This window comes from Salmo salar, chromosome ssa15 (assembly GCF_905237065.1).
Source record: "Salmo salar chromosome ssa15, Ssal_v3.1, whole genome shotgun sequence".
NCBI classification, from domain to species: Eukaryota; Metazoa; Chordata; class Actinopteri; order Salmoniformes; family Salmonidae; genus Salmo; species Salmo salar.
This window is the reverse complement of record NC_059456.1, coordinates 83,309,705-83,381,240: the sequence shown is the minus strand read 5'-3', so window position 1 is coordinate 83,381,240 and position 71,536 is coordinate 83,309,705. Positions and strand designations below refer to the sequence as shown.

Here is a 71,536-nt window from a genome sequence, read left to right as displayed (position 1 = left end):
AAGCACCTTTTCAAGTGATTATAGCCTCGAGTCTTCTTGAGTATGGCGCAACAAGCTTGGCACACCGGTATTTTTGGAGTTTCTCCCATTATTCTCTGCAGATTCTCTCAAGCTCTGTCAGGTTGGATGGGGAGCATGGCTGCACAGCTATTTTCAGGTCTCTCCAAAGATGTTTGATCGGGATCAAGTCCAGGCTCTGGCTGGGCCACTCAAGGACATTCAGATATTTGTACCAAAGCCACTCTTGCGTTGCCTTGGGTGTGTGCCTAGGGTCGTTGTCCTATTGGAAGGTAAACCTTCGCTCCCAGTCTGAGGTCCTGAGTGCCTGGAGCAGGTTTTCATCAAGGATCTCTCTGTACTTTGCTGCGTTCATCTTTCCGTTGATCCTGACTGGTCTCCCAGTCCCTGCCGCTGAAAAATATCCCCACAGCATGATGCTGCCACCACCATGCTTCACCCCAGGGATGGGGGTGGCAGCATCATGCTATGGGGATATTATTGGCCAGGTGATGAGCAGTGCCTGGTTTCCTCCAAACGTGACTCTAGGCATTCAGACCAAATAGTTCAATCTTGGTTTCATCAGACCAGAGAATCTTGTTTCTCATGGTCTGAGAGTCTTTTAGGTGTCTTTTGGCAAACTCCAAGCGGGCTGTCATGTGCCTTTTACTGAGGAGGGGCTTCTGTCTGGTCACTCTACCATAAATGCCTGATTGGTGGTGTCACGTCCTGACCAGTATAAGGGTTATTTGTTATTGTAGTTTGGTCAGGACGTGGCAGAGGATATTTGTTTTATGTGGTTCGGGGTGGTGGTTTATTTAGTAGGGTATTTGATTTATTATTTCCGGGTTTTGGTTTATGTTCTATGTTGTGTACTTCTATGTTCTTTCTGGGTTGGTGTATTTCTATGTGTAGGTTAATGGGGGGTTGGACTCTCAATTGGAGGCAGGTGCTTTCTCGTTGCCTCTGATTGAGAGTCCTATATATGGGTAATTGTTTGGTTTAGTGTTTGTGGGAGATTGTTTCTTGTTTTGCGTGTGTGAGCCTGACAAGACTGTTTTGTTGTTCGTTCTTCATTTTGTTATTTTGGTGTTTTCTTGGTTTAAAATAAAATACAAGATGAGCATCCACATTCCTGCTGCGTTTTGGTCCTCCATTCCCAACGACAACCGTTACAGAATCTCCCACCACAAATGGACCAAGCAGCGGAGTAAGGAGCAAGGGGAATTCAATATGGACTGGCGGGAGAAATGGACGTGGGAGCAGATTCTGTCCGGAGAGGGCCCATGGAGGAAGTCTGGTGAGGACCGGGAACACTACCGGGGAACACGACTGGCGTTTAAGCCCGAGAGGCAGCCCCAAGAATTCATTTTGGGGGGGCACATGGGTAGTTTGGCTGGGCGAGGTTTGAGCCTCAGGCCAAATCCCCGTACCTTTTCTGGGCAACCAGTGAATGGACAGGTCCCGTGCTTCGGGGAAATGGGTACTGTGGCGAGGCCAAGTATTTTTAGGCCGGTACGCGCAATACCAGCGCCCCGCATTTGCCAGGGGGAAGTGGGCATCCAGCCAGTACGAGCGATGCCAGTTCTTCGCTCGAGACCGCCAGTACGCCTCTACGGTCCAGTGCGTCAACCCAGTCCGACTCGGCCTGTTCCCGCTCCCCGCACTAGCCCTGAGGTGCGTGTTCCCAGGCTGATACCTCCAGTACCAGCACCACGCATCAGGCTTCCAGTGCGTCAGCCCAGTCCGACTCGTCCTGTTCCCGCTCCCCGCGTTATCCCTGAGGTGCGTGTTCCCAGGCTGATACCTCCAGTACCAGCACCACGCATCAGGCTTCCAGTGCGTCAACCCAGTCCGACTCGGCCTGTTCCCGCTCCCCGCACTAGCCCTGAGGTGCGTGTCCCCAGACTGGCACATCCAGTACCAGTACCACGCATCAGGCTTCCAGTGCGTCAGCCCAGCCTCGAGAGTTCGGCAATAGTGTGCAGTCCAGAGTATCCGGCAACAGTATGCGGTCCAGAGTATCCGGCAACAGTGTGCGGTCCAGAGTATCCGGCACCAGTGTGCGGTCCAGAGTATCCGGCACCAGTGTGCGGTCCAGAGTATCCGGCACCAGTGTGCGGTCCAGAGTATCCGGCACCAGTGTGCGGTCCAGAGTATCCGGCAGCAGTGTCTAGTCCGGAACCGAGGGAGACTGCCTGCGACCCGGAACCGAGGGAGTCTGCCTGCGACCCGGAACCGAGGGAGTCTGCCTGCGACCCGGAACCGAGGGAGTCTGCCTGCGACCCGGAACCGAGGGAGTCTGCCTGCAACCCGGAACAAAAGGGGTCTGCCTGTGACCCGGAACCGAAGGGGTCTGCCTGTGACCCGGAACCGAAGGGGTCTGCCTGTGACCCGGAACCGAAGGGGTCTGCCTGTGACCCGGAACCGAAGGGGTCTGCCTGTGACCCAGAACCGGGTGAGTCTGCCTATGACCCAGAACCGGGTGAGTCTGCCTATGACCCGGAACCAAAGGAGTCTATCAGCAACCCGGAACTAAGTAAGGCAATTGACGATCCGGAACTAAAAATGATTAACTATGTATTTAATGAGTCTGCCTACAGTGTGGAAAGGAAGAGGTCTGCCTACGATCCGGAACAAGGGGAGTCTGCCTACGGCCCGAAACGAATCAAGTCTGTCTGCATTCTGGAGGACAGTAGGCCGGAGCCAGAACCACCTCCTGTATAGGTGGGTTGGGGAGGGGGGGGTGTAGCACAAGTGCCGTCGGTAACGGCAGCCACCCTCCCTTCCCTCCCTTTAGTTTAGGGGGATTTTTTGTTGTTGTTTTTTTTTTTTATTATTTATGAGGTGCATCCGGGGTCTGCACCTTTAGGGGGGGGGGTACTGTCACGTTTGTTAACAATTGAGTGCCTTTCTAAATCATGTCCAATCAATTGAATTTACCACATGTGGAATCCAATCAAGTTGTGGAACCATCTCAAGGATGATCAATGGAAACAGGATGCACTTGAGCTCAATTTTGAGTCTCAAAGCAAAGGGTCTGAATAGTTATGTAAATAAGGTATTTCTGTTCTGAAAACCTGTTTTTGCTTTGTCATTATAGGGTATTGTGGGTAGATTGATGAGGAAAACAATTTATTTTAGAATAAGGCTGTAACATAACAAAATGTGGAAAAAGTGAAGGAAGTCCGAATGCACTATATATTGAGGGAAGAGTTAATTGAGAGCTGCACATGTTTTATTTAATGTATGATTTCATGTCCTGCTTTGTATGTACTATATAGTGAGTTTTCAAGGGTATCTAAGGCTTAGAAAGAGAGCAAAGTTCCTCCGAGACCAAGGCATCCAGCTCCATGTGCCTTTTGGTCACTGGATGGGGCTCAGGGACAAGTCCAATCACATGCTGTGGTCTGTACCTTATGATGCTATCTCTCATCGTCCCCAAAAAACAGTTGGGGCCAATGCGACTCAAGGTTTTCACAAGAGCACCACTCTCTGCGTGAACGCATTGCCCGATGCCAGGGTAAACGTCCTGATCATGCTCCACCACACACCACTTTCCGATCAATGCTTCACTTAGATCTTCAATAGGCTGGAAGGCGCTGTGAGATGTGTTGGATTTTCCATCTTGGTCTGCCTCTGATTTTTCAACCAGAGTCACGGTCTGTGGGCTGAAACAGCTGCAGTGATGTGGAAAGGACCAGAAGCAACTGAGTATCGTCCAAGTTATCTCTCCTGGACTGTCGGTGATGATATGGAAACACAGGAAATTCTAAAAGTTATGCACATTCAAAATATGTAATGACAGCATAGTCTAGTGATACATAGTGTAGTGATAATATGTTCGTATAACAAATGTGAGGTTTGACATAAAATAACCCACAACTTTACCTGGTGCAGCTTCATAGTCCTTTTTCCTTGTTGTTGCTCTACTGTTGTCATCACGTTCATATAATCTAGTGATTTTCTCTTCTGTGGCTGTGGTAATTCTGTTACACTGCTTTTTCTTGGAGTATTGAAGACATGTTGGCCTGTTTTCATTTGCTCTCATTGCTTTTGTTGAAAATCCAAATTCTCTGTTTGCGTCTTTGACCAGGCCATACTTTCTCAGGATGTTGCTTCTGAGCATTTTTGAAGACACCTGTTTGTCCTTGGCACTGCACATTTTTTGATACTTTAACATTTTGAAACTATAAAATCCTTCTCAAGTTCTTTGAAGTTCCCTTCATTTGCTGTTTTGTCTTGGTCTTTGGGGAAGCTTGTGTCTCCATTTACTTCATCAGTCAATCATACCTTTTTTGTATTTCTCAGTTTTCCATAAAGCAATATCAAGTTTGACATTTGTCATGCAAAGATCTCTGTATGTTTTTGAGCAACCTCTTCCAACCTTTTTCCTTCCAGCAGGTATTCGACTACTCATTCCTGTTGCAGACGATGAGGAAGGGGTATCAGAGCGTACATCAGGCGTAGGCAAGTTAAGGGCAGGTATGTTGGCCTCATGTTCTGGCTGCAAGTTATCTGGTGACTGAGGTGGTGTGTTGCTTGATAGGTAGGTGTCCATTGCATCTGTTCTCTTTAAAGTCTCTTCTATTCCGTTGCATTTCCGTTACCTTCTCTTGCTTCTTTGTTCTCGCTTTGTAAGCTCAGAGATAGATTTCACTTCTCCCTTCTCTTTTTTCTTCCAGTATCTCTCCCTGTCTTTTTGCAGATGTTCCTGGTATCATAAAGGATATATATATTTTTTTTTTTATGTCTGTGATCTCTGTGCTGTTTTATGTGGCATCTTCTAAAAACAACAACAACAAAAATACTACTTCGTTTTTTGTAACATGTTCTAGATTAAATTAATTTAAAACATTAAATAAGCCTAAAGTAAAAAAAAAAGTTTCAACTAATAAGATAATGGATTTTTGTCATTTCCACCACATTCTGTCATTTCCACCACAGTTGAGTTTGTGATGGAAATGACTGTGATGGAAATTATGCTTCTACAGTTTTTGGAGAAAAATGACAGGCTCTGTCATGGCCGTTGTTGTAAGAATCGGACCAAAATGCAGCGTGGTTTGGGTTCATCTTTATTACGTGAACCGGTAAAAAAAAAGAAAAGAACTAAACGAATGTGAAGCTATGCAGTGCTCAAGGCAACTATACACAAACAAGATCCCACACCCAACAAGTGGGAAAAAGCTGCCCAAATATGATCCCCAATCAGAGACAACGATAGACAGCTGCCTCTGATTGGGAACTATACCAAGCCAACCTAGAAATAAAGAAACAAGAATGCCCACCCTAGTCACATCCCGACCTAACCAAAATAGAGAATAAAGGATCTCCAAGGTCAGGGCGTGACAGGCTCCTTAACATTCTTTGGCTAGTATTACAGCTAGCATATAGTTTACACTAATTACATAAAATATACAACATTTTTCCACAAATTAAATAAATTATAGCCTGTTTGGAAATTACTGATAATACAAATATTCTCTACACAAGCAATATTTACTTATATTTTTCTTTAACTTCTGGACATCACATCTGGAACATCTGTCTGCTGCAGCCATGTGCTTCAGTGTCACAATAAGTTTCCATGGTAACTAAATGAACATTCTCTTGAAAAAAAATATATTAATGAGGAATATGTCCTCAGTGGTTTAAATGACACCACTAACAAAGGACAGGTATATTTTGGGGAAAAAACGATATAAAGGGCATACTCACAATAAATATTAATATAGATTTTATTTAATTGACTCTTTCTCTAGTAGATAACCTCATAGAATGTGTCATTTTTAATGCTTTCTCATATAAAAAGATAGTAGTATCTCAAAAGTCTGGGTAAGGGACAGGAGCGTAACAGCGACATTTAGGTATAAAATGCATCTGAAAAGTAGCAAAAATACTTGATAGAGAGGTGTTAAAAAAGTCTGGAGGGATTGTAGTGTGAACTTAGCATATAAAGAATGTAAAAAATGTTTTTTACCCAGAGGACATAAGTGCCTGCAGTTGCAGAATCACACACCTACAGTGCCTCCATAAAGTATTAACACCCCTTGACTTTTTCTTCCTGTAACTGCCTGAATTTAAAATTGATTAAATTGAGATTTTTTTAAATTGGACTACACACAATACCCCATAATGTCAAAATGGAATTATGTTTTCCATTTTTTTTGGTACAAATTAAATTTCTTGAGTCAATAAGTGTTCAACCCCTTTGTTATGGCAAGCCTAAATAAGTAAACCTTTTCTTAACAAGTCACATAATAAGTTGCATGAACTCTCTCTATGTGCAATAATAGTGTTTAACATTATTTTTGAATGACTACCTCATCTCTGTACCCCACACATACAATTATCTGTAAGGTCCCTCAGTCAAGCAGTGAATTTCAAACACAGATTCAACCATAAAGACCCGGAGGTTTTCCAATGCCTCTCAAAGAAGGGCATCTATTTGGTAGATACAAAATAATATTGATAGATAACAAATAAAAAAAGCAGACATTGAATATCCCTTTGAGCATGGTGACGTTATTAATTACATTTTGGATGGTGTATCAATACACCTAGTCACTACAAAGATACAGGCGTCCTTCCTAACTCAGTTGTTGGAGAGGAAGGAAACTGCTCAGGGATTTCACCATGAGGCCAATGGTGACTTTAAAACAGTTACTGAGTATAATGGCTGTGATAGGAGAAAACTGAGGATGAATCAACAACATTGTAGTTACTTCACAATACTAACCTAATTGACAGAGTGAAAAGAATGAACCATGTACAGAATAAAAAATATTCCAAAACATGCATCCTGTTTGCAACAAGGCACTAAAGTCATTCTGCAAAAAATATGGCAAGCAATTCACTTTTTGTCCTGAATACATGGCGTTATGTTTGAGGTAAATCCAATACAACACATTACTGAGCACCACTCTCCATATTTCAAGCATAGTGATGGTTGCATCATGTTATGGGTATGCTTGTAATCATAAAGGACTGGGAAGTTTTTCCGGATAAAAAAGAAACTGAATGGAACTAAGCACAGCCAAAACTTGAAAATTGTTATCTTGCAATGATCAACAACCAATTTGACAAATATTGTGCAATCCAGATGTGCAAAGCTCTTAGAGACTTACTGTCACGTCCTGACCAGTAAAGGGGTTATTTGTTATTATAGTTTGGTCAGGACGTGGCAGGGGGTATTTGTTTTATATGGTTTTGAGTGTGTGTTTATGTAGAGGGGCGTTTGATTTATGTATTCCGGGGTTTTGGTCATTGTTCTATATTGTATCTTTCTATGTCTGTTCTAGGGTGTTTAATTCTATGTTTAGGTATTTGGGATTGGGGCCTTCATTTGGAGGCAGCTGTGTATCGTTGCCTCTGATTGAAGGTCCTATAATTAGGAGTATGTTTGTTTTGGGGATTGTGGGAGGTTGTTCTATGCACTGCTGTATTTATCCTGCAAGACTGTTAGTTCATTTCTTGTTTTGTTATTTATGTGTTCACAAATAAAGTTAAGATGAGCACTCGACCTGCTGCGCCTTGGTCCACTTACTACGACGTTCGTGACACTTACCCAGAAAGATTCGCAACTGTACTCACTGCCGAAGGTGATTCTAACATGCATTGACTGATGGGTGTGAATACATATGTACATTTGTTATTTCTGTATAAAATGTTCAATACATTTGCCAAAATGTCCAAAAACATGTTTTCACGTTGTCATTATGGGATATTATGTGGAGATGGGCAAGAAGAAAAAAACGATTTAATCAATTCTGAATGCAGGCTGTAACACAACAACATGTGGAATAAGTCAAGGGGTATGAATACTTTCTGAAGGCACTGTACATGGGCAAAAACCCATTATGTCTGTTGACAGCAGAAATCAAAAACAATTCATCAGGGGAGAAAATCTGGTAATGCCGTCATTGATTTACATTTATAATTTAGTCATTTAGCAGACACTCTTATCCAGAGCGACTTAAAGTTAGTGCATACATCTTAAGATAGCTAGGTGGGACAACCACATGTCATAGTAAGTACATTTTACCTCCATAGAGTAGCTATCAGCAAAGTCAGTGATACTAAGGGGGGGGGGGGAGTAAAGTGCGAGTGTTAGTTTGTGAAAGGCAAGTTTTTTTTGGGGGGGGGGGGGATTGCAGGATTTCACCTAGAGCGAGAGGGGAGAAAGAGGTCAAGGCGCAGGGTAGATCTGTGTGAGTGTAACCAGTGGACTCAATAGGCTGAGTGAAAGAGGAGTGGATGTCATCAACCTTCTTTTCAAAGTGGTTGACAAAGTTGGAGGGGAGGGAGGGGGAGGGGTGAAGGATTAATAGGAGAGAGGAGAAGGTGGAAAAAAGTTTCCTAGGGCAGAATCTTACAATTTTGAAAATGGTGTTAGCAGCGGATACAGAGAAAGGGAAGATCGAGAGGAGGGAGTGAAAGGATGATACAGTGAGGGAAAAAAATAATTTGATCTCCTGCTGATTTTGTATGTTTGCCCACTGACAAAGAAATGATCAGTCTGTAATTTTAATGGTAGGTTTATTTGAACAGTGAGAGACAGAATAACCACAAAAAAATCTTCTTAAAGGGAGTGCTCCTAATCTCAGCTTGTTACCTGTATAAAAGACACCTGTCCACAGAAGCAATCAATCAATCAGATTCCAAACTCTCCACCATGGCCAAGACCAAAGAGCTCTCCAAGGATGTCAGGGACAAGATTGTAGACCTACACAAGGCTGGAATGGGCTACAGTACCATCGCCAAGCAGCTTAGTGAGAAGTTGACAACAGTTGGTACAATTATTCACAAATAGAAGAAACACAAAATAACTGTCAGTCTCCCTCGGCCTGGGGCTCCATGCAAGATCTCACCTCGGGGAGTTGCAATGATCATGAGAACTGTGAGGAATCAGCCCAGAACTACACGGGAGGATCTTGTCAATGATCTCAAGGCAGCTGGGACCATAGTCACCAAGAAAACAATTGGTAACACACTACGCCGTAAAGGACTGAAATCCTGCAGCGCCCGCAAGGTCCCCCTGCTCAAGAAAGCACATATACATGCCCGTCTGAAGTTTTCCAATGAACATCTGAATGATTCAGAGGACAACTGGGTGAAAGTGTTGTGGTCAGATGAGACCAAAATGGAGCTCTTTGGCATCAACTCAACTCGCCGTGTTTGGAGGAGGAGGAATGCTGCCTATGACCCCAAGAACACCATCCCCACCGTCAAATATGGAGGTGGAAACATTATGCTTTGGGGGTGTTTTTCTGCTAAGGGGACAGGACAACTTCACCGCATCAAAGGGATGATGGACGGGGCCATGTACCATCAAATCTTGGGTGAGAAACTCCTTCCCTCAGCCAGGGCATTGAAAATGGGTCGTGGATGGGTATTCCAGCATGACAATGACCCTAAACACACGGCCAAGGCAACAAAGGAGTGGCTCAAGAAGAAGCACATTAAGGTCCTGGAATGGCCTAGCTAGTCTCCAGACCTTAATCCCATAGAAAATCTGTGGAGGGAGCTGAAGGTTCGAGTTGCCAAAAGTCAGCCTCGAAACCTTGAATGACTTGGAGAAGATCTGCAAAGAGGAGTGGGACAAAATCCCTCCTGAGATGTGTGCAAACCTGGTGGCCAACTACAAGAAACGTCTGACCTATGTGATTGCCAACAAGGGTTTTGCCACCAAGTCTAAGTCATGTTTTGCAGAGGGGTCAAAAACTTATTTCCCTCATTAAAATGCAAATCAATTCATAACATTTTTGACATGCGTTTTTCTGGATTTTTGTTGTTGTTATTCTGTCTCTCACTGTTCAAATAAACCTACCATTAAAATTATAGACTGATCATTTCTTTGTCAGTGGGCAAACGTACAAAATCAGCAGGGGATCAAATACTTTTTTCCCTCACTGTAGGTCCTCCGGAAGTTTGGTTTTCCTAAATTTTCACTCAGTTGCCCGCAGCCCTGTTCTATAAGCTCGCAATGAGTCACTCAGCCACGGAACAGGATGGGAGGGCCGAGCCGGCCTAGAGGAAAGGGGACAGTGTGAGTCATAGGTTGCGGAAAGTGAGGAGAGTAGGGTCGAAGAGGCAGAATCAGGAGATAGGAGGGAGAGCGATTTAGCAGAAGGGAGAGATGATAGGATAGAAGAGGAGAGAGTAGTGGGAGATAGAGAGCGAAGAATGAGATGGCGAATTACCATCTGGGTAGGGGCTGAGTGGGTAGGGTTAGAGGATAGGGAGATAGATAGAACAGGAAACGGTGACCTGGAGGGTTTGCAGTGAGATTTGTAGGCAAACAGCTTCTAGTAAAGATGAGGTCAAGTGTATTGCCTGCCTTGTGAGTGGGAGGGGACTAGGAAAGAGTGAGGTCAAAATAGGCAAGGAGGGGACAGAAAAATGTAGATTTTTGCGAATGCAGATGTCAGGAGGTTGAAGTTAATCAGTACAATGAGAAGTGAGTCATCGTCAGGAAATGAGCTTATCAAGGTGTCAAGCTCATTGAGGAACTCTCTAAGGGTACCTGATGGGCGACAGATGGAATTCAAATGTGAAGATGGACAGGTGAGTGAGGGAGAAAATATAAAATCTCCACTTCGGTGAAATGAGTAGCCACCATCGTGACAACCAGATGCTCTCAGACTATGAGAGAACAGGTAGTCAGATGAAGAGAGAGCAGCTGGAGTAGCAGTGTTCTCTGGGGTGATCCATGTCTCCGTCAGGGCCAAAAAGTCTAGGAACTGAAGGGCAGCATAGGCTGAGATGAACTCTGTGTTCTTGACCACTGATCAGCAGTTCCAAACGTTTCTGGAGACCAGGAATTCCACATGGGTTTTGTGCGGAGGGTATACTAAATTAGAAGGGTTGCAGGCAAGAGGTGGGGAGACTCTACAGGGAAATGAGCGAACAGGTATAGAAAACACACACACATAGTTAACAAAGCTACAAAAGAGCAGAATGAAGTCATCTGAAAATAACTAGGTAAGATACTCAAGTGAGAGAGTGGTGTGGAGCCTTCCTCTCTTTCCTTCCTCGAATAACTCTGCAGAGCAACTTGGCAGAACCGTCTTTGTTTTGTTGATGAGATTTCCTGCTCTAAGAGGAATTGATATAGAACATTTCAACTATCCTTCAGGCAGCTAGCTGGAATAAAGAAAACTCCATTCTCTGTGTTAATTGTTTTTTAAAACCGGTTAAATGTAACTAAATGTAATCGAAAACGTTATCTGCGTAATCCACAAAAGTAATTATTTATCATAAGAGGGCTATAAACAATAACTATTAATGCTGCATACTCCAAGAAAGGTTCAAATCTCACCTTTCTGGTAAAAATAGTTCTAACTTGCTGAGGTGTGGTCACTTTTGAGGACACAAACTCAAGTACACAGTACCAATATGATACAAATCTAAAATATTTCTAAAATATTTTATATGATGTATTTCTTATTCAACAAAACTGTATGAATAAAGCTTGAAATTACTTATATACTTTCTAAAAATAGTATAATCAAATTATAAAACGACTGACTATAAGATTTCACCTTTCTTATAACTGTCAAATACATATTTGTATGTTTGTATGTTTGTGCCTATTTCAAAATGTCTGTAACGGCCATCGTATGAAGTAGACTAAGGCGCAGCGGGTTGAGTGCTCATTTTAACATTTTATTTTAATAAACTTGAACAATTAACAAAAACGAACGACAGCTAAACAGTCTTGCAGGCTAAACACAGCAGTGCAAAAACAACTTCCCACAAGGGACATGTGAAAACAGGGCTATCTAAGTATGACTCCCAATCAGCAACAACGATGTTCCTGATTGAGAGCCATACCAGGCCAACACAAAGAAATACACAACATAGACAGATCATAGAAATACAAAACATAGAATATAACCAAAAACCCCGGAATACTCTAAACAAACACCCCTCTACATAACCACATATCCCAACAAACCCCGAACCACATAAAACAAACACCCCCCTGCCACGTCCTGACCAAACTACAATAACAAATAACCCCTTTACTGGTCAGGACGAGACAATGTCTCTCTTGATCAAAATGTCTGCCCTCATCGCTGTGAACATCTCACAGAGCTCTAGCTTGGCTTCTTGAACTCGTTAGGAACTCACATTTCATCTCATTAATCTTCTCCGTTTATGACAAACACAGTGTTTTTTGTTTAAAATGTATGAATTATTTTAGATGAATAGCTGTATATCAATCTCTGGATGTGCTACAATATAATGGTTTGTCAGTGGCTGTGACATATGGTTCAGCCAGGAGTTGATGGACAGTCGGAAGAGCGAATTAAATGGTAGGAGGTACGTCTCAGCTTCAAGTGGTTTCAGATTTCACGTCCTACAGGCTCAGAATACATGCTGCTGTGTCTGTGGGAACCAGGGCTATTGCTCAATGCAAGCCATTTCGATTACAGTGTCCAAAGATCGATGTATAAGTGGAAATGTCGGTTGGAACCGGTACCCGAACCACGCAGGTCCCCTAAACAGGGGACTTTACATCTAAGAGGTTTTAAGACCCAAAAGCATGGAGGCATCAACAGGCCAGACAACACAGAGGAATATGAATGGCACACAAAAGTGGAATGCCCTCAAAGTCAATCTCTTCATATTATATCTGACACAGCAGACAGAGCAAACATCAGTTATACCCCTTCTAAAGCAGAGGAAAAAACATCTAAGACAAGTGAAGTAAACAAATGCAAAAAAAAGAACCTCTGAAATAAACTTTTTCTTCTCTTTCCTTTGTGTGTGGCACTTACATTCTCTTAGTTACTCTTGACAGAAAATTAAATGTTATACTTTCTCTTCTGGCTGGTATCAGGGCATTAAGCGTGAAATTAAAGGGAATGCATTCTGAGTCCAAAATAAATGTGCTCCTCTGATGAGGTTGGAGTTCTTCCAAGCCACTGAGATGAAATGCTTTTACACTTATTTCCCTCATAGGAAAATTATCTCCTGCTTATTATTGTTCACGATTCATGATTTATTCTCTGGGGAAAGGGAACTCTGTGCCAAAGGGAGCTTACTGGAGGAATCAGACTTCTGGAGAGTTTTACAATTGACTAGTCACAAAATCACTTTATTTCCAGCTTTTCCACATTTCTATTTTGTATAGCAGTATAGCTCAGTCCTAAATTCTCACAGTAATCTTTGTCCATTGAAAATTGTGAATACACATCTACAGTAGTAGCACACATCCATTAATTTACAGAAAGTATTACAGTAAATGGTTTCTTTGGGTGGTAACCTATAACATTGTATAATGCGATTCTGTAAAGACTATCCATTCCTGCAAATTCAGTGTAGCTCATCACAACAGAGGAAATAGCTAAATGTCAACATCTATAGTAAACTACAACTAATTTGGTGGCATGTACAGTACCAGTCAAAAGTTTGGACACCTAATCATTCAAGGGTTTTTCTTTATTTTTACTATTTTCTACATTGTAGAATACTAGTGTGTCACACCCTGATCTGTTTCACCTGTCTTTGTGCTTGCCTCCACCCCCCTCCAGGTGTCGCCCATCTTCTCCATTATCCCCTGTGTATTTATGCCTGTGTTCTCTGTTTGTCTGTTGACACTTCGTTTGGTCTGTCAAGACTACCAGTGGTTTTCCCCTTGCTCCTGTCTTTTTCTATAGTTCCTGTTTTCTAGTTTTCCCAGTTTTGACCATTCTGTCTGCCCTGAGCCTGCCTGCCTTCTGGACCTTGTCACACCGCCCTGTATTATTGACCTCTGGCTGCCCTGACTCTGAGACTGCCTGTTGTTCTGTTCTTTTTTACTTTGATCTAGATTACTGACCTCTGCCTGCCCTTGACCTGTCGTTTTGCCTGCCCCTGTTCTAGTGATACACTTTTGTTACTTTGACACTGCATCTGGGTCTTCCCTAAAATGTCATGTAGTGAAGACATCAAAACGATCAAATAACACATATGGAATCATGTAGTAAGCAAAAAAGTGCTTTCATATCTTAGATACTTCAAAGTAGCCACCCTTTGCCTTGATGACAGCTTTGCACACTCGTGGCATTTTCTCAACCAGCTTCACCTGGAATGCTTTTCCAACAGTCTGCAGTCCAACTCATCCCAAACCATCTCAATTGGGTTGAGGTCAGGTGATTGAGGAGGCCAGGTCATCTGATGCAGCACTCCATCACTCTCCTTCTTGGTCAGATAGCCCTTATACAGCCTGGAGGTGTGTTGTGTCATTGTCCTGTTGAAAAACAAATGATAGTCCCACTAAGCGCAAACCAGATGAGATGGCGAATCGCTGCAGAATGCTGTGGTAGCCATGCTGGTTAAGTGTGCCTTGAATTCTAAATAAATCACAAACAGTGTCACCAGCAAAGCACCCCCACACCATCACACCTCCTCCATGCTTCACGGTGGGAACCACACATGCACAGATCATCCGTTCACCTACTCTGCGTCTCACAAAGACACGGCGGTTGGAACCAAAAATCTCAAATTTGGACTCATCAGACCAAAGGACATATTTCCACAGGTCTAATGTCCATTCCTTGTGTTTCTTGGCCCAAGCAAGTCTCTTCCTATTATTGGTGTCCTTTGGTGGTAGTTTCTTTGCAGCAATTTGACCATAAAGGCCTGATTCACGCAGTCTCCTCTGAACAGTTGATGTTGAGATGTGTCTGTTATTTCTACTCTGTGAAGCATTTATTTGGGCTGCAATTTCTGAGGCTGGTAACTGTAATGAACATATCCTCTGCAGCAGTGGTAACTCTGGGTCTTCCTTTCCCATGGGGGTCCTCATGAAAACCAGTTTCATCATAGCGCTTGATGTTTTTTTGACTGCACTTAAACTTTAAAAGTTCTTGAAATGTTCCGCATTGACTGACCTTCATGTCTAAAAGTAATGATTATCTTTGCTTATTTGAGCTGTTCTTGCCATAATATGGACTTGGTCTTTTACCAAATAGGGCTATCTTCTGTATACCCCCCTACCTTGTCACAACACAACTGATTGGCTCAAACACATTAAGAAGGAAAGACATTTCACAAATTCACTTTTAACAAGGCACACCTGTTAATTGAAATGCATTCCAGGTGACTACCTCATGAAGCTGGTTGAGAGAATGCCAAGAGTGTGCAAAGCTGTCATCAAGGCAAAGGGTGGCTACTTTGAAGAATCTCAAATATAAAACTTTTTTGGTTACTTCATGACTCCATATGGGTTATTTCATAGTTTTGATGTCTTCACTATTATTCTACAATGTAGAAAATAGTAAAAATAAAGAAAAACCCTGGAATGAGTAGGTGTGTCCAAACTTTTGACTGCTTCTGTATATTCTGACAATTATGTAGATTTACCTCTAGAATAGGTAGATAGTCTTGGCATGTTGCCTGTTAAAGACCATGAAAAGCATATGCATAACCATTGTAGCAATTGAAAGGGAACAGTTTGGGGATAATGGGAAAATGATTAGATCAGAGTTCAACAACAGTTCCCCTGACATAAGTCTGAATCTTCACATTACACTGATGATTGTATGTGCGTTTTACATTTCCTGTACATTTGCCGCATTTACTGATAATGAAATCAGAAAATACACTGGATACGTTCAGTAACATGATATGAATATTCCTAGAAAATGTGGGGTAAGTGCAACATAAGACAAAGAAATTACAAGGGTTTGAGTGAGAGGAATAACTGGTGTCTTCAAGTGGACATACACCTCTCCAAAGTGAGTACAGTTCCTAAAGCAATTTCAATGCACTTTTATGATTAGAAGAATCTGGGTCAGGTGGGCATGATATGAAAGCTTGTTCTATTGCCAACATGACTAGCTAAGTTATAAAATATGATCTTACAGTGTTAGGCTTTCCACAAGGCAATTCAGGGAAACAGATTGTAATTTTGGTGTGCATAGAAAGGAGTCATCAGTGCATTCAGGTGTGAATACTGTTGCAAATGTTCTTCACAATAAACAGACATAGGCTTTTTCTGTTCAGAACAACCCAGGGTATGACGCCATACATCAAACACAGTGATCATAAATGTTGACACTGTATATGACATGAGTTTCATGATTTGGAGATGTGAAGTGCACATTTGTGTTTGGCTTGCTTGTATGACATCAAAGCAGTATTTATTATAATCCTCAACATCTCATCTTTCAAAATATATCGAGACAACAAAATGTACAGCATTTCCCTTACTCAGACATAATTTTTTGTTGCAAAAGTTGCCCAATTACCGGGAGGGATGGGGGCAACTTCTTGTCATGTGCGGTGGTCAAGTTCAGAACAGCTGTCAGTCAAAACCAATACAACGCTGTGAAACGCAGAGCCAGAGCTCTGATGTCATGTATTACATGTTACTGTACAGCCACTACATTCCAATTTAGGCACCTACAGTATTAGTGCCCAAATCTGCCATTTTCAACCCATATACGGGTACGAGTGTAAATGGCTACATAATCATTCAGACGAGCTATCGCTGTGTAGATTGATGTCATAACCCCAGGGGGACGGGACTGATATACAAACTCGTCAGGCTCTGTTTGGCTCACCTGTAAAGTCACATTCTGATTAATAATCCCTCTATATTAAAATGGGAGAGCCGGGGACTTAATTAAACCTCATGGCATGCTGCTCCATTTGTACAGGCGCTGCTTATCCTAAAGCTCCCTTTTATTCTACTGGAAAATGTATTACACTGTACTTATTTCTGGAGGAAACAGTCTGAGGTATTATTAGAATATTAATGAAATGTAGTGAACTTTAAATAGAGAACCTTGATCAATGCTCAGCAGCCTATATGACCCAACCCACTGGGAACAGATGTCAATTCAACATTTATTCCATGTTGGTTCGATGTACTTAAAATGACGTGGAAACAACGTTGAATCAACCATGGGGAAGGTTATGGATTATCAAGAAGTTGATCTCTTGAATTGATTTCAGCCCTACCAACTCCTGACAAGATGCTTATATTTTAACTGATGATTACATGAATACTTGGCTACCAATATTAGTTTGTATTGAATTGAATTTCGGTATGCAGTTATGCCGTGTGTATGTATCCTGTTTTCTTTCTTGACTTAATCATACAAAATGGTCCCAACTCACAGCCCACTTACTGTAATTAATAGTGGAATGATCCTGGTCGGTTGGCCAAATTCTGTGTTGGCTCTAGTTCTGCCAATCCTGCCATATTCATCATCCACTGGTCTAATTGATTGATTAAACCCTTACAAATATAGTGGCTTACAAATGGCTGACTTGCATGGCACAGATGGGAATGATGCACGTTTTTTATTTCTCTACTGCAATATTGTATTGCGTCACATACTGTATGTCTACATACATGCTGCTATTCTACAGCACAGAGCATAACAGTGTGGTATCACATGACCCTCTATTGTAACGTAACGTAATTTATGATACTAAATGGAGGGATACAAATTTACATACCAAATCCTACAAAATGCCCAGAGGCTATTTTGGTCTTTCATGTCCTGTGGTTCTACAGAGAAGTAATAGCTTCAACATGAGAATGTGCTGCGAGTCAAGGCAGGACAAGGTGGGCTGGACAGAGGTCAAAAACAGTTTGTGGCGAGTATTGATTTGGCCATGAACATGGCAGCAAATAAGTTGTCATTTTAGGGGTATCATACTTTGCGGATACGGAGACAAACACTCAAATTACAATTCATGTCAATGCAGGTGACCATCCCAATCCTTTCCTCTAGCAGAAAAACACAGAGACCTGGGTGTGAATGGCAACGTTCCCATCAATTCATTTTCCCTTTGGTATTTCAGTAAACCATTGAGAAAGATTGCTGTTGTCATCCAGACCTCAATCCTGCCTGTGATTTATGGTGGTAAGAAAATAGCCATTTCAACAAACGTCATCCCAGACCAGTCGCCATATCACCAACCTGAGGACCTGTCTCTCTACAGGTGTGGCTATGGGGCCATGAAAACCCAGTGATTCAAGATGAGTGTTAGTCAACTACAATAGCCTTTATAACAGAATAGCATTCTGAATAAATACAAAAACAAGCTCCAAGACAGATAAGCTAAGCACTCAGGAAAAATAGCACAGGCTTTATCCACAGGGTACCTCTGCCCAGCAGTACCATGGACAGTGTAAACATGATCAATAAAACAAAGCAAACACAGAACTGCTAGACCTGGCTACATCTCCATCAATCTGCACCTATTAGAACAGCAATTCCACACATATTACCTAGCCTGGCCAGGAGGTGAAACATTTTGTGGTCAGAGTAATTGCAATGACCACAGGCGACCCTCTCTTGGCTAATGAAACAATGCAGAGTTAGTATCGGTAGCATTGGAAATACCCTCACTCACCTCTCCAAGCATTCATAGATCATAATGAAACACAGAGATCAATGGCGTGAGAGGAAGCAAGGCAACGGCAGTGATACAGTTGCACGGCTAAAAGAATGGACTGTTTGACCAATGCGTGGCGCTTCTGGCACATAAGCCAATGTTAATAATTAGCTATTGAAGCTGTGACCTCGGGGAAAACCCATTAACGGGTGACGACGGATGGGTCACTACTAGATTCATTATCACAGTCATTAAAGTCTGATTACTCACATTTCTCAATCAGGGGGTGGGAGCTAGGGCTGGGGACTATTATTACCACCAATGCAATAGCTTGAATAATATTTCCCTCTGAATTCCCCATTATATGTCCATATTTGCAATAGGTGACATCATTTGGCAGTGGAACTCTGTAAAGGCTTCATTGAACTGTTCTCTGGAAAGATAGGGCATACTTCAAAATCATACACTATATAGACTACAGAATAATGAAAAGTAAAGAGGAATCAGTCTTTTTTATCCCAAACTATGAAACCTTGCACCGTCTCTGCTTGTCCATAAGAGTTAGTGGACTGACACTTTACTTTGCAGCTTCGTCATTGTTCAGTTTAATACAGCTACTATATATCTGCTCTCTCACTTTGTTTCCCCCACTCCTCTGTGAAGTTCAGAAACTTTACCTCTCAACTCAAATCTCAGTGTGAAGCTCTTAGAAACGGCAGAGGGAGGGAGAGAAGAAGCTGTTAAAGGTCCAATGCAGCCATTTTTATCTCAATATCAAATAATTTCTGGGTAACAATTAAGTACCTTACTTTGATTCTTTTCAATTAAAATGGTCAAAAAGAAACAAAAATAGCCTGTTAGCAAATAGCAATTTCTCAAGCAAGAATTTTGTTAGGACGGTCTGGGAGTGGTCTTAATGGGGAGGGGAAAACTAGCTGTTATTGCCAGAGAGGTTTGGAATTCTCTTTCTTGTTGGTCTATTAACTCATTTATCGCCTGGTGATGTCACCAGGCAGGCCAAAACTTAATCCCACCAAAACAGGCAAAAATTTCAGGTGGTCTTTTTAAACAGCTCTTACACTAAAAGGGCATTATCATAATTTTCCCAATTTCACAGGGAAATCACGTTTTTGACTGCACTATGCCTTTAATAATTTATGGTTGCCTCAGCTTTTCAAACACTGGAGTGGTCCCACTCCCCGGTTTCCCCCTGACATTTAATTTGTCTGAAAATCAGCAACCGTGCAGTCTGATTATCGCACACATCTGCCAATATGACTGCGTATGAAAGCTCCACGGCACCAGAAGAGAGAGTTCGCAAGGATGTTCAAAACATCAGCCTTCACCCACCATTTCTAGCCTAGGTTATAGACCTATCAAATTGACTTCAGCAAAAATCATGCTTATTATTTTCTATGCCACAGCAGAACATTTGTCAAAACAATGTTGACATTAGAAAGAATTTTAAATATGACACCTTGCCATATTCACACAGAAGGGATACAAAGGCAAACACACACAGAGACAAGAAGGTGACATTAATTTTGAAACTTCATTACTGCCATCTAGTGGCGAATCAAGATCATAACAGGTAGGACTACACGGTACACCTCAAGTCCTATAAACTAATCCATACCCCTGGTGAGAAGCCCTATAGTACCAGTCAAACATTTGGACACGCCTACTCATTCCAGGTTTTTTTTTAAAACAATTTTCTAGAGATTATCTCCAAACTGTTCCCTTTCAATTGCTACAATGGTTATGCATATGCTTTTCATGGTCTTTAACAGGCAACATGCCAAGACTATCTACCTATTCTAGAGGTAAATCTACATAATTGTCAGAATATACAGAAGCAGTCAAAAGTTTGGACACACCTACTCATTCCAGGGTTTTTCTTTATTTTTACTATTTTCTACATTGCAGAATAATAGTGAAGACATCAAAACTATGAAATAACCCATATTGAATCATGTAGTAACCCAACAAGTGTTAAACAAATCAAAATATATTGTATATTTGAGATTATGTGCGTAAATCCATGATAACAATGACATATAAATTGAGGGACAATCAAGGCGGAACAACATGGTTGTGGATGGAATTGCAGAATCTCCACGTGAGACCTGGACAGAGACAGGACAAAGTGAGGGAAATGATCTCTGAGAAATTGAAGATGGACCACAGGAAGATTGAGGTGGAGTGCGCCCACAGGACTGGAAAAAAACCCACCGGCCTAGGTGATAGGCCCAGGCCTATAGTGGTCAAGTTCCTGACGTTCAAGGACAAGGTAGCTGTTCTGGAAAGAGCCAAGAACTTGAGAGGAACATATATCTTCCTCAACGAGGACTGTCCTGAAGCTGTGCACCAGAAGAGGAAAGAACTGATCCCAGCCATGAAAGCTGCCAGTGCGCGTGGGGGCATTGCTTACATCCGCTATGACAGGATCATTGTCCACCCTCGCTCTCAGAAGCCTGGAAGGGATGAGAGAGCCACACACCAAGTGATTAATGGACTGTTGTATGTATATTCTTTTTTCTTGCTTTATTTTCTCTTTTCAGTATTATGTCTATCTCTGATAAGCTACCCAGGAAAGGGCTGAAAATAGCCCATATTAATATATGTATCCTTAGAAATAAGGTTCATGAAATCAATAACTTGCTAACATCAGATAACATTCATATAGTAGACATTTCTGAGATTCACTTAGATCATTCATTTGATGATACAGCAGTAGCAGTACAAGGATATAACATCTATAGAAGAGACAGAAATGCTTATGGGGGAGGTGTTGCTGTATATATTTAGAGCCATATCCATGTAATGCTTAGAGAAGAGCTCATGTCAAGTGTTATTGAAGTGTTGTGGTTGCAGGTTCACTTGGCACATCTAAAGCCTTTTCTTTCAGGGTGTTGCTATAGGCCACAAAGTGCTAACAGTCAGTATCTAAGTAATATGTGTGAAATGCTTGATAGTGTATGTGATGTAAACAGAGAGGTCTACTTTCTTGGGGACCTGAATATTGACTGGCTTTCATCAAGTTATCCGCTCAAGAGGAAGCTTGTTACTGTAACCAGTGCCTGTAATCTGGTTCAGGATATGAATCTACCTACCAGGGTGTTTACAAACACTACAGGAACAAGATCATCCACATGTATCAATCACATTTTTACTAATACTGTAGAACTTTGTTCTAAAGCTGTATCCATACCCATTGGATGCAGTGATCACAATATAGTGGCTATATCCAGGAAAGCCAAAGTTCCAACAGCTGGGGCGAAAATAGTATATAAGAGATCATACAAAAGATTTTGCTGTGACTCTTATGTGGATGTTAAAAATATTTGTTGGTCTGATGTTATTAATAAGGAGCATCCAGACGCTGCACTGAATTTATGAAATTGCTTCTTCTAATTATTGATAAACATGCACCTGTTAAGAAACTGACCGTTAGAACTGTTAAGGCTCCATGGATTGATGGGGAATTGAAAAATTGTATGGTTGAAAGAGATGGGGCAAAAGGAGTGGCTAATAAGTCTGACTACTGCAAATTGAGAAATGATGTGACTAAACTCAACAATAGAAGAAGAAACTGTATTATTAAGCCAAGATCAATGACATAAAGAATGATGGAAAAAAAACTTTGGAGTACTTTAAATGAAATTATGGGCAGAAAGACAAATTCAACTTCATCTTTTATCGAATCAGATGGCTTATTCATCACAAAACCATTTGATGTTGGCAGTTATTTTAAGGATTACTTAATTTGCAAAGTGGGCAAACTTAGGCAGGAAATACCAATATCGAACAGTGAGCCATCGTATTCATGCATTAAAAAATAAATTATGAAAGAAAAGCATTGCAAGTTTGTATTTTGTAAAGTTATTGTTATCGATCAATAATGAAACCTCCTGGCATTGACAACTTAGATAGAAAGCTACTGAGGATGGTAGCTAACTCTATAACTACTCCTATCTGTCATATCTTTATTCTGAGCCTAGAGGAAAGACTTTATCCTCTAGTCTGGAGGGAAGCCAAAATAATTCCGCTACCCAAGAGTGGTAAAGTGGCCTTTACTCATTCTAATAGCAGACCTATAAGCTTGCTGCCAGCTCTTAGCAAACTGTTGGATTTTTTTTGTTGACCAAATACAATGCTATTTCTCTGTTTCAGCATGCTTACAGAGAAGGGCACTCAACATGTACTGCACTGACACAAATAGCTGATGATTGGTTGAAATACATTTATAATAAGAAGATTGTGGGAGCTGTACTGTTAGATTTCAGTGCAGCCTTTGATACTATTGACTATAACCTGTTGTTGAAAAACATTTTCAAACTCTGCCATATCATGGATTCAGAGCTATCTATCTTATCGAACTCAAAGGGTTTTCTTTAATGGAAGCTTCTCTAATGTCAAACCATGTAAAGTGTGGTGTACCACAGGGCAGCTCTCTAGGCCCTCTACTCTTTTCTATTTTTACCAAGCTGCCCACTCAAGAAAAAGCTTCACACTGTAACCAGTGCCTGCAACATGGTTCAGGTTATCAGTCAACCTATCATGGTAGTTACAAACAGCACAGGAATGAAATCATCAACATGTATTGAGCACATCTTTACTAATGTTGCAGAAATTTGCTTGAAAGCAGTATCCAGATCCATCAGATGAAGTGATCACAATATAGCAGCCATATCTAGGAAAACAAAAGTTCCAAAGGCTGGGCCTAATATAGTGTATAAGAGGTCATACAAGGAGTTGAGGCCACTGTTTTCGGTGCTGCAGACGTTTTTCGGTACCCTTCCCCAGATCTGTGCCTCGGCATAATCCTGTCTCGGAGCTCCACGGACAATTCCTTTGACCTCATGGCTTGGTTTTTGCTCTGAAATGCACTGTCAACTGTGGGACCTTGTATAGACAGGTGTGTGCCCTTCCAAATAATGTCCAATTAATTGAATTTACCACAGGTGGACTCCAATCAAGTTGTAGAAACATCTCAAGGATGATCAATAGAAACAGGATGCACCTGAGCGCAATTTCCAGTCTTATAGCAAATGGTCTGAATGCTTATGTAAATAAGGTATTTCTGGTTTCGCTTTGTCATTATGGGGTATTATGTGTAGATGGCTGAGGACATTTTTCATTCAATCCATTTTAGAATAAGGTTGTAATGTAAAAAAAAGTGGAAAAATTCAAGGGGTCTGAATACTTTCCGAAGGCACTGTAAATAATATGCATGTCAGTCTCTGTTGGCAAAGAGTTGAGGAGAGAGTGACTTCATCAAATCTTTTTATAAGAAACATTAATGTGTTGAAAATCCCAAATAGTTTGCATAGTCAACTTAGACACAGCTCTGACACACACACTTACCCCACCAGACATGCCACCAGGAGTATTTTCACAGTCCCCAAGTCCAGAAGAAATTCAAGAAAATGTATAGTATTTTATAGAGCCATTATTGCATGGAACTAGGTTCCATCTTGTATTGCTCAAATAAACAGCAACCCTGGTTTAAAAAACAGATAAAGCAACACCTCACGTTCGAATGCCTCTCCCCTATTTGACGTAGATAGTTTGTGTGTATGTATTGATATGTAGGCAAAATGTGCCTTTAAAAATGTTTTTATGTAGTTCTGTCCTTGAGCTGTTCTTGTCTATTCATGTTTTGTATTATGTCATGTTTTGTGTGGAACCCAGGAAGAGTAGCTGCTGCTTTTGCAACAGCTAATGATTCTCTTAATAAAATACCAAATAACAAACAGCTACTTGAAACGGTACCTGAAGAAGTCCCACAGCATCATCAAGGACCCCACACACCCCAGGCACAAGCTGTTCACTCCCTTTCCGTCAGGCAGACGGTATCGGAGCATGAGGTCTGATATCAACAGGCTCGGAGACAGGTTTCTACAGTGCCTTGCAAAAGTATTCACCCCCTTGGCATTTTTCATATTTTGTTGCATTACAACCTGTAATTTAAATTGAATTGAATTTGGATTTCATGTAATGGACATACACAAAATAGTCCAAATTGGTGAAGTGAAATAAAAAAATTACTTTTTTCAAAAAATTCTAAAAAATTAAAACAGAAAAGTGGTGTGTGCATATGTATTCACCCCCTTTGCTATGAAGCCCCTAAATAAGATTTGTTACAACCAATTACCTTCAGAAGTCACATTTAGTTAAATAAAGTAAACCTGTATGCAATCTAAGTGTCACATGATCTGTCACATGATCTCAGTATATATATATATACACATCTGTATATAAAAGGCCACAGAGTCTGCAACACCACTAAGCAAGGGGCACCACCAAGCAAGCGGCACCATGAAGACCAAGGAGCTCGCCAAACAGGTCAGGGACAAAGTTATGGAGAAGTACAGATCAGGGTTGGGTTATAAAAAAAAATCTGAAACTTTGAACATCCCATGGAGCACCATTAAATCCATTATTAAAAAAGAATATGGCACCACAACAAACCTGCCAAGAGAGGGCCGCCCACCAAAACTCGTGGACCACACAAGGAGGGCATTAATCAGAGAGGCCAAAGATAACCCTGAAGGAGCTGCAAAGCTCCTGTTTTTCATCAGCAGGGACTGGGACACTGGTCAGAATTGAAGGAATGATCGATGGTGCTAAATATAGGGAAATCCTTGAGGGAAACCTGTTTCAGTCTTCAAGAGATTTGAGACTGGGACGGAGGTTCACCTTCCTGCAGGACAATGACCCTAAGCATACTGCTAAAGCAACACTTGAGTGGTTTAAGGGGAAACATTTCAATGTCTTGGAATGGCCTAGTCAAGGCCCAGACCTCAATCCAATTGAGTATCTGTGGTATGACTTTAAGATTTCTGTACACCAGCGGAACCCATCCAACTTGAAGGAGCTGAAGCAGTTTTACCTTGAAGAATAGGCAAAAATCCCAGTGGCTAGATGTGCCAATCTTATAGAGACATACCCCAAGAGACTTGCAGCTGTAATTGCTGCAAAAGGTGTCTCTACAAAGTATTGACTTCGGGGGGGGGGGGGTGAGTAGTTATGCACGTTCAAGTTTTCCGTTTTTTTGTCTTGTTTGTTTCACAAGAAAAAATATTTTGCATCTTCAAAGTGTTAGGCATGTTGTGTAAATCAAATTATACAAACCCCCAAAACAATTTTAATTCCAGGTTGTAAGGCAACAAAATAGGAAAAATGCAAACGGGGTTGATTGTGTCATGGAAAATTGTCTTAAGAACATAATACTCTTACAAGAACTTGTGAATTCAATATAGACTTTAATACAGAGTAGCAAAGCCAAGTCCTTCCATGAAAGGACCTTATTACACACGTAACAGAGCCAAGCCCCTCCATGGAAAATACTAAATTCTCATATTACAGAGTCCTATCTTTATATGATTCTGTCTTTGCATAACGTATAGAGTCCCCTCCCTCTATATGAAAATAGCCTCCCTTGACCGTTCTTTACCATTATCTCTCCATATCAGTTGTTGCTTGTTAACGCCCACATCTGACAGCTGTATAGGTTATAATGCTAGCAGGGCCTCCTCATGTGGTACAAAAATAATGCATGCACTGCATGCTCATCCTTTTCTCTGTACCCCTTTGTCTGGCTATCTTGAGTATTTGGGGCCCTTTCTGCATAACTCAAGTCTGGTTGTCAGGTCGCTATGCCTCCCACAGTGGCCTGTTGCTCAATCAGAAACAGATGTCATCTTCTCCTCCTATAGCCAGTATTTATGTATTTATGTTCTTTCTCCTTCAGCACAGCTGCTTATCTCCCACACAAGCCACTGTATCTACAAGCCACCTGACTGCTGAACACTCTAACTGGGCTTCCCACCAATTTATTATTGCTAATACTGCACAATTTAAACACTTGCCCCCGAATCTCCCCCTTCCCTGATACTTGTAAATATTGGACTATAAATAGTGCCTTCCTGTATTATATACTGATGCTAAAATGTCTATATTCTACTAAGCCATTTAATGTTTGTTTTCTTAACTTTTATTTCCAATTGTTGCATTGTCGAGAAGGAACCTGTAAGTAAGCATTACGTTGGACAGTACAAACCATGTGTATCCTATACATATTACTAATAAAACGTCAATGTTGTCATTTAACAATTAGGACAGCACTATGTCTGAGAGCTAAACTTCACTGTAAATGTTGTTCATTCTATCATGTTCCATGTTTTTTCATGTGCCTCTTATCTCTGTGAAACGTTTCCCTCACACTGTCTGTCGAGGAAACACTCCCTACCAGTGAGTGGTATGATAGCCCCTTATCATCCAATAGGAGTTCATCATACTACAGTCACTGGACAACACAATGTCTGTTAGAGGGATACATGTTCTAACGGGGGACATACACTCCCATTAATCAACCAAGAGCTGAATTAACATATAACTCTTGACAGGTTTTTGTAACAATAATGGCATGCTCGCTCCACATTGCATTGATTGATTAATTCACAATGCATTCAGGGAAGAAGGCTGGACTTGCTTGATTTTTATGAAACGTAGACAAAACATTTTCAATATGTTGACAAATCTTTCTTGAAATAAATCAATAATAGGAATAACACATTTTAACATGAACTTAGCAAAAGCAAAATGAAGACATTACAAACACTCACATCCTTCAGTATGCTCAGTAGAAAGCAATAATGCTTTATGCAGAAACAGAGACTTTGAGGAAGTTTCTGATGGCTGTGGGACTGTTGTTGTAAACCAGGCTTGCCTGCAACAGTTTTGTGCCAGTTGTTGTGGGGGGTGAAAGAAACCTTTTTTCTCCATGGTCTGTCCTGGTTGCACTAGGTACACCTTAAGAGGAGAAAAATATTTGTAGAGAATGGCTAGAGTAAATGTCAAGGAATGCCTGTATTGAGTTAATCTAGGATGTCACTATAAGATCCATGAACGCCCCTATTCCTTCTACTGTTGCTAAAACCATATACAGTATATAAAACACAGGAATATACTGTGTATATATAGCGTTAGTATGTTATTGTCTGAGACAGGCATTATACAACCTGTGTGACCTTTTTAGTTTGTGGTCAAAGTCTTATGATGCAACCACATGCATTAGTTCCATGAAACTGACAACCAAAAGCATACCTGGTGACATACCAATACTACGTTTCTACAATACTTCCTCAAGAACAGGTGTTTTTGTTGTCATCAAAACATAAAGTGTTAAACTTAGAATGTGTTCCATAGAGACAGAGAGCTCAATGTATTATTTGGTTTTTCAGAATAGTTTAGAATATCAGTTTCTTGGTCTTCCGGTGCACGATCACTTACTTGGTCTGGTCTTTGCCCTCGATCAATCCTGAGCCTTCCATGGTCAGCCAACACCTCTGTTTTGTCCCATAGTTGTGTACGCGTCAGTTTTGTTACTAAACAACCAACCCATCTATGATACATACTAATGCTCTAGTTGCGTGAGACGGAAATAAAAGTTGGGAAAGTGGTCAGGGAGGATGGGTAGGCATAATCCACAAAGGTCAATCCAAAACTTGCATGTTCCAGTCTTGTCAGGGACAACCATAGCATCTTAACTAACTCTTCCCCTAACTCTTATTCTAAACTTAACCCAATTCAGCTAACCTGCTACATAAATTCTTATTCGATGATAAACTCAGCAAAAAAACAAACCTCACTGTCAACTGTCTTTATTTTCAGCAAACTTAACATGTGTAAATATTTGTATGAACATAACAAGATTCAACAACAGACATAAACTGAACAAGTTCCACAGACATGTGACTAACAGAAATGGAATAATGTCCCCCTGAACAAAGGGGGGGGGGGGTCAAAATCAAAGTAACAGTCAGTATCTGGTGTGGCCACCAGCTGCATTAAGTACTGCAGTGCATCTCGACTGCACCAGCCGTAGCCCTCACCCTCAGATCCAACAGGTCCCAGACGTGCTCAATGGGATTGAGATCCGAGCTCTTCGCTGGCCATGACAGAACACTGACATTCCTGTCTTGCAGGAAATCCGGCACAGAACGAGCAGTATGGCTGGTGGCATTGTCATGCTGGAGGGTCATGTCAGGATGAGCCTGCAGGAAGGGTACCACATGAGGGAGGAGGATGTCTTCCCTGTAACGCACAGCGTTGAGATTCCTTGCAATGACACCAAGCTCAGTCCGATGATGCTGTGACACACTGCCCCAGACCATGACAGACCCTCCACCTCCAAATCGATCCCGCTCCAGAGTACAGGCCTCGGTGTAACGCTCATTCCTTCGACGATAAACGCGAATCCGACCATCAACCCGGGTGAGACAAAACCACGACTCGTCAGTGAAGAGCACTTTTTGGCAGTCCTGTCTGGTCCAGCGGCGGTGGGTTTGTGCCCATAGGCGACATTGTTGCTGGTGATGTCTGATGAGGACCTGCCTTACAACAGGCATACAAGCCCTCTGTCTAGCATCTCTCAGCCTATTGCGGACAGTCTGAGCACCGATGGAGGGATTATGCATTCCTGGTGTAACTCGGGCAGTTGTTGTTGCCATCCTGTACCTGTCCCGCAGGTGTGATGTTCGGATGTACCGATCCTGTGCAGGTGTTGTTATACGTGGTCTGCCACTGCGAGGACGATCAGCTGTCCGTCCTGTCTCCCTGTAGCGCTGTCTTAGGCGTCTCACAGTACGGATATTGCAATTTATTGCCCTGGCCACTACTGCAGTCCTCATGCCTCCTGGCAGCATGCCTAAGGCACATTCACGCAGATGAGCAGGGACCCTGGACATCTTTCTTTTGGTGTTTTTCAGAGTCAGTAGAAAGGCCTCTTTAGTGTCCTACGTTTACATAACTGTGACCTTAATTGCCTACCGACTGTAAGCTGTTAGTGTCTTAATTACCATTCCACATGTGCATGTTCATTAATTGTTTATGTTTCATTGAACAAGCATGGGAAACAGTGTTAAAACCCTTTACAATGAAGATCTGTGAAGTTATTTGGATTTTTACGAATTATTTTTGAAAGACAGGGTCCTGAAAAAGGGACATTTCTTTTGTTGCTGAGTTTATAATGGTGGTGCGCAAACAAACGTTAAAGGTGCATGCCGCCATCTACTGTGCTGGAGTGTGTGGTCAATCACGGTTTACAACATTTCTAAATCCTACCTAACTCAGTACTTCTGAGAAAATAAAAAGAGCCCTACTAACTTCAAATATACCCTCCCCACCCCCAAATCCCTTAAAAAAAACTTAACCCCGTCCAACCTCAATGAACCTACACTTCAATCTTTCCCTCTCTACAACATACTTACAACAATATAACATTCTCCACCGTTTCATCGACCATACACAAACCATTCACATGCTTGCCAACCAGATGTAATAACGAGTTCAATGTACAATGCCCTAAGCACAATCAAGCAAACACCACCTCTTCCTTCCTAATCTGACCTTTGAATCTTGGTCCACCGACCTTTCTTAGGAGGGTATTTTAATGCCGGCCCTTGGGCTCAGAGTCCCATCTCTTCTGCCACACATCTATCAAAATGTCTCTGATCTTTCATTTGGCCTCACTTCTACCCAGAGGAACATTAGTAGCTATTTTTTCTAGTTTCAAAGCTCTTTTGGCTAACTGGTCTTAAATGTCATTCCCTTCCACACCCGAATGTGCTGGGACCCAGCAGAATCTCACTACTACACCCAGTCTCTCAATTCTCCATAATAACATTAATACCTCCAATAGTAGGTCACTCCTATTAGATTTACCAGATGATAAACTATTCAATATAGACAGAGAGCATACTATAATTCTAACAGGTTGTACGTCCTCCACTCACTGGAGGGCAACTACTATCGCCAACAGTCCCACTGAGTATACTGACAGTTCATCTGTTAGTCTTCTACATATCTGCACATCAAATTCAGGAACATAAACGCTTGCTCCTGTGGGCCCACTATCAGGGTCCATCTGTGAAAAGTAGTAAAAAAGCATCAAAACTTCAACCAATGTAATTTTCAACCAGTTTCCCTATATCACTGACTTCTGACCAATCTTTCCTTTTCTCTACCAAGGTAATATCAACAACAGGATATGGGAGTTTCCATGGTAGAAAACCCCCTATCACCACAGAAGGGCCAACCTCCAACTCCCTCAAATTGATCTCATCAGCAATCTTTCCAACTGTCCAACCAAAACCACTGCCTTATATTCCCAACAGTCTAGAACAGTAGCAGTGTGATGCTCAACCTCACAGTCTTTCAACATAACCCAATAAGCTAATGACCATTAACCTGTCCCGGTGCAATGCCTCCTTTCTCACCCTGGGAGAAAGCTGCACCCGGTAAACAACCTCCCCTACCCTCTCAAGGATGATGCACGGCCAACTTGGGGCATCTGCCTTTCTTTCTCAGAGGATTGTAGACCCAGACCAGCTCCCCAGCCACAAAGTGCTTTCCCCGGGTGTGCACATCATAGTTCCTTTTCTGCCTCACTCCTGCATTCACCAGCTGCACTCTGGTGAAGGTGTGGGCTGTCTCCAGGCGGTCCTGGAGTCTCCGGGCATACTCTGGCCCTGGGGGAACAGGAGGGATATCCAGGGGCCGACCAAACGCCATTTCCATAGGCGTGCGGATCTCTCTCTCCAGCATGAGGAGGGCAGGCGTGCAGGAGGTGGAGTCTTGGACAGCGGAGCGGCATGCCATGAGGACCATAGGCAGGTGCTTGTCTCAGTCAAGCTGGTGTTTGACCGGGATTGACGGCCAGCTGCTGTCCAAGCGTTTTGTTGAAGCACTCCACAAGGCCATCACTTTGAGGATGGAGAGGAGTAGTGCGGGTCTTGTGCATACCCAGCCTCTCACACATGGTGGCGAACAGATGGGACTCAAAGTTTCTGCCTTGGTCGCTGTGGATGGACTCCGCAGCTCCAAACCTGCTGAACATCCCCGCTGTCTGGGCGTCGACGATGGTCTCTGCCTCCTGGTCAGGCAGAGCATAGGCCTCGGGCCATTTTGTGAAATAGTCCATGGCCGTGAGCACCCAGCGGTTTCCACTGTCTGTGGTGGGGAACGGCCCAACTACATCCACTCCCACCCTCTCCATGGGAGCCCCCACTGGGAACTGTTGGAGCTGAGCATGAGAGTGGCCTGGAGGGCCATTTCTCGCTGTGCAGTTGTCACAGTGGCGGGAAAAGTCTCTCTTGTGCTGCCTCCTGTAAAAGCCCTGACAGAGGGCTTTTACAGGGGGCAGCAGCGGCGGAGTGTTTTTGTGACCCCAAAGTGTCCGGTCCCCATCCCCCCATGAGTGCTCTGGAGCACAGTCCCCCGCAGTGCTTTTGGGACCACCATCTGCCACGTCTCCTCTCCCGTAGCTGATTCCTTCCATGCCCGCTGTAGCACGCCATCAGCCAGCCGCAGTCTCTCAAACTATGACCACAACCCTTTGGTCGCAAGTGAAAGTGCTGCCACCTCTTCCCACGGTGGGCTCAACTGCGCCTCTACCCACTGTAGCACCGGCTGTAGGTCTGTGTCCCGTCCCTGCTGCTGCCCCACGTCGACAGTCTACAGCTCACAGCAGACAGGCAGCTCGCCCGACATACTGTGGCACAGACCCCCTCTTCTGCACACAGCTCTCTCTCACAGCCCTCTCTCCGCTCACAGTGGTGACACCCGTCTGCAGTACAGGGCCGACGCCATGTGTTGGAGTGGCGTGCCCCTGCCCTGTGCACCACTGTAAAGTCGTACGGCTGAAGCTCCTCCAACCAGCGTGCCACCTGCCCCTCTGGCTCTCTGAAAGACATGAGCCACTGGAGAGCAGAGTGGTCAGTCCTTACAGTAAAGGGCAGGCCACCCAGGTAGTAATTGAAGTGTTTGATGGAAGCCACAACAGCAAGGAGCTCCCGCTGGGTGACACAGTAGCAGTGCTCATGTTTGTCAAATGTTTTGCTGAAGTACGCCCCCACTCTCATCCCCTCTGGCCCCACCTGGGCCAGCACCCCACCCATGCCCACATTGCTCGCGTTTGTGTCCAGGATAAAGGTCAAGGTGAGGTCAAGGGGGGGCAAGCACAGGGGCCTCGATCATGTTTGAGGGTGTTGAAGGCCCCCTCACACCCCACTGTCCAAGTGAAGACCTTGTCCTTCAGCAGCAGGCGGTTCAGGGGAGCAGGGACACTTGAGAAGCCCCGTACAAACCTCCTGTGGTATGAGGCCATGCCAAGCTCTTCAGCTGATGCTGCTCGGTGGTGGTGGACCAGTCTCGGTGGTGGTGGGCCAATCTGACCAGAATTCTATCCTCCTGCTTACAAGCAGGAAGTACCAGTGACTCGCTCAATACGGAAGTGGTCAGATGACGCGGATGCTACGCTACAGGACTGTTTTGCTAACACAGGAATATGTTCCGGGATTCATCCAATGGCATTGAGAAGTATACCACCTCCGTCATCGGCTTCATCAATAAGTGCATCGACAACGTCATCCCCATAGTGACCGTACGTACAAATCCCAACCAGAAGTCATGGATTACAGGCAACATCCGCATCGAGCTAAAGGCTAGAGCTGCCGCTTTCAAGGAGCAGGACACTAATCCGGACGCCTATAAAAAAATCCCGCTATTCCCTCAGACGAACCATCAAACAAGCAAAGCATCAATACAGGATTAAGATTGAATCCAACTACACCAGCTCTGACGCTCGTCGGATGTGGCAGGGCTTGAAAACTATTACGGACTACAAGTCTAGGACCAAAAGGCTCCTTAACAGCTTCTACCCCCAAGTCATAAGATGGCTGAACAATTAATCAAATGGCCACCGGACTATTACACTGCAAATAGTTTATTTGGTAAATATGTTCTTAACACTTCTTGAACTGCACTGTTGGTTAAAGGCTTCTAAGTAAGCATTTCACGGTAAGGTCTACCCTTGTTGTATTCGGCGCATGTGACAAATAAAGTTTGATTTGATTTTAGTATTTCCACTTCACCGTCAGACCATTTTATTGGAAAACTACACGGTAATGTAAAAGTTGTATTTTTTTTGTGCTCGAATACGCAATATAGTACACATATCATCATTTGATTGTAATCCAGAGAGGTTCGAAAAATTATCTAAATCATTATTGAGGCAGTGGAGGGATTCTAATTGTGGATTTGAAAGAGAACATGAATCATCAGCATACAATGACACCTGTTTTTAATCCCTGGATTTACTAGCCCCTTGATATTATTGTTAGATCTGATTTTAATAGATAATATTTCGATGGCCATAATAAATAGATATGCCGATAGTGAACAACCTTGTTTAGCTCCTCTTAAAACTTTCTGAGAAGTAGCCATTATTTACTCTTTTACACCTAGGGTGACTATACATCACTTTAACCCATTGTACAAATTGTTATATTCCAGGCATTTATATATACATTCCAGTCAAACTTTATCAAAAGCCTTTTCAAAGCTAGCTATAATATTAACAAAAGATAGGCTACATAAGTTCTCATAACAAAATAACCTTGCTTTAAAGAGAATAGTGAGACAGACATTGGTGAGGCAGCCTGCAATGCAGGAGGCAAAGGAGACACAGAGAGCGAGACTAGTAGTACAGTGCTTCCCAAACTTGGGGTAGGGGATCCATGTGGGGTCCCATGAAATTTAAATAGGGTCCCCTGAGATAATCTTTAATCTTATCAAACACAATAACTTGTTTCTCTTCAAATGGGTAAACTAAGGGTCTTTTACACTGTTAGAACGCACTTTGTGTTGGGACAGCATGTGGGACCTAAAATGCTGTGAAATATAAATAATTTAAATATAAAGTCAATTCAATATTATTATCATGTATATAAGGCAGGCTGCAATGCAGGAGGAAGAGGAGACACACAGAGAGAGGTTACAGTTGTTCCCAAACTTGGTGCTGTATGTGATGAGCATTTTGTTGGCTTGGCACAAACATTACACCTTACAATGGAGAATCCACCAATACATGACATATACACTGACTGCAGAAACCATTCAGAACGCTGGCTCTTTCCATGATATAGAGAGACCAGGTGAATCCAGGTGAAAGCTATGATCCCTTTTTGATGTCACTTGTTAAATCCACTTCAATCAGTGTAGATGAATACGAGGAGACAGGTTAAAGAAGGATTTTTAAGCCTTGAGACAATTGGGACACGGATTGTGTATGTGTGCCATTCAGAGGGTGAATGGGTAAGACAAAATATTTAAGTGCGGGGTATGGTAGTAGGTGCCATGCGCACCGGTTTGAGTGTGTCAAGAACAGCAATGGTGCTGCGTTTTTCACACTCCACAGTTTCCCGTGTGTGTCAAGAATGGTCCACTACCCAAAGGACATCCAGGCAACTTGACACAACTGTGGGAAGCATTGGACTCAACATGGACTCAACATGGGCCAGCATCCCTTTGGAACGCTTTTGACACCTTGTAGAGTCCATGCCGGACAAATTGAGGCTGTTCTGAGGGCAAAAGCGAGTGCAACTCAAATTAGGAAGCTGTTCCTAATGTTTTGTACACTCAGTGAATTAAAGAACACATTAAAACTCAGTGACATTTCAATTATTTATATCTTGAACCAGGGATTGAGATTAAATTCTGAAAGGCACTTGCCGATCAGTATTTTTTTGCTTGCCTGATTTTAATGATAATTTAGCCAAAAATGTAAATTAGTTATGTACACGCAGAAGTGCCATATATTGCAATATACAGTGAGGTCCAGAATTATTGGCACATACAAATACTGAGCTACAAGAGATTTTGTTTAACAAGTAATATTTTTTTCTCTCAAAAAGAACAGACTCAATAGCCTTGGTTTCTCAAATGACTGCCTCGCCTGGTTCACCAACTACTTCTCAGACAGAGTTCAGTGTGTCAAATCGGAGGGCCTGTTGTTCGGACCTCTGGCAGTCTCTATGGGGGTGCCACAGGGTTCAATTCTCGGGCCGACTCTTTTCTCTGTATATACCAATGATGTCGCTCTTGCTGCTGGTGATTCTCTGATCCACCTCTACGCAGACGACACCATTCTGTATACTTCTGGCCCCTCTTTGGACACTGTGTTAGCAAACCTCCAAACAAGCTTCAATGCCAAACAACTCTCCTTCCGTGGCCTCCAACTGCTCTTAAATGTTAGTAAAACTAAATGCATGCTCTTCAACCGATTGCTGCCCGCACCTGCCCGCCCGACTAGCATCACTACTCTGGACGGTTATGACTTAGAATATTTGGACAACTACAAATACCTAGGTGTCTGGTTAGACTGTAAACTCTCCTTCCAGACTCACATTAAGCATCTCCAACCCAAAATTACATCTAGAATCAGCTTCCTATTTTGCAACACAGCCTCCTTCACTCATGCTGCTAAACATACCCTCGTAAAACTGAGTATCCTACCGATCCTTGACTTCGGCGATGTAATTTATAAAATAGCCTCCAACACTCTACTCAGCAAATTGGATGTAGTCTATCACAGTGCCATCGGTTTTGTCACCAAAGCCCCATATATTACCCACCACTGCGACCTGTATGCTCTTGTTGGCTGGCCCTCGCTTCATATTTGTCACCAAACCCACTGGCTCCAGGTCATCTATAAGTCTTTGCTAGGTAAAGCCCCGCCTTATCTCAGCTCACTGGTCACTTAAACAACGGGATGGAACTAGAAATATCTGTTTTACGCTAATGGAACTCTTCACAGTTTGTTTTCACTTTATTTTTTATCATCAACTGCCCCATATAGCAATGTTTTTATTCTTCAAAAAACTAATTTGATACAAAATACATGCTTGATAAACCACTCGGTCTGGTACAAGTAAGCATTTTCACCACTGAATTTGTGGGGGAAAAAAAGTTCATTTTGTAATGTTGTTATAAAACAAAGCGCTGAACAATGTGAAATTGATTACAGAGTTAAATTCCCTTAAGCACTTTTAACACAGTGGCTGAATTCTCAAGTACAGTAGCCTGACAGCCCCAAATAGTAGTAATCCACAATTTGCTGTTAAGAAATGCAAATCTAACACTTTCATTCAAACACCTCAATTATAGACACAGAATAACACCTGAACTGAATCCATCCAACACTTTTTTATATAAGGCACTGCATAAGACCTGCAGAAAAGGAGCTGTGATAAGGTTCATGATAACGACAAACTGTGATATAATGTATGACTGACAATCAACCAAATGTAAAGCCTGGTAAAACAATATATTCAAACTGTAGACCAATATGGACAGATTTTAAGAGATAATATTTTCTTATTGGTCATTAGGAAAGGTTCGGCCATTTTGAATGTAAGCGTTTTTGTGCATCTCAAAATTGAAAAGGCAATAGCTTAGATACACGTGAAAACATGAAAGGACCCCGGGAATCGATAGAACATCGCTCAGAGATGCACAAAAACAATATAACATTCAAAATGGGTGAATCTTACCTTTAAGGTACTGGTTCTCAATCCTGGTCCTGGGGACCCAAAGGGAAACACATTTTTATTTTTGCCCTAGCACTACACACCTGATTCAAATGATCAACTCATCAAAAGGCTTTGAATCAGGTGTGTAGTGCTGGGGCAAAAACTAAAATGTGCACACCTTTGGGTCCCCAGGACCAGGAATGAGAACCACTGCTTTAAGGCATGACATCCCAACCCCCATCCCAAACTTCATCTATAAAAAGGTCTCTTAACCTACATAGGCTATATCCTGCCATTACCATTGGCCAACATACTGTAAGACTTCTTAAAATGCATCTGAAACCCAACTCTTAGCGGAAAAGTCAAGCTCTTCCTTACACCTGAGACTATGGCAAAAATGCCTACCTAATATAACAAATTCAGTATTAGCTTCCAAGCTGATAAGTCCATATCCCACAAGTACATCTTCACAAGCCACTTAGAAGAAAAAAATATTAAAAAAACATTCTTGGTACAAAAACATTATCTGTATAGAAATAAATTAAATAGCCATCGAAAGCTAACCTCTTTTGCTAGACGACTTAAGTGCCATTACTGTCTGTGCTGTACAATTCTGTATTATAGCCACATGGGAATACTTTTCTGATAGGGGAAAAGGGTGTGTTTTGGGTGTTTCCATAGAGATACAACCTCATTCTTGTTCTGTGGGTGTTTCTCTCCACCCCAACTCTAGTGGGGTGAAGTCTCCAAAGTCAGAGTCAAACAGTTCAGTGATGCCCTCATGCTCATCTAGGCCAAAGTGGTAGCCGTGGCTTTGTGGAGGGGACAAGTTGATGAACCCATCCAGTGGGTTACCAAGGCCCTCCCCACTGAGGAAGTCAGAGGATGACAAGGGTGAAAGGTCAAATTCTGGCAGCACTCCCAAGTTGGGGAACGGATCACATTCCAGGACTGCTCCTGTAAAGGAAAAAAGAAATGGAAATGCAGTTTCAGTGACCACGGCCAATAGCCATTGAGGAATGTTAAAGAGCGACTGAACGCACCGATTCTGTATGGGTTTCTCTGTTGCTCATTAAGAAAAACAAGTATTCAGACCCTTTACTCAGTTCTTTGTTGAAGCACCTTTGGCAGAGATTACAGCCTTGAGTATTCTTGGGTATGACGCTACAAGCTTGGCACACCTGTATTTGGGGAGTTTCTCCCATTCTTCTCTGCAGATCCTCTCAAGCTCTGTCAGGTTGGATGGGGAGCGTCACTGCACAGCTATTTTCAGGTCTATCCAAAGATGTTGGATCGGGTTCAAGTACAGGCTCTGGCTGGGTCACTCAAGGACATTCAGACTTGTCCCGAAGCCACTCCTGCGTCATCTTGGATGTGTGCTTAGGGTCGTGGTCCTGTTGGAAGGTGAACCTTTGCCCCAGTCTGAGGTCCTGAGCACTCTGGAACAGGTTGTCATCAAGAATCTCTCTGTACTTTGCTCCGTTCATCTATCCCTCGATCAAGACTAGTCTATCAGCACCTGCCGCTGAAAAACATCTCCACAGTATGATGCTGCCACCACCATGCTTCACCGTAGGGATGGTGCCAGGTTTCCTCCAGACGTGACGCTTGGCATTCAGGCCAAATAGTTTAATCTTGGTTTCATCAGACCAGAGAATCTTTTTTCTCATGGTTAGAGTCCTTTAGGTGCCTTTTGGCAAACTCCAAGCGGGCCGTCATGTGCCTTTTACAGAGGAGTGGCTTCCATCTGGCCACTCTACCAGAAAGGCCTGATTGGTGGAGTGCTACAGAGATGGTTGTCCATCTGAAAGGTTGTCCCATCTCCACAGAGGAATTCTGGAGCTCTGTCAGAGTGACCATTGGGTTCTTGGCCACCTCCCTGACCAAGGCCCTTCCCCCCCCCGATTGCTCAGTTTGGCTGGGCGGCCAGGTCTAGGAAGAGTAATTTAATAACGATGGAGGCCACTGTTCTTGGGAACCTTCAATGCTGCAGACATTTTTTGGTACCCTCCCCCAGAATTGTGAGTCGACACAATCCTGTCTCTGAGCTCTACGAACAATTCCTTTGACCTCATGGCTTGGTTTTTGCTCTGACATGCACTGTCAAATGTGGGATCATAGACAGGTATGTGCCTTTCCAAGTCATGTCCAATCAATTTAATTTACCACAGGTGAACTCTAATCAAGTTGAAGAAACATCTCAAGGATGATCAATGGAAACAGGATGCAACTGAGCTCAATTTCGAGTCTCATAGCAAAGGTCTGAATGCTTATGTAAATAAGGTATTTCAGTTTTGTATTTTTTATACATTTGCAAAAATGTCTAAAAACCTGTTTTTGCTTTGTCATTTTGGGGCATTGATGAGGGGAAAAAAATAATATTCAATTTTAGGAATGGTAACGGGAATAAGGCTGTAAGGTCCTGGTAACAGGAATAAGGTCCTGGTAACGGGAATAAGGCTGTAACGTAACAAAATGCACTGTAATACAACTCAAGAAATGTGTAATTAACTGACGTTATCGCATAGGTTTTGGTCGGGCAATTTAAATCTACCTAAGGTGCAGTATTTCTCATGTAATAAAATGTGTGACGTGATGTCTTATGTAAACAAAGTACAATACGCTACTGAGTAGTCTGTCTCACCTTGTGTTTCTGACCAATATTGATTCCCATAAGCTGTTTTCTATCAGATAAGTTGCTTATTGCCTTCAGTTGTGCTTTAATGGATTTCTTGGAAGAAATCTCTGACATTCTTGAACCTATCAGGGTGACAGTGTGACACTAGTGAGAGCAGCTTACCCGCTTCACGAAACAATGGCAGTGGAGAGGAGTTCTGTTGGGACGCAGCTGTTGACGATGTCATTTCCTGTGTGGAGCTGCACTGTGGTTGTTCTGCAGGCTGGGGCATTATCTGGTATGTGGCTTTAGAAGGGCTGATGCCTGTCACTGGGCTGCAGACACCAGAAATGTCCTCTGGACAAAGGAAGACGTCGATGGGACCCTGGGTGCTCTTCAGGGAGACCTGATAGCCCTGCCAGAAGACAACAAAGGAATACTTTATTGAAACAGAGAGGATACAATTCAATACTTGTGGTTGGTATGTAAACCACATTAGCTGGAATACAGTATTTGGTCCAGAAAAAGAGTCTTGAGCAAGCATCCATTGGTCTATTATCCTCCCACATGCCTCACTGGGCTCTGAGACTTGCATCTGGGTCTCTGGAGGGGCTCTGATGACCATCACCAGCTGGTCAGGAGAGTCAAAAGACTTCCGTAGATCCTGGCACATCAAATAACCCAACGTGCAATTATGTTAAAGAAAAAAACATTGACCTATAATGCATATTCAAATACATACAGTAGATACAAAAAGCACAGACACACAAAGAGAAAGACAGACAAGACACAAAAGGATATTTCTTGTTCTGGGTATCCTCAGTGAGGAGTCTGAGCTGGAAGTTACACTTGGTAATGAGCTCATCCAGTTTCTCCTCCGCCTGTGTCAAATCAGAGACCTCTTTCTGTAGGTCCTGGTAACGGGAAACAGACGCTCCATCAATGCGGTTCCCCCTGTGACAAAGAGAATGTTAGGATAATGTTTTTATTTTTTAACTAATACACATATCCTGTGGAATCACTGATGATGGTGTATTGTATGTATTGAATAATATCTGTAGAGGCTGTTGAGACAATATGGATTGTAAGCCAGAAAGGCCAGAACACACTTTTGATATTGTCATACTGTACAGTATGAGAGTCCAGACTTACAGCCATTGTATGTTGTTCTTTGATTTCTTGGAGATGAGCTGGATACCCTCCAAGACATTGGTGATGTCATAGATGCGTCTCTTCTGCACTTCCAGGACCTGTGAGGCCCAGTTTAGGTCCACCACCCCGTCAGGAGACTGTGCTAGCAGGTCCAAGAAACGCTTGGTGGTCAGGTTCAAAGATGTGTCATAGCGAGACTTCTCTGTCGAAGGCTTTGGAACTGAGAGCGGGACACATTAATAAAAATACTTTTATTTATTGTCTTTGGCCAAAATTATAATAGTTACAACTGAATTCAAATGAATAGTTATATTTGAATTGTGAACAGGGGGTCTGTACCTCTGGGTGGTGCTGGTGTGGACGTTGGGGCCCTCCCAAGAGAAGGTGGGCGAGAGGTGCTGACATACTGGTGATCACTGTCCAAGTCCAGCTTCCTCTTCACCTGAAACAAGTTATGGGGGGGAACAAAGGTACAAAGTTAGTGTGGATGCCACAGATCATTCTTTCTCACACAGACACACTTTCTGCAGTCATTGTACAGGGATAACTTTACATCATATTCCCACCCCGGCCAACACCCATATCAAAATGGTCAGTTAGCTACCTACCGGAGGTCGTCCCAGAGTTGGCCGTCGCTGGTCCTGGACCACATCCGCAGGGCCTTGGGGGGTAGCGAACAGGAGGATCTCTCCAGTGTTGCTGGGGACAGCTGAGTTTAAGCCCACATTGCTGGGGGTGGAAATTATGACTATCTGGTGGTTCTCTGATAGGTCAATACTCCCAGCATTCAAAAGAGACTCAAAGTCTGCCAAAAGATCCTCCGACGTCTGACCTGATACGAGTGCCTCTGACATGGCACACACAACTGGGTGCTCAAGTCCCCTAAATTGTCTTTTGTGGCAGAGTTCAAGTCCAATGGCTTGATATGGTACTATCAGCACCTTCTAACACAAGTCATGTCTAATTTGTGAGAATAATAGTGCAAACGTATTAGAAGAGTTGGTTTACAAATACCGAGGTTAAGCATGTCTAATATTAACATTAGCTTACTGACAATCAAGCGTCAACAACTAAAACTCACAAAATCAAAAATGCATGGTAATGCTTCCTCACATTTAGCCAGCTATAATATAACTTTAGAGACAGTTGTTGCGCTTTCTGACAGCTGCAGTCTAGCAGATTGTAGTTACAGTCCGTAACTATACAAGATAAATTGTTATATTGAATAATTAATCTATAGTTTACAAAAGTGAAATAAACATGCATCAATGTTAGCTAGCGTGCTAACTCGCTGCTAGCTTTTCTATGCAATCTATTGTTTTCATATTTACAATGAGAGTCCGGTGAGGCCTGGCCACATCTATCAACTACTTTCCCTTTGTCAATTGCTAAATCGCTACCTAACGTTAGTTGACATCAAAATAACGCTCGTTTGGTACAGTTTGTAAACACAACTCATCACTTGCTTACTGTGTTGCTAGCAAGCAGAGTTCCTTGAATACTGCAACGACCTAGAAAAACTTAGCTACTCTAGTTAGCTACCTAGCTGGTATTGTTAGCCAAGAAAAGTGGTTGTGTTCGCTTCAGGGTTAGGATGGGACAGAAGACGCAAGCCAATTCAGTTTCAGACAAAATGTACCAGCAACATATTAGCTACAAACAAATCAGCAACCTAAATAGCTTGTATTCTTCCTAACGCAATATTGCACTAACGTCAACTTTTAGTTCAGCTACCTTGGACGAATAACTGGATTTATTACGCATCCTTTCAAATGACAATTAGGGCACCTTAGAATGCTAGCTAGCTTGCTGCAGTAACGTTACCAGCAAACTCAGTTCTTCACCCTGTCGTTTGGTCAGCATACCCAGGAACCAATCCGACAGTCTACATATCCTATAAACAAATTATATGGATCACCTTGACTGAAGTCCATCCATAAAAGTTATAATCTGAGCGCCAAACCGACGGTGTTATTGTTGTTATTGTTCCAGCTGATCAGAACAAGTGTTGAGGTTTACGCGCCAAATATTTTTGCCGCGAAACATGCACGTGCATGAAAATCACGATTTCTATTGGTTGGGCGAATGCGCCCCTCTAACGTCAGAATTTCCCAGACTTGTCATTGGCTCCCATGAAATGCCACTCTCTGTGATGCCACGCTTTTCATTGTTATGAATGGGAAAACATGTTTTTGGCTAATAGATAAACTGTGAGAAAGTGTACCTTTGAATATGTCATGAGTGATTTGATTAGCTTATTCTTTGGTAACTATTTTGTGAAGCAAATCGAGAGGGGTGATGAATGAGTTAACGTCTGACTTGGGATCAGCCTTTCCTACCCGAATCCAAAACTAAAAATATAACAAAAACTGTTGAAACTGGCCCTGGACTAGCTGTTGGGCAGAGAGAATCCGCCTACATTAACGTTATCGGCTACGCAGTCGTATTCATCGAACGCCTACACACAGAAGAACTACAAGATGGCGCAGGCTATATTTGAAGTCCTGGAAGGTATCGATACGTTGATCATATACCACGCTTTTAATTTAACAACATATGAATGGGTTGTAAGACAACTTTTTCTCTAAAAAGTGAGGTTATTTTGGGTTATCTAGGAGGTGTAATTATGGCAATGTCATATGGTAAAGCACAATTTGTATTATAATAATCGATGCCAGAGAGCTAGCTAGTTATCATTTCGTTGAGTAAATTTGGATAATTTTGCATGTGTTCTTTAAATTTGCTTATGGTAATGTATTGCTATTTCCTTTGTTTGGGGATTGTTTTGAGAAGAGGGAGTATGTCGCATTGAAACAACAGCCACTTGCGCTAGCTACAACCCACTGAGAGGCTGCTTGTTGTCAAAATAGCAGTGGCGCACCAATCCTATTTTGATTTGTTCCTGTCGTGCTATGGTATATCATCACCATGATCTGCACCGTTCTGACCTCCAGATCTATTATTCTCTTCTAGGGATGGACAACCAGACAGTCCTGGCTGTCCAGTCTCTGTTGGATGGCCAGGGAGGTGTCCCTGACCCAAACAACCAGAACATCTCAGGCTCATCTACCATTCAGGCAATGGGTGTGTACTTCCCTTTATCCACTTCATTTTTGTCTCACTGCAATTTCTATTGTGTTGATCAGAGAACTAGGTACTACAGTAACTCAAAACAAGGATGCATTCTGTATCTCCACTGATTGCAGTTTAAATATGGAAGTGTTGATACAGTGCCTTCAGAAAGTATTCATACCCTTGATTCCACATTTTGTTGTGTTAAAGCTTGAATTCAAAATATATGTTTTGTCTCACTCATCTACACACAATACCCCATAATGACAAAGTGAAAACATGTTTTTAGAAATTGAAAATGAAATACAGAAATCTCATTTTGCATAAGTATTCAGATCCCTGAGTCAATACGTTAGAATCACATTTGGCAGTGATTACAGCTGTCTTTCTGGGTAAGTCTAAGAGCTTTGCACACCTGGATTGTACAATATTTGCACATAATTTTTTATTTTTTTATTATTCTGCCAAGTTGGTTGTTGATCATTGCTAGACATCCATTTTCAAGTCTTGCCATAGATTTTCAAGCAGATTTGAGTCAAAACTGTAACTAGGCTCTTCTGGAACATTTAGTGTCATCTTGGTAAGCATCTCCAGTTTATAATTAGCCTTGTATTTTAGGTTATTGTCTTCCAGTGTCTGTTGGAAAGTAAATTGAACCAGGTTTTCCTCTAGGATTTTGCCTGTGCTTAGCTCTTCTGTTTCTTATTATCCTAAAAAAACTCCCTAGTTCTTGCCGATAACAAGCATACCTATAACATGATGCAGCCACCACCATGAAAATATGGAGATTGGTACTCGTGTTGTGTTGGATTTGCCACAAACATAACGCTTTGTATTCAGGACAAAGTTAATTTCTTGGCCACGTTTTTTCCAGATTTACTTTAGTGCCCTATTGCAAACAAGATGCATGTTTTGGAATATTTTTTTATTCTGTACACACTTCCATATTTTCACTCTGTCATTTATTGTGGAGTAACTACAATGTTGACCATTCCTCAGTTTTCTCTTATTACAGCCATTAAACTCTGTAACTGTTTTATAGTCACCATTAACCTCATGGTGAAATCCCTGAACGGTTTCCTTTCTCTCCAGCAACTGAGTTAGGAAGGACACCTGCATCTTTGTAGTGACTGGGTGTATTGATACAACACCCAAAGTCAAATTAATAACTTCATCATGCTCAAAGGGATATTCAATGTCGGGTTAATAATTTTTTTTACACATCTACCAATAGGTGCGTTTCTTTGTGAGGCTTTGACAAACCGCCCTGGTCTTTGTGGATGAATCTGTGTTTGAAATTCACTGCTTGACTGAGGGACCTTACAGATAGTTGTATGTGTGGGGTACAAATCGTGTTAAACAATATTATTGCACACAGTGAGTCCGTGCAACTTGTTAAGCATATTTTTACTCCTGAACATAATTCCACTTTGACATTATGGGGTATAGTGTGTAGGCTAGTGTCTTAACATCTAAATTTAATACATTTTAAATTCAGTCTGTAATGTATCAAAATATGGAAAAAGTCAAGGGGTGTGAATACTTTCTGAAAGTACTGTATATTCCCAATTGTTCTCTACAGATGATGAAGATGTCTTTCTTTGTGGGAAGTGCAAGAAACAGTTCAACTCATTGCCTGCATTTATGACCCACAAGCGAGAGCAGTGCCAGTCCAATGCCCCTTCCCTGTCTACAGTATCACTGGCATCTAGGAACGCCTACACCCCTGTGCCCTCCATTAGCTCTGTGCCACAGACCCCCGCCAACAGACAGGTGGGTACAGCACTACTGGCTTATGATGTAAGGTTTTGATTGATAGCTAAGATGTTTTTTTTAATTACTTAGTCTTTTCCCACAGCGGCACACCATGAGTCTGGCAAGAACCTAGTTACCTATCTCCTGTACTTACTGTATGGGCTGGGGAGTATCATAGCATGCACCAGAAGAATAATTCACTTGCAATGTAAATGCAGTCTTCCTTTTTTCTTTGTTTTTGCTATCCACATCAGGTATCCACATACATCACAGTGCCTCCATCTCCTCTTACTCACACACTGGTCCAAGGCAATGTTTTAGTGAGCGATGATGTTCTGATGTCTGCCATCTCTGCCTTCACATCCATTGACCAACCCATGGCAGCAATGCAGCCACCTATTCAGGTAAGTTGTTTTCATTCAATTAAGTATAGGGTTGCACAATTCCAGTAACTTTCCCAAGATTCCTTGGTTTTCCAGAAATCTCATTTTGTAGGATTGCAGATTTCCTTGCTTATTGCCTAACTTGTGTGGGAAGCTTTCCGGAATTGTTAACGGAACTTTGCATCCCGAATTAAGCTATTCTTCTCAATAAGAAGCCAGGGTTGTGGGTCTCAGTTGGTTGTGGGTCTCAGAAGCCAGGGTTGTGTAGCTCAGTTGGTAGAGCATGGTGTTTGCAACGCCAGGGTTGTGGGTTCGTTTCCCACGGGGGGCCAGCACATAAAATAAATAAATAAAATGAAATGTATGCATTCACTACTGTAAGTCGCTCTGGATAAGAGCGTCTGCTAAATGACTAAAATGTAAAATGTATATTCCTTTAGCCTTTATTCACTGCATATCGTGTTTACCTTTCCTTCTCAGAGTAACCTGAGTATGCACACAGGGGCATCCTACCTTCAGCACCATCAGCAGTCCTCCCACTCTCTCCCCCCCGGACAGTCTCAGCCTCTGTCCTCCCAGGTGCCATCCAGTATCAGCAACTCAGTGGTCCAGGTCTACAGCACAATGCCTCAAATGTCTGGGAGTGGTAGTGCAGAGATTCACACCTTGGGTTTGCAGCTGTTCCAATCTGTACAGGTGAGCTTTAACTAATGCAATCTGTCATTTGCAGAGAATGAGGAGGATGACAGACTTGTACTCTGCAGTGTTTGGGCATTTTCCAAAAGAGTTTGGCTCAGTAGTTCACTAACACTATAGATGTATTTTTTTCTGCCCACAGGTCCCGAGTCAGTGTGTGGAGAGCCAGTCATTCAATACTCCTCCAGTATACAGCCCTGGGAAGCAAGGCACCAAAACTAAAACCTGCAGCATCACTGCAAACCTAACTGGGCTTGAGGAGTTTGACAAAGTGATCATTCCTAAACGACCCAAAAATGGCAAGAAAGGCCAGGATGGAGCAGTGGGTATGATTTTGAAAACAAATGTCAATATACAGTACATATTGGTCTGATCCTAACAAATATATTTTTTACATTGTTTAATTTAGCCAATGATGAGAAACAATGTTGTTAATATCCATTGGCACTTCAGCAGAACAAATGAAAGGAAAGTTGCAGAAGCTGAAGTGCAATTTCTGTGACAAAGTCTTCTCCAAAAACTTTGATCTCCAGCAACATATCAGAAGGTGAGCTTAACAAACCAAATGTACCATTCAGCCAAAACAGAAAAGCTATATCCATATGCATTGAATCTACCCAGGATAATAATATATGTTTTACATTTAGAATCTTTGATGTCTCTACAGTCACACAGGGGAGAAGCCTTTCCAGTGCATCGTATGCGGCCGGGCCTTTGCCCAGAAGTCTAATGTGAAGAAGCACATGCAGACACACAAAGTGTGGCCCTCGGGCGTGGCCAGTACAGTGTCCAGACTGCCCATCACAGTCAAGGTGGTCCCACTGTGTGCAGAGGAGGTCATGGAGCAACAGGAGGAACAACAACAGGAGGAACAACAGCATGAGGAGGAGGAGGAGCAGCCAGGTAATCATCTCACTGTGGAATCTTTATTTTTCTATAGGCCATTGAGACCTTTTGTGGATGACATAGTGGTAATAATAACCAAAATCAATGAAGTATGTCATAATGAATGTATTATTAAGGGCATAAGTATGTATTATAAATGTAGATTGTGTGTTTAGAAGCCCCAGGTAAGCCTGAGGAGAGAGACTGTGACTCCCAGACTGATGTAGACAGCCTGGGTGATGGTGACGGCAAGCACAACAGCCAGCAGGCTCAGACCAAGCAGATCATCCTGATCGACAGCTCTTACCAGTGCCAGTTCTGTGCTGGCAAGTTCAGCACCTACTTCCAGCTCAAATCTCACATGACCCAGCACAAAGGAGAGCAGGTGAGTCCACATGGCCAGAGGGAAGGATCTACCCAGAACAATAATGAAGCACAAGCATTATTAAGCACAGGGGGCAATCGGTGTTCATATTATTTGGAGAGAAAAAAATGGTTCTCCTTTGAACAGGTTTTCAAATAGAAATGTTATTGTGTCAGATGTCTTCGTTAAGAGCTCTGTCCTCACCACTCATCCTTCTAATGTTCCTTCCTGCTGTGTTTCAGGTATATAAGTGTGTGGTGAAGACCTGTTCCCAGACGTTCCAGAAGCTGGATCTGTTCCTGGAGCACACCCGGATGCACCAGGAGCAGCTCACCTACCGCTGCCACCTGTGTGGCAAGGTGTTCCCCTCACTGTTTGAGCTGGGGGTGCACCAGTACTCCCACTGCTTCTGTCCCCAGCAGAACCCACGCAAGGAGACCACTTTCTATAGGTTAGCTTCACTATCTCCAGTCTCCTAATTAGGCCACACTAATGCCTACAAAGTTGTCAGTTGCTTTCTTTTCAGTGTGATCACGGCTTCTCTCTGTGTTTTATATGGCCTTTAGTTTGACCCCATGGTTACGGGTTTCACCAGTGTTACTGTCACACTCAGGTGCGGGAAATGCCAAAGCCGGTACTCCACGCAAGAGGCCTTGGAGCAGCATTTGTTAAACGCCTCACATAACTTCCCCTGCCCACATTGCCAAAAGGTATGCTCTAGAAAAAATGGATGTCACTCGCTGCTATGTTAGAATTTAAGTCACTCTAAATAATGCATTTATTTTTAACAGGTTTTTCCTTGTGAGAGGTATTTCCGGCGGCACCTGCCCACACATGGTATCGGAGGAAGGTTCAAATGTCAGATATGTACAAAGTTCTTCAAAACAGAGCACTACCTCAAACTGCACACTCGTATCCACTCAGGTGAGGCATGCAGACACATTACCCCATGGTGCAAATAACTTTCACTCGATTCTCTCTGCTGTGCTTATGGCAACACTGTCATTTCATTGCAGGAGAAAAGCCATACCAATGTTCTGTTTGTGAGGCCATGTTCAACAGGAAGGACAAGGTGAAGAGGCACATGCTCATTCATGAGCCCTTTAAGAAATACAAATGTCCATTTCGGTAAGTGAGGTGTCTATTTTACTAACAGATCATATGTGAGCCTATTTGGAAACCTGAGCCACAAAAGATTCCAATAAAAACCTGGGGATACCTTCGACGTCAATGTAACAGAAAGTTGCGTTTTTTTTATTGGTGTATTCAAAGCATTTTGTACTTTCAGGACACATGTTGGCTGCATTAAAGAGTTTAACAGACCAGACAAGCTGAAGGCACACATACTGTCTCATTCTGGTGAGTATTTCCTGTCTGTTGTAGTAAATTATTAATACACCAGTCACAACTGTAAACATAATTTACCTTGTTGCAGCTCTTGACGGCCATTTAAAGTGCTGATTCAAAACAATTTAGAGCCATGCTTTTGTTTCTGTTGTCCCAAGGTATCAAGCCCTATAAATGTGGGTACTGCCAGAAAGCTTTCAGCAGAAGAGCCCACATGCTTGAGCACCAACGCTCCCACACAAACAACTATCGTTTCCGATGTGCCACCTGCAAAAAGGGCTTCACCCGACAGAAGTATTACAGAGACCACAAGTGCCCCATGGCAGGGGCTGCGGTGGAGAAGGACAGGGCGGAGAAAAGAGTGACGAGGCAGGGACATGGAACAGAGGGGAACGAGGGGTCAAAGGTGGAAGAGGTGGATGAAAAGGAGGGCGACGAGGAAGATGATGAAGAGGAGAGGATTGAGGACCCTCAGGTGGTCAGTTGTCCCAGTTGAGGATCTGTCGGCGGGAGGAGAGGCAGAGCTAGAGGAACACTTTGGAGACTGCTGAGTGAGACTGGCTGGTTACAGCAGAGCACCCATGTTCGTAGAGACAGTGGATTGAGTTCTGAGTTAGCTTAGGTACCAGTCTGTTTAGCTAACATTCCACACCTTGTCTCCTTGTCAAATGCCAACGTTTTGCATGACAGGAGTGGAAGGATAGCTAAACAGACTAGTGCCAAGACTAGGCCTGAGTTATTCAAGCAGAATCTTGAAAAAATTGTCCTGAGACTACCTTTGCATATGGAAGGGATTTGAATCTCTCACTATATCGCTCCAATTAAATTAAAGGGGGTTCAATATTTGTTTTATATTAAAACATTGAAGCTTTGCACTTTTCTTTCAGTGATGATTGTTATTCAGAACAGTGAGTTAGTGTCTTCAGAAAGTATACACACCCCTTGACTTTTTCCATATTTTGTGTTACAGCTTGAGTTTAAAATTGTCCCAAAAAATACTTTTGTGACTGGCCTACACATACCCCATGTTGTCAAAGTGGATTTTTTTTTTTTTAATATTTAAAAATGAAGCTAAAATGTCTTGTCAAGTATTCAACCCCTTTGTATGGCAAGCCTAAATAAGTTCAGGAGTAAAAATGTGCTTAAGTCAAGTTCCATGGACTCACTGTGTGCAATAAGTGTTTAACATGATTATTTTTTTTTATGACTACCTCATCTCTTTACCCCACACATACAGATAATTGTAAGGTCGCTCAGTCGAGCAGTGAATTTCAATCACAGATTGAACCACAGACCAGGGAGGTTTGCCAATGCTTCGCAAAGAATGGCACCTATTGGTAGATGGGTAAAAAAAAATGACATTGAATATCCCTTTGAGCATGGTGAACTTATTAATTACACTTTGGATGGAGTGTCACTACAATGATACAGGCGTCCTTCCTAACTCTGCTGGAGAAGATGGAAATTGCTCAGGGATTTCACCAAGAGGCCAATGGTGACTTTAAAACAGTTACTGAGTTTAATGGCTGTGAAACTGGGGATGGATCAACACTGTTACTCCACAATACTTACCTAATTGATAGTGGAAAGGAAGCCTGTACAGAATACAAATATTCCAAAACATGAATGCTTCTTGCAACAAGGCACTAAAGTAATACCGCAAAACAAATTGGCTGAGTAATTCATTTGTCTTGAATATTAAGTGGTATGTTTGGGGTAAATCCAATAACATTACTGAGTATCACTCCATATTTTCAACCACAGTGGTGGCTGCATGTTATGTTTGCTTGTAATAGTTAAGGACTGGGGAGTTTTTCAGGATTAAAAAAACAGAATGGAGTTTAGCACTGGCAAAATCCTAGAGGAAAACCTTCAGTCTGCTTTCCGAGACACGGAGATGAATTCACCTTCCAGCAGGATAATCTAAAACAGAAGGCCAAATCTACACTCGAGTTGCTTACCAAGAAGACCGTGAATAGAGTGGCCGAGTTACAATTGACTTAAATCTATGGCAAGACCTGGAAATGGTTGTATAGCAATGATCAATAACCAATTTGACAGCGCTTGAAGTATATTCTTTTCAACAATGGGCAAATGCTGTATAATCCATGTGTGAAAAGCTCTTAAAGACTTACCCAGAAAGACTCCGCTGTAGTCACTGTTAAATGTGCTTCTACAAAGTAATGACTCAGTGGTCTGAATACTTAGGCAATTTCGATTTTTCATTTTTAATAAGTTGGGGGAAAAAAAATCTATAAAAACATGTTTTTAACTTTGTCATGGGGTATTGTATGTAGATGGGTGAGAAAAACATTTGATTCATTTTGAATTCAGGCTGTAACACAATGTGGTAAAGTCACTATCTCATCCATGGGCAGATGTCTTTTTTCACCTGCCGCATGTACAGTAAATCTATCGTGCAGATTCCTGACTTTCTTTGGAGGTACCAATTCTATTTTTGTATAACACTATGAATGAATCTTAAGGCATGCACTCTGTATAATACGCTGCATTTAGCTAAAATGAAACTATTCAAAATGGATAGCCATGATTTGAAGCCGTTTAACTAGATTGTTTAGATTTCTTCACTGACTTCACTACCACAGTAACACCACAAAAGGAAAACAAACCCATAGAATTAATTTGATATTTTTAATATTTTTTTTTACACAAATTCATAATGTACATATAAATCAACACGGGAAAAATCTTTCAAATTGTGTTTCACAATACACCCCTTATTACTAAACGCTATTTTTATTTTACAAAATGAAATTAATTTGTTATTAACACAATTTACAACATGGTTTCATATACAAGGAGAGCAGTTTAAGTTGCATTAAGGATAAATCTGGAGACAAAAATAGGAGCTGACTTTTTATTTGCAATGCACCATAAATTATCATTATTTACACATTAACTTCCCTAGGATTTCCATTCAAAATCAACCCAGAAAATCAAACAAAATGTATTCTCACCGACGTTCCCATGCCTTTGCCACGGCCAGAAAAACATCTCCCATTAATATAAAATGGATAAATCAGTTTATTAAAAAAAATCTCTTTTAAAAGCTACCGGTTTAGTCTTCACAGGCACAACCTCAGCACACAACTTGGTTAAATCTCAAATCAGCCAAGACATCAAGGCAATATTCTGGACACAAACATTTCACACTTCCTTTTCCCCAGAATATTTAAAGAGATTACATTTTATCATCATGTCACAACGCCCTATAAAACTAGGGTCATAGTAGAGCCACATCCATGTACCTTTATAAATATAGGGGCCAATATTGTCCCGTGCAATATTTTATTGATTCACAGATAAATGCTAAGGAGCCTTGAACAGAAGAACTGTTCTATTTTAAAGCATGTGCATTGCACCTTCCCATTGTCTTATCAGACATAAGAATTTTATTTCTGATGAAATTACAACATTTTCCTCAAAGTCAGTGTTGGGTTAGTCAGAAATAGTGGTGGGACCGATGCTGTTGATAATCCTGTCCCGTATATGATATGATGTTATTGAGGGTGAGTTTCCAGCGTTAATGCATGATGGGGGGGGGCACACATTCTATGAGACGGGCTCCCTGGCTAAAACACTGACAAACGAAGACCACACTCCTGTGTCTATCGATCAGTTGCTAGATCACTCCTGCCCAAAGCCCTCAGTCTCTTCAATCGCAAACATCAATTTCTCCTTCAGCTGCTCATAGCTTTTGTAAGGAGGCAGATCCAATCGATTGAAGCTAGAAAAGGGGAAAACAGGGGCAGGTTCGTTATCTGTCGAATGAAGCCTTTACTCAGTTTTAACCTTGACTCTTCCATACACTACTCACCAGGTGTGACTTCTGGGCAGCCAGTTCTCCTTTCCCACCTTCTCAATGCAGAACTTCTGCGGGCCATTGCTTCCTACAAAACCAAATATGTAAGTCACTAACCCATCTACTTACAGGTAAAAAGGGCACAATCTTTTACCTCTGCAGATTGTATTTGTTATCCACCCATGAGGGGAAGGAACAGCCTCAAACTTACCCAATAGGTCAGCAAAGCCTCCAACAGGAAGGCGACAGGTGCCTGTGACGAACTGGAGGAGCCTCATCCGCTTCTCGTTGTCCATCTCTTTGATGAGCTGGATGGAAAGTACAGGAGGTCCAGGCATGTTCTTTCGTGCATGATCTGAATGTAATGATACTGAGGAGATGTGGCATCTGACTGTAGCACAGGTGAGTAGTAACACTGACCTGCCAGAACCAGAGGACCTGCTTGCTGCTGCGTGCGTAGTGTCTGTAGATGGTGTTCCTCTGCCAGTCTGTCAGGTCGATCTCCTGCATCCCACACAGCATCACCTGCAGGAAGTGAATACGTCACAATTGGTTCAATGGAACATGCGTTGGAACAACTGATCTTTACCAGAGTGAATATTGGGAACCTGGTGTAAATAAGTAGGCCAAACTAAGACTCATACCTCCAGTTCTTTGGCGTCAAAGTACTGCAGGTACTGCTGTGGGAGGACCTCGTTGAAACCCTCAAAGAAGGCCTGGGTCTGCTCCTCCACACCTCTGGACAACCTCCACTCTGCTACAAGCCTGGGGGAGAAACGCAGACCATCAAGGCACCACACACCAGGACAGTAGTGAAAAGAGTTCAGAGGTACCAAGAGGGGAGAAGGCGGCCATATGCTAAGACAGACCTAATATACTCCCCCTTGTTCTCCTCAGTGACCAGGACCTCGCCACCATCCGGCTTGAGCTCATGAGTGGTGATTTCACCCAGAATCTCTTTGTCCACAGAGAAGTACATCTCCAGGCCACACTCCTCAATGTCATTCTCCCTGAAGTACACAAAAAGATGACAAAGACATGTGTCAGCGACTTAACACAGAAAACAACTCTTTCATTAAGAAAAATGGGACCAAAACATTGAACAAACATTAACATCCGTTACAAACAAAGTTAATATCAGTACAGCTTCCGCAGAAGACTCACTTAATCCAGATAAGAGAATTGTAGAATTCTGTGTCAATGGACTCTAGATCTTTCAGTGCCCATGGCTTGTTCAGCATGCGCTTGTAGAACGGCAGCGAGAAGCCTGTGTCAATGAACTTCCCATGGAAAAGAGCCTGGGAAAAGAGATCAGGAGGTTAACATCTAAAAATATAGAACTGCATCAGATCTTTGCACTTGCAAACACATCACATTGCAGTAGAAAAAGTTGAACTTAGTGACTCAAAATAGTTACCATAGCGATGAAGCGTCCAATGAATTTAAAGTATTTGAGGTGGTCAGGGTTGATGTATGAGGCAGGGTTGATCTGCAGGCAGTAGTTGTCCTTCCCAGCATATTCAAATAGGCAGTACATGGGGTTCAGCACCTCATGAGACAGCAGGAAAAACCACTCCCTACAGAGGAAGAAATTGATAACTCATCACAATACCTCTCTGCAAGCATCCAGCTAACGCCATACTTTATAACGTGATCAAATAACTGGTAGACAACCACTTATCTAGGATATTTTACAAGGCAATTCAAATAGCTGAAACCTTGACCAAAGGCAACTTTATCACTACAATGACGTATTATTTATTGGAGTGCAATGACTGTACAAGAGCACATTCGAGCTTTACCTTGCCACCCCACCATAATCGAGGCCTTCTTCCCCAGGGAATATGATCCATAGTCTCCTGCGGAGGTCCTGTGCATTGAAGCTCATTATCTACACCGGAAAGAGTCAAATTAATATGGACAACATATGTCAGTGTCAACATGATCATTTGGGAGGATGTTTACTCACTTGTTGGAACGAGTCCTCAAACAGGGTTTTGCGGGTGACAGTGATCTTGATGTGCTGAGGCATTGACAATTGCTGGACAAGAAGAAGAGGAAATCATAAGTGATTTTGAAGCATGTGATTTCTTTCAGAACGGGCCAACAGAAATAACAGGTCATCATTTTCATTTAATTGGGTCACTGTATTAGAATTCATGTGGTTCTGTTGATCATAAAAACAATGACAATGTTTAACCACTCAAACTCAGAAGGCATGACACCTACCTGGCACCAGAATCTGAAGTACTGGACTTTGGCTTTAAAGTCTCGAACGTAAGTAATCTGGGGCCCGTTTTCACTGTTTTATAGTAAGAGAGAAGGAACAAGGCACACATTATGGCCAAAACACAAAATCAGTCCTGTCAGATTACCTGGCTTTTAATATAGTTTATGAGAACTATACAATAATGTCAAATCATAGACCCCAGACAGACAATGGTATGTGTTCACTACTCTTCAGAAATAACAAATGATTAGATAATGACAATTATTTCAGCCAAAACATGCTACATGTGAGCAGACTGAAACAACTAGAGGGAAAATATCAATAACCTCAGTCCTGTGAAAGGCACCAAACAAGTAATTCCTGTTAGTTGGGGAATAGAGCTAAGCAAAGTAACTACTGCACAGAGAGCAGTCATGTTGACAGTACACCATCATCCCTCAGGTGCGGCTCATTAGAATACTTAAAGATAGACAGTACAGTATCGGTTCAGCCCATTTCAGTCATCCTTATTTGACGTTTTTAGAACATAAAGAAAGGGCTGTTATTAATAGCAACACTTCCATCACCAGTCTGTTTTAGGTCAAAACTAGTCTCAAACAGAACTGTGTTTGCTACATACAGCCTAGTTTTAGTCTAAAATATGGCCTCAAGAAAAATGGTTTAGTCAGAGTGGTAGCCCAATGCTTTTATATCAAGTGAATGGAATCTTGTGACGTACAGTGAGGATGTTCCAGTGCGAGGGTCGATGTATGTAGTGGCTCTCCTGTTGTGGTCCACAAAGTATGGGATGCCGTCGACAGTGAACCTCATCTCCCAGCCCTCTGGAAGAGGCTTTTCATTCAGCAGCCTGAGAGAGAGTGTCATCACTAGGACCAAGAGTCAGACACAGATCTGCACAATATTTGAATTAACACTTCAGTTCCAGCACATGGGCATGTGGAGAGTACTACATCCAGGGGCTGAGCTAATCTTTCCAGGATAGCCCCCACTGAAGTTAAAAGTAGATGTTAGAATACATATCTACACTAAGAGTAGCACAGATGAACTTCTCACCCCTGAGTGCGAGGGTCCTCCCACTGTGTAGTCCGTGTGGTGTGTTGGACAAAGTACACTCTCTCGTTGCTGTCAGTTCTTTTCTCTGAGGACGTAAATCAATTCATGAAAAATTCTAGAAAACTCTTAATTAATCTGTGAGGTAGTGAGTGAGATCTTACCCCATCCATGTGGCAGAGGGCCCAGGGGATCAAACTGCTTATTCTCAGTGGCTGGAACCTGGTCCTGGAGCTTCAGTGCACCAGAGAAAATAAGGAATAATATTTGAACAAAGTTAAAAAAAAACTCAACTGTCGACTGATCAAGATTGGTTAAATATCACCAACTGAAAAAGGGGAAACTGTTTACAGCACAATATGTAAAGAATGAAGAGAAACAGACAATCTGATAAGGCTGACACATAAACACTAATAGATTGTCTGGACACTACAGCAAGGCCCAATTAATTACATTTCATAGTTAGAGCAGTTCTAGGAAGATAATATTATGTCTGGCTAGCCAGCTAGCTCATTTGGCTAAATAAAGCCAGGTGTGAGGTAGCATCCCCTTTAGTTATTTTGTTCCTAATAAACTTCCTGTAAATTACACAATCCATTTGATGACATTATGTCACACAGTGCAAAAAGCAGCTTGCCCCATTTATTTAAAATCTTCATCTGTTGAGTGTTTCACAACTGTTCAGTACTGTTATTGAAGGAACTGAACACTTGATTTGACCAGTCATAGAGTTCCCACTTACCCCATTCACCCCATATATGAAGCGCTGGTTGAACTGCTGCATGGCACCCTGTAGCTGGTTGCGTTGGTGCTGCCACTGTTCATAGTTCCGTACCGTCTCCATGGTGGGCCGTTGCCAGGTGGTAGTTCTGGTGATGTGGTCTACAAAGTAGACCCTGCCCATGGGGTCCACTCGCCGCTCCCACCTACACACAGGGCAAAGAGGAACATGGGAGACTGTATAAGACCTTTGGCATTTAGTATCCTCTAGTAACAAAGACACTATTCTCTGTGTTAATACAGGGGTAGGAAAAATGCATTTGAATACTGCATGTAGAATGTACATTGTAGTTTGAGTATCAGTTGAGTATGAAGACACAGGATATGTAAGGGGAGTTACCCAGAAGGTAGAGGCTCAGGCCGCTCCCACGTGGTCCTCTTTTCCACATGATCTACAAAATACAGCCTTCCGTTCTGATCCACCCTCTGCTCCCATCTTCACAGCAAAACGCGATTCAAATAAAATGTTAACACTTAAAAAAACAGTCTAGAGTGTAGCGTTAAAGTATACAAATTATGAGACTATGTAACCCTAGAGCAATAATAACAGGTAATTGCAGTTGGTAAGCAGTCACAGCAGACATATTTCAAACAGCTCTCTTGCTTACATCTTCAGTTTAACAGAACATAATAGTCAGATGAACTCCTGAGAGTTGTATTGACACCACTAACTGACTGTTACTGCCAGACCGATCAACATGGATGGCTTGACCCTTACCCTGGAAGCAGTGGGCCTGCAGCGACAGTGGGGACTCTGGGGGGGCCTGGGGTAACACTGGCTGCTTGTCTGGCTGCCATTGCTTGGCTCTGGTCGTGTGTAGGGGGTGGTGCATTGGGGTCTGCGGCTGGTACTGCAGGTGCAGGCATACGGACTGGGGTTTCTGAGCTGGGGCCATCGCTTCCTTCAGTTGGTATGGAACTATTAGAGGATGCTGCCGAAAACCAGAGAATGAGAAAAAAGATTGAGAAAACGACACTAAATGGTTGTTTTCCGCCACATTATCTGACAAATGCATAAAGCAAAATACCATAAAATCCCCAGGAGCATTAGTGTTGGTTTAAGATGGGCTAAGAGGTTGACCCACTCACCTGGAGAGGAGGTTGGTCTGCGCGGGGTGGGTGGTGGGGGTCGGGAGGGCCTGGGGGGCCGTAGAGGATTCCCCTTGGAGCCCCCTGCTGACAGAGCGGGAGACCCTGTGCCGTTCACTGCGACTGCACGCCCAGTTGGGGAAGCTCTGTGCTCCAAACCATCCACAGAAGGAGAGCCATCTCTACTCCGCCTGCCACAAGGTCAACTATTAACTCTGTCCATAAGCAAGACCATCATTACCACAGTAAGCAGGAATAATAGGCTTACCTCACATCATGATCCCCGTTGTGTTGCGATTCCCCATTTGACGTACCTGAGATCAGAAACACAAACAGAGTTGTGAACTGAACATACTGACGGGAAGCTGGAGCTTATTTTCTGGGCAGGTTGGGAAAACCAGAACTCCCCCCCATAAATCAATACAGATAACAGTGCAGATAACATTGCACAGAGCAGACGCACTTCGGTTGTTGGCCTCGGCAGCAGAGGCAAACATCTCTGGGTCGACTTGCATGCCGTCCAGACAGACAGACAGGTCCCCCACCACATCCGTCTGGTCTTTGTCTGCACTCAGCTGCAGGGTCTGCACCACCTCAGAGACTGAAGGAAAAACACCATGGAACAAAATCATTGGTTATCAGAGATGGGGGAAAGAATCTAGTTACAAATCGGGATATTTTTGACAAAATATCGTATTGTCAATAAGCTGAATATTATGTTTGTGCTAGTTGGCTGTATGTGCACCAAAACGATAGTATTTTTCCGTCATAGCTTGTTCTCCATCTTTTTAAATAGGGAGCCAATTTGTTTTCTGCACTTTAATTTCCATGACTGATCAAAACTCATTTTCTCATGGCTCTCTTGTCCCTCTGCAGCAGGCATATGGTGAGCAATATGTTTGGAATATAGAGTTGCAATAAAATCACAATATCCAATCGCAATACATATCAGCACCTAAGTATCATGACAATGTCGTATCGTGAGGTCCCTGGCAATTCCCAGCACTATTGGTTATGTAATAAAAAGCCTCCTTCCACTCAGCTCCCTGTCTGTCAAAAGCCTTTATCAGCACTTTGAGTCATCCTGCCACTTTGCACCAGGATGATAACCTTGAGTTTGGGACACAAGAGGGACAGTAAAGAACTGCTTGGATAGTATACCACATAGGCTATGGACCAATGATTATCTCTGTTGTCACCTTATGAAATATATCTTCAACAAACTAGTGGAAAAAAAGTCATGGAGAGATCATTCCCGTAAAAGGAATACAAGGAGAGTCAAACAAATATCCAGCCATAAGAAACAGAGTAATTACCCTACTCCAAAACTAAGCTGTCATTGTTTACTGTTTTGTCAAAATAGGAGACTGGTGTGATATGTTCAATCTGGTTTGTCTTAAATGCATTTCGAAAATTGGCAGGGGACTGAATGAACTCTTTATGAAGGGGAAGTAATCTCATCTGCCTCTGATCTGTGACATCACACAGTCAAAGCAGAGGGAGGTGCTTGTGGCTGTGTTATGTAAGAGAGAAAGAGCACAGACACAGTACAGGCCCTTATCACACAGCCAAGCAAGGTATGCATAACATGACACAAGGAAGGCACTCACTATTCATGTCATTGGATTTGAGTGTGTCGCTGACCTCCAAAGTTGCCATGCCTAACAATACGTCCGACTTCAAGGTCTGGTGACTCCATACCCGGAAGATGAGCTTGCTGAAAGGAGTGACAATTCTATTGCCGAGAAAAGAAAAACATACAATGAAGATCACATTGGTTAATTCACTGGGAATATAGCATACATTTTAGATGAGAGTTTATCAGACACCAAATAGTCAATTATTTTCAAATATCTGAAGACAAAACAAACAGAGTTAGCATGGAGACAAATAGAAGCAAGTGTCCATGCCCACTATAACAGCTGCCTACTTAAACCCTGAATATTTGCAGGAAAAGACAGTTATGGAAGCGCATCAGCTTACTCAAACATAGTATAACTGCTCTGAATTCTCCACACCAAGACATACTGAAATTGGAGAGGGACTTTAAATTAAGAAGGGACTGCAGAGTAAGACTCCAGAGCTATATAAAGAAGGGATTGATTGTGTGGATGTGTTGGCACTTGGCACTACTAAATCATGAGTGGATCCTCAGTCAACCCTGTACACTTGCGAGAGAATTTGTACTCGTTAAATTAATAGGCGGCTGTTCCTTGTTCTCAACACTGACTGTCAACAATAACACGACGACAACTTACACTGTGAGCGGCTGCTTCCATTTGGGACTGTGGGTGTTGTTGCATTTTTCGGTCTTTTTGGACTGGCCGTCAACTGCAACTTCAACATATGGACTGGGGCCAAACCAGTTCTTCTTGTTCTCTTTCAGTTTTGCTGATAGCACTGAGGAGATGAAGAGTGTTGTGAATTATGGCAGAGCTAGAAGTTTGTTTGACAGCAGCTCAGTTAGTAGTCACGGTGCTTGCAACGCCTGGGTAGTGGCTTTGATTTCACCCCCCATACATGCATAAAAATGTATGCACACATGACTAAGTCTCTTTTGATAAAAGCATCTGCTAATTGACATATTACTATATTATAGGGCACGTCGAGTCAATTCTGTTTTATGAACGTCGCCCACACCCTGAGAGAGAGTTTTCTATGTTTGGTATGGACTAAGCCCTTCAACACCCAAAATAAATGACAAGGATCAGGATTAAGAACCTACCCATAATTTGCAGTTGTGCCTTCATGGGGTAGCCATTCCCAGGGCCTGGTTTAGCAATGCTGGAGGCCATGACATACCTGCAACAAACACCACACTCAGTCAAACATTCAATGGCCCAACACACATTGCATGCAATGCAAGTTCCAGCCTTTCTATCCTCTGTCTAGACATAACATTTGTGTTCAGTGCCTTGTGCGAGATGCTTAATGATATTACAGTGAGTTTATCTGATTGTAATGGAACAACAACAAAAAATCATGGTCAGCACTCTGTTAGTTACACTATTACCACCCAGCAACTAACACAGACTTCTTTTGAATGGTAATGAAATGATATTGCTATTAGTTAAAAGGTGTAACACAGTTATGCTTGTACCTACCATTCTCTGACTAGGCTAGTCTTCTCTATAAGTACAGTCGTATGAAAAAGTTTGGGCACCCCTCTGAGGATGCATAATAATTTACTCTGTCGTCACAGAAAATGATCACAGTGGCATGCCATTAATTTTCTAATAAAAGCTGAGTTCTGGAGTATTGTCCAGACAAAGATTTTTAGTGTAGCAATATTAAGTTGTATGAAATTAAATCAGATGTGAAAAATAGGCTATGCAAACATTTGGGCACCCTTGTCATTCTGTTGATTTGAATACCTGTAACTACTTAGCACTGATTAATTGGAACACACAATTGGTTTGGTGAGCTCATTAAGTCTTGAACTTCATAGACAAGTGCATCCAATCATGAGAAAAGGTATTTAAGGTGGCCAATTGCAAGTTGTTGTTCTCTTTGACTCTCCTCTGAAGAGTGGCAACATGGGGGCTTCAAAACAACTCTCAAATGACCTGAAAACAAAGATTGTTCAACATTATGGTTTAGAGGAAGGCTACAAAAAGCTATCGCAGAGATGTAAGCTGTCAGTGTCCACTGTGAGGAACATCGTGAGGAAATGGAAGACCACAGGCACAGTTCTTGTTAAGGCCAGAAGTGGCAGGCCAAGTAAAATATCGGAGAGGCAAAGGCGAGGGATGGTGAGAACGGTCAAAAACAGCCCACAGACCACCTCCAAAGACCTACAACCTCATCTTGCTGTAGATGGTGTCACTGTGCATCCTTCAACAATTCAGCGCACTTTGCACAAGGAGAAGCTGTATGGGAGAGTGATGCGGAAGAAGCCTTTTCTGCACACACGCTTGAGGTATGCAAACGCACATTTGGACAAGCCAGCTTCATTTTGGAATAAGGTGCTGTGGCCTGATGAAACAAAGATTTAATTATTTGGTCATAACAAGGGACGTTATGCATGGCGGCAAAAGAACACAGCGTTCCAAGAAAAACACTTGCTACCCAGAGTAAAATTGTGGGGGTTCCATCATGCTGTGGGGCTGTGTGGCCAGTGCCGGTACTGGGAATCTTGTTAAAGTTGAGGGTCGCATGGATTCCACTCAGTATCAGCAGATTCTTGGGCATAATGTTGAAGAATCAGTCACAAAGTTGAAGTTACGCCGGGGCTGGATATTTCAACAAGACAACGACACAAAACACTGCTCAAAATCTACCCGGGTATTTATGCAGAGGAACAAGTACAATGTTCTGGAATGGCCATCCCAGTCCCCAGACCTGAATATCATTGAGAATCTGTGGGATGATTTGAAGCGGGCTGTCCATGCTCGGTAACCATCAAACCTAACTGAACTGGAGATGTTTTGTAAGGAGGAATGGTCCAAAATACCTTCATCCAGAATCTCATTAGAGGCTATAGGAAGCATCTAGAGGCTGATATTTTAGCAAAAGGAGGCTCTACTAAATATTGATGTGATTTTTCTATTGGGGTGTCCAAATTTATGCACCTGTCTAATTTCACTACTGAAATATTACTGTGTCCATCAGTTATTTGATAGATGAAAATGAAATTGCTGATCCAAACAACCAATTATTTATAAATGGAAATCATGGAAATGGTCAGGGTGGCCAAACGTTTTCATACGACTGTACATGGAAGTCGGGGTCAAACTTACCAAGTTAAGATGTATAGTTATAAGATTCCTAAGAGTCATTTAGGTAATTCCACAGTAACAGAGTGACAACTTCACAATCATTGGTTTGTTTGAGATGTATTTTAAAGTGAAACAGTCCCACTCTGTTACTGTGGAATTACCCAACTACAAATAACTGTTCTCTGGAAAATGCCTCGAGTGTGATACCACCCCACTCCCCAAGAACACATAAGTCTCCATCATTCTGAAATGGAAGAAGTTTGGAACCACCAACACTCTTCCTAGACCTTGCTGCCCAGCCAAACTGAGCAATCGGGGGAGAAGGGCCTTGGTCAGGGAGGTGACCAAGAACTGTCACTGACAGAGCTCTAGAGTTCCTCTGTGGAGATGGGAGAACCTTGCAGCACTCCACCAATCAGGCCTTTAGGGTAGAGTGGCCGGACGGAAGCCACTCCACGGTAAAAGGCACATGACAGCCCTCTTGAAGTTTGCCAAAACAAACCAGGAGAAAACAAGATTCTCTGGTCTGATGAAACCAAGATTGAACTATTTGGCCTGAATGCCAAGCGTCACATCTGGAGGAAACCTGGCTCCATCCCTACGGTGAAGCATGGAGGCAGCATCATGCTGTGGGGATGTTTTCAGTGGCAGGGATTGGGAGACTAGTCACGATTGAGGGAAAGATGAACACTCCAGAGCACTCAGGACAGTAGACCGGGGCAAAGGTTCACCTTCCAACAGGACAACGACCCTAAGCACACAGCCAAGACAATGCAGGAGTGGCTCTGGGACAAGTCTCTGAATGTCCTTGAGTGCCTGAGCCAGAGCCCGGACTTGAACACGATCCAACATCTCTGGAGAGACCTGAAAAGAGCTGTGCAGTGATGCTCCTCATCCAACCTGACAGAGCTTGAGAGGATCTGCAGAGAAGCATGGGAGAAACTCCCCAAATACAGGTGTGCCAATCTTGTTGCGTCATATCCAAAAAGGGTGTAATTGCTGCCAAAGGTGCTTCAACAAAGTACTGAGTAAAGGGTCTGAATACTTATGCAAATGTGATTTTTCAGTTTTATTTTTAATACATTTTGTTTTGTCATTATGGGATATTTTCTGTAGATTTGAGGGGGGGGGGAAACTATTGAATCAACTTTAGAATAGGGCTGTAACAAAATGTGGAAAAAGTCAAGGGGTCTGAATACTTTCCGAATGCACAGTACATGACCAAAGGTATGTGGACACCTGCTCGAACATATCATTCCAAAATCATGGGCAATTAGACCTGGCTCGCAGTCGGCGTACCAATTCGTCCCAAAGGTGTTTGATGGGGTTGAGGTCAAGACTCTGTTCAAGCCATTCCAAGTTCTTCCACACCGATCTCAACAAACCATTTCTGTATGGAACTTGTGTTGTGTACAGGGGCATTGTCATGCTGAAACAGGAAAGGGACTTCCCCAAACTCTTGCCACAAAGTTGGAAGCACAGAATAGTCTAGAATGTTATTGTATGCTTTAGCGTTAAGATTTTCCTTAAATTGGAACTAACTAGCCCAAACTATGAAAAACAGCCCCAGACCATTATTCCTCCTCCACCAAACTTTATAGTTGGCACTATGCATTGGGACAGGTAGCGTTCTCCTGACATCCGTCAAACCCAGATTTGTCCGTCGGACTGCCAGATGGTGAAGCGCGATTCATCCCTCCAGAGAACGCGTTTCCACTGCTCCAGAGTCTAATGGCGTCAAGCTTAACATCACTCCAGCCAACGCTTGACATTGTGCATGGTGATCTTAGGCTTGTGTGAGGCTGCTCGGCCATGGAAACACAATTCATAAAGCCCCTGACAAAACAGTTATGCTGACATGCTTCCAGGGGCATTTTTTACGCGCATCAGCACTCACAGTTCCCGTTCTGTGAGCTTCTGTGGCCTAACACTTCGCGGCTTACCCGATGTTGCTCTTGGACGTTTTCATGTCACAATAACAGCACTTACAGTTGACCAGGACCAATGAAAGGTGGCATCCTATGACGGTACCACGTTGAAAGTCACTGAGCGCTTCAGTAAGGCCATTCTACTGTCAATGTTTGTCTATGGAGATTACATGGCTGTGTGCTCGATTTTATACACCTGTCAGCAACAGGTGCAGCTGAAATAGCAGAATCCACTAATTTGAAGCAGTGTCTACATACACTATATTACACAAGTATGTTCCTTGCCTTTCTCCCCTGTGCAGACGAGAGGAAAAAGCTCTTGACAAACTAACTTTGGCTGTACCCGGAGTTAATAATTTATTACTGCTGATCCTGGGCCTACAGTGAGCGACTGCTTTATGTGCCAGGTAACTCACTAGTCAGAAACTCATCAGCTATGACCAGGATCAGACTCATCATAAGCCAATGATTACCTACCTCCCTCAGCTAAATATGAGATAATGCACAAATGAATAAAAAAGTGGAAACACAGCCTAGGCTAATAGAGTTGATAACAGGTGGTTATGAATTTTGGAATGCTTGAATGCCTACAACACAGGATAGGGCTAGAAGTAGGCTAGCTGATGGCAGTAGTCAAGTCAATAAACCATGAATCCTAATCAAGTTCTTAGGTTTCGAGTACGAGTCAGTCCTTTATTCTCGAGTCACAAGTCCCTTGTCAGTGTTAAAAGCTGCAGTTCAACCATTTTTGTATCTACATTATGTTACATTGTTACACAATGCAAGGCTAAGTAGATAATACAGCTATGTAACATTTACTGTTGTAGCTGGTATGTTGAACTATTCAAAAGAGAGATTTTCTAACAACAAAAGTCTTCTAAACTCCCATGGCTAGTTGCAGGGGGAAAGTTGGAAATTAGAAAATGCTCCTTAATTAAATTAAAATAAATTTTTATCCATGAAATAACCCGACAAGGTATACACCGCCATCTAGTCTTGTTCGATTACTTCATGCAGCAAAAACATATTTAATTTATTAACAGGGCATAAATAAATTCCAACTTTCCCCCTGAAACTAGCCTCGGGAGTTTAAATACCGGTGACGTCCAAATCGAGAACGAATTAAGTATTGCCAAGGTTAGACGAAAAGGTCCTGATTAAAGGCTAAAAAGCAGCTTAAGCAACTGTACACAACCTCAGGAAAGCTCTGCCGCTGAGGTTCTTGTTGACAAGGCTAGTAGGCTACGACTATCTTTCCACATAAACTACTGTTTTGGTTAGGTTATGTCTTTGGGTTTAGCTAACGCACTACCAAGTTAATAGTTAACATATGAACTGACAAAATCAACTATACTGTACAAAAATATAATTGTTGGACCCATGTTTCATGGGCTGAAATAAAATATTTGTTTTAGAAAATTTGGCAGTACGTCCAACTAGCCTCACAACCGCAGACCACTTGTAACCACGCCAGCCCAGGACCTACCGATATGGCTTCTTCACTTGCGGGATCGTCTGAGACCTGCCACACCGCCAGCTGATGAAACTGAGAAGTATTTCTGTCTGTAATAAAAGCCCTTTTGTGGGGAAAAAAAACTCATTCTGATTGGCTGGGCTTAGATCCCCAGTGGGTGGGCCTATGCCCTCTCAGGACCACCCATGGCCTCACCCCTGCTCAGTCATGTGAAATCCATAGATGAGGTCCTAATTAATGTTTTTCAATTGAATGACTTCCTTATATGAACTGTAACTCAATAAAATCTTTGAAATTGTTGCATTTATATTGTTGTTCAGTATAATATACACACAGGCATGTTTAACTTGTTTTTAAAGTATTGGTTAGAGTGCAACATTCCAGGAAGAACTTTGTTTCTTGAAGAATACAACTTATAAATGCCAAACTTCCTCCTTACAAATCATTACCCACAATGCATTGTGAAAGGTTCGCTACATTTACCGAGCCCCACCCCTCAATTCAAACAAATTGGCAGGGTGGGGTTGTTGAAATGACAGTATGCTTTATGAACCCATGTGACTGGATGACAGCAAGAAAACCCCAACGTCATTTTACGCAATAACAATATGTCTGGAGAACATAAACATAGCTAACTATGATTGTTTGCCATCGCTAGGATTTGATGTTAACCATAAGTCGCATGACATTAGCAAAAGGCAAAGTGTAAGTATCTCCGACATGTGTGACAAGGAAGAAGGCTAACGTGTTTAGCCTAGGAGGCTGAGTGGCTAAATTAGATGTAGTCTAACTCAAAACGAGTTAAATTACAACCTTGGAACTCAGCTATCTGCTAACTAGCGAAATGTTATTTACGTTCTGCTCCGGAATACAGAGATTGGATGCAATATTTGTGTTGTTCACGTGTTACATATCACCTGGCAACTTATGAATGGTTATACCATCTATGAATGGGTTACACACAACTACTCGTGACAACACAAGTGCACGAAATACAAAAAATAAATAAAAAGCTGGCAGGCTAGACTGTGTCGTGGCTAGCTGACCCAGTGTTTAGGCTAAATATTGTGGTTGAGGACTTTCCACCTCGGATGTTATGCTTACCCGAATCCAAGGGCAGAAGAAGTTCAAGACGTGACAGGCAACTTTCCTTAATATCCCGGTCTGTTTTGGTTCTTTTGCGGCTTCACTTCAAGAAATACACTTCCACCATAATCGTAATCGTCTCACGTGACCGAAACAAGGTGGCGCGCACGCATACTATTTATGTGGTGTTTATCTGCGGTTGGCATCCAACTTTATGGTATATTACCGCCACCTACTGTACTGGAGTGTGGGCCAGAGACAGGAAGGAAGTAAATCCTACGTGCCAGTTCCGTTTCTCTTAAAAATGTTGAGACACTCTTAAAATGTTTTACTCCACATCCTTTCTCCTAAAGGCCTGTTTAGCTAGCATATCTACTTCCTCATTCCCTTTCACCCCCACATGGGCTGGGACCCAAGCAAAAACCTCTGGACACCCATCTGTCTCACCCGTGCATGAATTTGGAGTACCTCATATAGCTGCTATATGAGCTAAGTGTTTGCATACTCATCAACACAGTACATGAATCAGAGCATATATCTATTCTGTTTGGCTTGACTTCCACCACTCACTGCAAGGCCAACAGTACAGCCATCAGTTTTGCAATGCATACAGCCAGGTGGTCTGTAATATGTTTCCTTACTGCAAAACCACTTCCCTGTACAGCAAAGGCTGACCCAGTGATACCTGTCCATGGATCTTCTGATCCATCTGTATATATGCGCATAAATCCTGATATATAGTGCCTTACGGAAAGTATTCATACCCCTTGACTTTTTCTACATTTGTTACATTACAGCCTTATTCTAAAATGGATTAAAATCAATCTACACACAATACCCCATAATAATGAAGCGAAAACACATTTTTAGACATTTTTGCAGATGTATAAAAAACATTATAACTGAAATACCTTATTTACATAAGTATTCAGACACTTTGCTATGAGTCTCAAAATGGAGCTACGGTGCATCCTGTTTCCATTGATCATCCTTGAGATGTTTTCCAACTTGGAGTCCATCTGTGGTAAATTCAATTGAGTGGACATGATTTGGAAAGGCAAACACCTGTCTATATAAGGTCCCACAGTTTATGTCAGAGAAAAAAACCAAGCCATGAGGTCGAAGGAATTGTCCGTAGAGATCAGAGACAGGATTGTGTCGAGGCACAGATCTGGGGAAGGGTACCAAAAAATGTCTGCAGCATTGAAGGTCCCCAAGAACACAGTGGGCTCCATTATTCTTAAATGGAAGAAGTTTGGAACCACCAAGACTTTTCCTAGAGCTGGCCACCCCGGCCAAACTGAGCAATCTGGGAGAAGGGCCTTGGTCAGGGAGGTGACCAAGAACTCGATGGTCACTCTGACAGAGCTCTAGAGTTCCTCTGTGGAGATGTTCCTCTGTGGAGATGAGAGAACCTTTCAGAAGGAAGACCATCTATGCAGCACTCCATCAAATTAGGCCTTCATTGTAGAGTGGCCAGACGGAAGCCATTCCTCAGTAAAAGGCACATGACAGCACGCTGGGTTTTTGCCAAAAAGGTATCTAAAGACTATCAGACCATGAGAAAAACGATTCTCTGGTCTGATGAAACCAAGATTGAACTCTTTGGCCTGAATGCCAAGCGTCACGTCTGGAGGAAACCTGGCACCATCCCTATGGTCAATCATGGTGGTGGCAGCATCATGCGACTTGTCAGGATCTAGGCAAAGATGAACGGAGCAAAGTACAGAGAGATCCTTGATGAAAACCTGCTCCAGGTGACTCGGGACCTGGGTAAGTCTAGGTAGCCATTTGATTAGATGTTCAGGAGTCTTATGGATTGGGGGTAGAAGCTGTTTTGAAGCCTCTTGAACCTAGACTTGGCGCTCCGGTACCTCCTGCCATGCGGTAGCAGAGAGAACAGTCTACGACTAGGGTGGCTGGAGTCTGACAATTTTTAGGGCCATCCTCTGACAACACCTGGTATGGAGGTCCAGCATGGCAGGAAGCTTGGCCCCAGTGATGTACTGGGCCGTACGCACTACCCTCTGTAGTGCCTTGCGGTTGGAGGCCGAGCAGTTGCCATACCAGGCAGTGATGCAACCAGTCAGAATGCTCTCGATGGTGCAGCTGTAGAGCCTTTTGAGGTTCTGAGTACCCAAATCTTTTCAGTCTCGTGAGGGGGAATATGTTTTGTCATGCCCTCTTCACGACTGTCTTGGTGTGCTTGGACCATGTTAGTTTGTTGGTGATGTGGACACCAAGGAACTTGAAGCTCTCAACCTGCTCCACTACAGCCCTGTCGATGAGAATGGAGGCGTGCGCAGTCCTCTTTTTCCAGTAGTCCACGATCATCTCCTTTGTCTTGATCACATTGAGGGAGAGGATGTTGTCCTGGCACCACACGGCCAGGACTCAGACCTCCTCCCTATAGGCTGTCTCCTCGTTGAAAGTGATCAGGCCTACGTTGTGTCATCGGAAAACTTAATGGTGGTGTTGGAGTTGTGCCTGGCCGCGCAGTCATGCGTGAACAGAGGGTACAAGAGGGGATTGAGCACGCACCCCTGAGGGGCCCCCATGTTGAGGATCATCATGGCGGATGTGTTGTTACCTACCCTTACCACCGGGGGCGGCCCGTCAAGAAGTCCAGGATCCAGTTGCAGAGGGAGGTGTTTAGTCCCAGGGTCGTTAGCTTATTGATGAGCTTTGAGGGCACTATGGTGTTGAATGCTGAGCTGTAGTCAATGAATAGCATTCTCACATACAGTTGAAGTCAGAAGTTTGCACACACCTTAGCCAAATACATTTAAACTCAGTTTTCACAATTCCTGACATTTAATCCTAGTAAAAATTCCCTGTCTTAGGTCAGTTAGGATCACCACTTTATTTTAAGAATGTGAAATGTCAGAATAACAGTAGAGTGAACGATTTATTATCAGCTTTTATTTATTTCATCACATTCCCAGTGGGTCAGAAGTTTACATACACTCAATTAGTACTTGGTAGCATTGCCTTTGAATTGTTTAACTTGGGTCAAACGTTTCGGGTAGCCTTCCACAAGCTTCCCACAATAAGTTGGGTGATTTCTGACCCATTCCTCCTGACAGAGCTGGTGTAACTGAGTCAGGTTTGTAGGCCTCCGTGCTCGCACACGCTTTTTCAGTTCTGCCCACAAACTTTCTATGGGATTGAGGTCAGGGCTTTGTGATGGCCACTCCAATACCTTGACTTTGTTGTTCTTAAGCTATTTTTCCACAACTGTGGAAGTATGCTTGGGGTCATTGTCCATTTGGAAGACCCATGCTTTAACTTCCTGACTGATGTCTTGAGATGTTGCTTCAATATATCCACGTAATTTTCCCCCCTCATGATGCCATCTATTTTGTGAAGTGCACCAGTCCTTCCTGCAGCAAAGCACCCCCACAACATGATGCTGCCACCCCCGTGTTTCACGTTTGGGATGGTGTTCTTTGGCTTGCAAGCCTCCTAACATAACGATGGTCATTATGGCCAAACAGTTCTGTTTTTGTTTCATCAGACCAAAGGACATTTCTCCAAAAAGTACGATCTTTGTCCCCATGTCCCCACCGTAGTCTGGCTTTTTCATGGCGGTTTTGGAGCAGTGGCTTCTTCCTTGCTGAGCGGCCTTTCAGCTTGTGTCGATATATAGGACTTGTTTTATTGTGGACATAGATACTTTTGTACCTGTTTACTCCAGCATCTTCACAAGGTTCTTTGCTGTTGTTCACTTTAATTGGCAGAAGTAACAACAGACAGACGCAACTGCATCAAAAACCTCCTGCCAAAATGGCAAAAGTGCAAAGCGCGACAACAGTCACAATAATGCATAAGTTAAACAATTAAACACACTCGGGTACAACACGGTACCCGGGGAAAATCAGCCTGGCGCGTAACACGAAACATGTAACAAAAACAATTCCACACAAAGACATGGGGGGAACAGAGGGAATATATATGTAGTGTGATTAGGGAATGTAAACCAGGTGTGCGGGGAAACAAGACAAAACAAATGGAACAATGAACAGTGGAGCGGCGATGGCTAGAAGATCGGTGACGTCGACCGCTGAACACCGCCCGAACAAGGAGAGGAGCCGACTTCGGCAGAAGTCGTGACACTGAGGACTTGGCTGATTTCTTTTGATTTACCCATGATGTCAAGCAAAGAGTTTGAAGATAGTCCTTGAAATCCATCCACAGGTACACCTCCAATTGACTCAAATGATGTCAATTAACCTATCAGAAGCTTCTAAAGCCATGACATCATTTTCTGTAATTTTCCAAGCTGTTTAAACGCCCAGTCAACTTAGCGTATGTAAACTTCTGACCCACTGGAATTGTGATACAGTGAATTATAAGTGAAATAATCTG

The 71,536-nt window shown here is 42.6% G+C and overlaps 3 protein-coding genes across 6 annotated transcripts; 1 reads left to right on the top strand and 2 right to left on the bottom strand.

Moving 5' to 3' along the window:
* Positions 1-35,974: 35,974 nt before the first annotated feature.
* On the bottom strand, positions 35,975-42,520 carry LOC106572360 (transcription factor E2F1). Of its 2 annotated transcripts, XM_014146423.2 has the most exons (7): positions 41,097-42,520; positions 40,828-40,930; positions 40,489-40,708; positions 40,138-40,290; positions 39,908-40,022; positions 39,520-39,751; positions 35,975-37,676 (listed from the first exon to the last, which is right to left on the bottom strand). In XM_014146423.2, the coding sequence occupies exons 1-7, from the start codon at positions 41,340-41,342 to the stop codon at positions 37,411-37,413; spliced, it is 1,335 nt and encodes a 444-aa protein (XP_014001898.1). In that variant the 5' UTR covers positions 41,343-42,520; the 3' UTR covers positions 35,975-37,410. The 2 variants fall into 2 exon arrangements, with proteins under 2 accessions (XP_014001898.1, XP_014001897.1); XM_014146422.2 differs by having other exon boundaries at positions 39,520-40,022.
* Positions 42,521-42,693: 173 nt separating this feature from the next.
* On the top strand, positions 42,694-49,865 carry LOC106572362 (zinc finger protein 341). Of its 2 annotated transcripts, none has more exons than XM_014146425.2 (15): positions 42,694-42,999; positions 43,462-43,572; positions 45,143-45,333; positions 45,570-45,719; positions 46,179-46,394; positions 46,537-46,720; positions 46,851-46,941; positions 47,062-47,297; positions 47,456-47,664; positions 47,886-48,094; positions 48,257-48,353; positions 48,435-48,567; positions 48,660-48,771; positions 48,932-49,002; positions 49,149-49,865. In XM_014146425.2, the coding sequence occupies exons 1-15, from the start codon at positions 42,969-42,971 to the stop codon at positions 49,484-49,486; spliced, it is 2,379 nt and encodes a 792-aa protein (XP_014001900.2). In that variant the 5' UTR covers positions 42,694-42,968; the 3' UTR covers positions 49,487-49,865. The 2 variants fall into 2 exon arrangements, with proteins under 2 accessions (XP_014001900.2, XP_014001899.2); XM_014146424.2 differs by having other exon boundaries at positions 42,695-42,999; positions 46,848-46,941.
* Positions 49,866-51,628: 1,763 nt separating this feature from the next.
* Positions 51,629-67,371, bottom strand: LOC106572363 (E3 ubiquitin-protein ligase Itchy). 2 transcript variants are annotated; one of them, XM_014146426.2, is made up of 24 exons: positions 67,187-67,371; positions 60,688-60,764; positions 60,221-60,362; positions 59,573-59,697; positions 58,426-58,563; positions 58,231-58,276; positions 57,963-58,153; positions 57,592-57,805; positions 57,214-57,309; positions 56,836-57,019; positions 56,258-56,327; positions 56,097-56,181; positions 55,762-55,890; positions 55,043-55,115; positions 54,783-54,854; positions 54,616-54,704; positions 54,231-54,390; positions 53,978-54,111; positions 53,683-53,823; positions 53,458-53,578; positions 53,234-53,338; positions 53,025-53,121; positions 52,829-52,901; positions 51,629-52,738 (listed from the first exon to the last, which is right to left on the bottom strand). In XM_014146426.2, the coding sequence occupies exons 2-24, from the start codon at positions 60,755-60,757 to the stop codon at positions 52,639-52,641; spliced, it is 2,655 nt and encodes an 884-aa protein (XP_014001901.1). In that variant the 5' UTR covers positions 60,758-60,764; positions 67,187-67,371; the 3' UTR covers positions 51,629-52,638. The 2 variants fall into 2 exon arrangements, with proteins under 2 accessions (XP_014001901.1, XP_014001904.2); XM_014146429.2 differs by lacking the exons at positions 60,688-60,764; positions 67,187-67,371 and having other exon boundaries at positions 59,607-59,697.
* Between the last annotated feature and the right edge of the window lie 4,165 nt (positions 67,372-71,536).

Excerpts from the sequence above, each read along its gene's own strand:
- LOC106572362 (XM_014146424.2), top strand. The coding sequence starts at position 42,969 with ATGGCGCAGGCTATATTTGAAGTCCTGGAAG. Across the intron at positions 48,095-48,256 it reads AAGGAGACCACTTTCTATAG|GTGCGGGAAATGCCAAAGCC; the intron begins GTTAGCTTCACT and ends TGTCACACTCAG. Across the intron at positions 48,354-48,434 it reads CCTGCCCACATTGCCAAAAG|GTTTTTCCTTGTGAGAGGTA; the intron begins GTATGCTCTAGA and ends TATTTTTAACAG.
- LOC106572360 (XM_014146422.2), bottom strand. The coding sequence starts at position 41,342 with ATGTCAGAGGCACTCGTATCAGGTCAGACGTCGGAGGATCTTTTGGCA. Across the intron at positions 40,709-40,827 it reads CACACCAGCACCACCCAGAG|TTCCAAAGCCTTCGACAGAG; the intron begins GTACAGACCCCC and ends TCCCGCTCTCAG. Across the intron at positions 40,291-40,488 it reads AAGAACAACATACAATGGCT|GGGGAACCGCATTGATGGAG; the intron begins GTAAGTCTGGAC and ends TCTTTGTCACAG.
- LOC106572363 (XM_014146426.2), bottom strand. The coding sequence starts at position 60,757 with ATGGCCTCCAGCATTGCTAAACCAGGCCCTGGGAATGGCTACCCCATG. Across the intron at positions 57,806-57,962 it reads CAGACCAACCTCCTCTCCAG|CATCCTCTAATAGTTCCATA; the intron begins GTGAGTGGGTCA and ends GGTTTTCGGCAG. Across the intron at positions 55,891-56,096 it reads GAGGACCCTCGCACTCAGGG|GCTGCTGAATGAAAAGCCTC; the intron begins GTGAGAAGTTCA and ends ACTCTCTCTCAG.